The 70840-nt window shown below is 51.0% G+C and overlaps 2 protein-coding genes across 5 annotated transcripts; both read left to right on the top strand.

Moving 5' to 3' along the window:
• Positions 1-39981: 39981 nt before the first annotated feature.
• LOC135886350 (basement membrane proteoglycan-like) lies at positions 39982-52114 on the top strand. The gene is made up of 7 exons (XM_065414144.1): positions 39982-40117; positions 40502-40831; positions 41571-41891; positions 43130-43450; positions 45053-45373; positions 46226-46330; positions 51682-52114. Exons 1-7 carry the CDS (start codon positions 39982-39984, stop codon positions 51777-51779), a joined length of 1632 nt encoding a protein of 543 aa, XP_065270216.1. The 3' UTR covers positions 51780-52114.
• A 3483-nt stretch (positions 52115-55597) lies between these two features.
• LOC135886994 (alpha-1B-glycoprotein-like) lies at positions 55598-66519 on the top strand. Of its 4 annotated transcripts, none has more exons than XM_065414774.1 (6): positions 55598-55699; positions 61908-61946; positions 62537-62836; positions 64502-64600; positions 65015-65116; positions 65999-66519. In XM_065414774.1, exons 1-6 carry the CDS (start codon positions 55621-55623, stop codon positions 66169-66171), a joined length of 792 nt encoding a protein of 263 aa, XP_065270846.1. In that variant the 5' UTR covers positions 55598-55620; the 3' UTR covers positions 66172-66519. The 4 variants fall into 4 exon arrangements, with proteins under 4 accessions (XP_065270846.1, XP_065270843.1, XP_065270844.1 ...); XM_065414771.1 differs by having other exon boundaries at positions 64502-64822; XM_065414772.1 differs by lacking the exon at positions 61908-61946 and having other exon boundaries at positions 64502-64822.
• Positions 66520-70840: the final 4321 nt, after the last annotated feature.

The following is a 70840-nucleotide window of genomic DNA, read 5'->3' as shown; positions in this document are numbered from 1 at the left end:
CACTGCTGATGGTGGGTGGGGCCCCAGGCCATTTTAAATTCCCCGGGGGACACGCGGGGGGGGGAGCACCTGGGGGCGGCAGGAGGGGCCAAGGAAGAGACTTGGCCCCAAAATTGCTGGAGCCCCGCGGGCCACATTGGGGAGGTTCTCAGGCCGCAGATGGCCCGTGGGCTGGGACTTTGAGACCCCGATCTACAGTAACTCCTCACTGACTGTCCCTGGTTAACGTTGTTACATCACTGACCTATTAGAGAACATGCTCACTGAAAGTTGCACAATGCTCCCTTATAACGTTGTTTGGCAACCGCCTGCTTTGCTTGCAGGAAGAGCAACTGTTGGAGCTGGTGGGGGATTGGAACCAGGGTGGACCAGCAATCCCCTTATCAGCTCCCCTAAGTTCTCTGTGGGGCAGCCCCCAGCAGGCTATCAATTACCGGGCAGTTCAGGTGTCCCTCCCCCCGCTGCCGTGAGTTGCTCCTGCCCTCTGCCTTGGCGCTGCTCCCGGGAGCCTCCTGCTTGCTGTGCAGGGAGTGCGGGGAGAGGGGTGCTGATGTCAGGGTGTCCCCCTTCCCCCGCTCCTGTACCCCATCTCCACAGAGGAGGGGGAGACACGACAGGGCTCAGGACAGAGGGAGCTTGCTGGCAGTGGTTGCTGTCTCAACTTGCTGATCTACTTAAAAAGGCAATGTACTTAGAGTAGGGTCTGCTTACTTAAAGGGGCAATGCACATCTCTCTCTCTCACACACACATACAAACACGGTCTCTCTCTCTCTCTCTCTCTCACACACACACACACACACACGCATGCACACACACACACCCCAGCACTTTGGAAAGTGGAGGGAGTGGTGCGCTCCAGTAGGATAGCCTGGGTTCATCATCACATTCAGTTTCCGCAGGGAATGTTTGCAGCCACTGCCATGCGTCTATTGCAGGGGTAGGCAGCCTAAAGTAAAACCTTATTTACTTTACATACAACAATAGTTTAGTTATATATTATAGACTTATAGAAAGAGACCTTCTAAAAACGTTAACATGTATTACTGGCACGCAAAACCTTAAATTAGAGTGAATAAATGAAGACTCGGCACACCACTTCCAAAAGGTTGCCGACTCCTGGTCTATTGTGTCTCCTCCCTCCGTCTCTGCTGCCTTGTAGAGGGTGAGGCTACATTAACAACAATGTGTTAACCCTTGAGGGCTCAGCCGAGTGCTAGTTCATCATTTAGCAGCAAGGCATTCCCTGGGAAATATCCCACCCTCTGACTCCACCACCTCAACCAAGCTTCACAATCAGCACTGCTGTGTACAGTATTCAATTGTTTGTTTAACACTTATACTGTGTGTGTGTGTGTGTGTGTGTATATATGTATGTATAATGTCTTGTGTCTGGCGAAAAAAATTTCCCTGGAACCAAACCCCCCTTATTTACATTAATTCTTATGGGGAAATTGGATTCGCTTAACATCTTTTCACTTAAAGAAGCACTTTTCAGTTACATAACTACAACGTTAAGCGAAGAGTTTCTGTATCTATCTATTTATCTATCCATCCCCATACTCTCTCTCTGTCTCTCTCTCCTTCTCTCCATACCCTCCCCCCCCCCTCTATCTATCTCTGTACACCACAATGTAGCTATTTAAATATCAAGAGACCTCCTTCTCCATTAGGGGCTCCCAGCACTCCAACTGTTGTTGTGAATGCTTTTATACATTCAACACACACACTTATCTTTTGAAGGTCAATGACTGTCAAAGTCATGCCGTTATGGAGGAGGGTCTGTCTGCTCCATTGTCTGTCAGGAGCAGGTAATCTATGCCATGGTTTAGCTGCCATGGGTTATTTCCCAGCCCTTCACTCCCAAATCATGGCCACCCAACATGGCTGTATGACTGGCAACAGTATGGCTGCCCACTAGCAGGCAAACATGCCCATCCTCACACTCAGCAAAATGGCCAGTAAATACGGCCAGTCAACTGGCAACAACTTTGCTGCCCAATATGGCAGCCCAAATACTAACATGCCCATCCAAAATGGCTGCTCACACTCGACAAAATAAACATGGCCGCCCAACTGGCAACAATATGGTCACCCAAGTTACCGCCAACTACTAAAATAGCCACCCGACATAGCTTTTCAACTGCCAACATGGCAATCCAACATTCCTACCCAACTGAAAAGAGCCTAATTGCCCAAACATAACTGCCAACATGGCCACCAGTATGGTTGTCCAATGAAAACCAAGACCCATAGGGTTCCAGGAGCATGGCTGCCCAAAACGGTAACCCAATGGCTAGCAACACCCCAGGGCAGCTTTTTGGGAAGGAATTCCCAATTCCAGCTCCAACAACTTGTCCAAAGTCCTGGAGGGAGGGAAGATGCATCCATTCCATTCTCTGAACCACATTTCCACTTTCCTCCATCTCCTGCCCTGGCTGACCCCCACCCTTTGCTGCCCCCTTCAGACCCCCCTCCAGAGCCAACGCTGAGTGTGGATCCCCCATCTGGAGTGGTGAGCGAAGGGCACCCCCTGATCATCACCTGCACGGCCCCCGGGAACGCCACACAGCTGAGGTTTCACTTCTACCAGGATGGAGCCAAGATCGTCCCTGGGGATGTTGGGTCTGAGATCAGCACCGTAGAGCCCAGGACCGGCTCAATGACAGTCTCTGAGCTCAGCATCCCACGGGTTGACACCAACAGCACCGGGGAATACACCTGCCAGTATGAGGAGAAAGAGAGTGGGAGATGGATCATGTCCACCAAGAGCCACGCTGTGACTGTTACCTTGAAAGGTGAGGTTGCCCTAGAGAATAAAATCCACCCCTACATACAATCACCACTTCCTACAGCATTGATACACACACACACACACACACACACAAAGAGAGCAACCAACAACTCAGTAAGGCACCAAAGCATTCAGTTTGTTGAGGGTCTGAGGGTCTGAGGGTCTCAAACACTACCACCCAGCATGGCCACCCCTTCCCCAACCCTCGCCCTCTACTGCCCCCAGTGCCCATTGTACAGTACAGCCGCCCCTTCCCCACCCCGACCCTCTGCTGCCCCTAGTGCCCATTATACAGTACAGCCGCCCCTTCCCCACTCCCACCCTCTGCTGCCCCCTAGTGCCCATTATACAGTATAACCGCTCCTTCCCCATCCCCACCCTCTGCTGCCCCCAAGTGCCCATTATACAGTATAACCGCTCCTTCCCCAACCCCACCCTCTGCTGCCCCCTAGTGCCCATTATACAGTACAGCCGCCCCTTCCCCAACCCCACCCTCTGCTGCCCCCTAGTGCCCATTATACAGTATAACCACTCCTTCCCCAACCCCACCCTCTGCTGTCCCCTAGTGCCCATTATACAGTATAACCGCTCCTTCCCCAACCCCACCCTCTGCTGCCCCTACTACCCATATGCAGTAGAGCCTTCCCTCCCCGCCTCCACCCTCTGCTGCCTCCTAGTGCCCATTATACAGTATAGCCACCCCTTCCCTACCCCACCCTCTGCTGCCCCTAGTGCCCATTATACAGTATAGCCGCCCCTTCCCCCCCACCCAATGCTGCCCCAGTGCCCATTATACAGTATAGCCACTGCTTTCCCACACTCAGCACTGTGGTTCCCCTGCTAACCTCTCCTTCTTGCTGCTCCCCTCAGATCCCCCTCCACGGCCGGTGCTGAGCATGGATCCCCCATCAGGAGTGGTGAACGAAGGGCTCCCCCTGCTCATCACCTGCACAGCCCCCGGGGATGCCAGCGAATGGAGGTTTCACTTCTACAAAGACGGAGCAAAGATTGTCCCCGGGGATGCGGGGTCTGAGATCAGCATCAAGGAGTCTAGCACCAGCTCTAGGAATGTCTCTGTGCTCAGCATCCCACGGGCTGGTCCCAACAGCGCCGCGGAATTCACCTGCGGGTACGAGGAGAACGTGAATGGGAAGTGGGTCCCATCCCCCAGGAGCTGGCCTGTGAACGTCACCGTGAAGGGTGAGGATACCCTAGAGGCTCACATTCAATTCAAGAGATATTCAGTACTTCCTGATAGATGGAGCAAAGAGACACACATGGGCACCTGTGCACATACTCAGCTGCCTTTTGAAGGAGAAGGCCCCCCAATTCAAGTACCATTCCTTATGCTGTCTCGTAGTGGCTTTTATAAAGTAGAGCCGCACCTTCCCTTCCCACACCCCTAGTGCCCATTATACCGAATAACCACCCTTTCCCCACCCCCACCCTCTGATCCCCCTAGTGTCCATTATACAGTATAGCCACCCCTTCCCCGCCCCCACCCTCTGCTGCCCTTAGTGCCCATTATACAGTATAGCCACCCCTTCCCCACCCCCACCCTCTGCTGCCCCTAGTGCCCATTATACAGTATAGCCGCCCCTTCCCCACCCCCACCCTCTGCTGCCCCCTAGTGTCCATTACACAGTATAGCCGCCTCTTTCCCACCCCTCACGCCCTGCTGCCCTAGTGCCCATTATACAGTATAGCCACCCCTTCCCCACCCCCACCCTCTGCTGCCCCTAGTGCCCATTATACAGTATAGCCGCCCCTTCCCCACTCCCACCCTCTGCTGCCCCCACTGCCCATTATACAGTATAGCCGCCCCTTCCCCACTCCCACCCTCTGCTGCCCCCACTGCCCATTATACAGTATAGCCACCCCTCCCCAAGCCCCACCCTCTGCTGCCCCTAGTGCCCATTACACAGTATAGCCGCCCCTTCCCCACCCTCACCCGCTGCTGCCCCTACTGCCCATTACACAGTGTAGCCGCCACTCCCCCACCCCCACCCTCTGCTGCCCCTAGTGCCCATTATACAGTATAGCCGCCCCTTCCCCAACCCCACCCTCTGCTGCCGCTAGTGCCCATTATACAGTATAGCCGCCCCTCCCCCACCCCCACCCTCTGCTGCCCCTAGTGCCCATTATACAGTATAGCCGCCCCTTCCCCGCCCCCACCCTCTGCTGCCCCCTAGTGCCCATTATACAGTATAGCCGCCCCTTCCCCACCCCCACCCTCTGCTGCCCCCACTGCCCATTATACAGTATAGCCACCCCTTCCCCACCCCACCCTCTGCTGCCCCTAGTGCCCATTATACAGTACAGCCGCCCCTTCCCCACCCTCACTCTCTGCTGCCCCTAGTGCCCATTACACAGTACAGCCGCCCCTTCCCCACCCTCACCCGCTGCTGCCCCTAGTGCCCATTACACAGTGTAGCCGCCCCTCCCCCACCCCCACTCTCTGCTGCCCCTAGTGCCCATTATACAGTATAGCCGCCCCTTCCCCACCCCCACTCTCTGCTGCCCCTAGTGCCCATTATACAGTATAGCCGCCCCTTCCCCGCCCCCACCCTCTGCTGCCCCTAGTGCCCATTATACAGTATAGTGGACCTTTTACCAGTTTCCCCAATCTGGATCTCCTGCTGACCGATCCACTTTCTCCTCCCCTCAGATCCCCTGCCCTTGCCGGTGCTGAGCGTGGATCCCCCATCTGGGGTGGTTATCAAGGGGGTCCCATTAGTCATCACCTGCAAGGCCCCCGGAGATGCCAGCGAGTGGAGATTTCATTTCTACAAGGACGGAGCTGAGATTATCCCCGGGGACATGGGGTCTGAGATCAGCACAAGGGAGTCCAGCACTGACTCTATGATGCTCACTTTCCCACGGGCTGGTCCTGCGACCACAGGGGAATTCACTTGCGGCTATGAGGAGAACGTGAGCGGGTGGTGGATCCCGTCCCCCAGGAGTCAGGCTGTGAACGTCACCATGAAGGGTGAGGCTACCCCTAAACCAACAAATGCCATCAAAGATACACTCCGTAGTCCTGCAGTGGGGAGAACAGGGAAACACACACACACAGCTGTCTTTTGATGGACAACGATTGTTGACATTATGCAGCCGTGTAATGAATGGCTGCCTAACTCAACCTCCATTCCTCATGCTGCCCCCTGTGCCCAAAATACAGTACAGCCGCCACTTCCCCACCCCCACACTCTCCTGCCCCCAGTGCCCATTATACAGTATAGCTGCCCCTTCCCCACCCTCTGCTGCCCCAATGCCCATTATACAGTATATCCGCTCCTTCCCCGCCCCCACCCTCTGCTGCCCCCAGTGCCCATTATACAGTACAGCCGCCCCTTCCCCACCCTCTGCAGTCCCTAGTGCCCATTATACACTATAGGCGCCACTTCCCCACCCCTCACCCTCTGCTGCCCCTAGTTCCCATTGTTAGAGGGTTTTCCCTTCACCCTCCCACTTCCCTGGTTCTTGTCACGCACACAGCAAGCAGCAAAAGACCAGAAGTCCGAAGCGCAGACACTGCAATGTTTACTGGGGTTAGTTTCCAAAGAAGCATATTCTGAAGCCCTTCACACCAGTCGGGCTTATCTCTATACGCCAATAGAGTCTGTTCCCCAGTGTTCCCTTCCCAGCTCTGACACTGCCCGCAGAGCGTTTACTCCGCATCCCCCTTCCCGGCTCTGACACCCCCCACAGAGCATTGCCTGTGTCCCTGTTCCCGTTCCCTATTCCCTGTTCCCATTCTCCCCCCTTAGCCAACATGATTCCAATTTCCCTTCCCCCCAATTCCTGTTTGACCCCAGTGTATATAGTAATATTCTCAGCTATACCTTAACCAATTATTTTACTGAAATTTAACTAACCAATCCTAACATATTGTAACATAATTCTCTAACCAATTATATCCCACTTCCCTAATTAACTTACACCTAGCAAAATTAATTAGACAGCAGACAGAAACAATTACAGAACCAGACAGATTAAGAATAGAAAAGTGGGGGCCATAAAGATAAAACATACAGAAACAAGGGTTTCACAACCACAACCACTGATAAGTGATTTCTTGCCAGACCGGATGCTATCAAACTAAGTTTTCTTTAACCATCTTAAGATCTGTTTCTTTATCTGGTGGTGATGGGCACTATCAGGACAGGATCGTCTTCCTAACAGCCCAATAGCACCTTATTTCAGTGTGACTGGTTTGGGATGTGAGGATGTGACCGTTCGCTTCCTGGCTTATGGCTGCCCCTGCTGCTTAGCCAAAGGCCTTAGCCTAAGAACAAGGCCTCAGACTATCCTAGTGAGAGAAGACCCAGACACAGGTGGACTGTGATTTTGATTCTTTGTTTTATACCCTTGTAACTAGCTAAGTGATAAAAAATACACCTAAGTTCTTAAAGTATAAGCTTTACAGGCAGGCCTGCATATCTATATTCCAACACCCATTATACAGTATAGCCGCCCCTTCCCCACCCCCACCCTCTGCTGCTCCCCTCAGACCGCCCCCCACAGGTGCTGAGCGTGGTTGCCCTGTCCAGAGTGGTGAGTGAAGGGATCCCCCTGCTCATTACCTGCACAGCCCCTGAGGACACCGGTGATCAGAGGTTTCACTTCTACAAGGACAGAGCCAAGCTCGTCCCTAGGAATGCACAGTCTGAGATCAACACCATGGAGCCCAGCATCATCAGCTCTATGAATGTCTCTCTGCTCAGTATCCCATGGGCCGGTCCCAGCAACACTGGGGAATTCACCTGCAGGTAAGAGGAGAACATGGGTGGGAGGTGGATCCCATCCCCCAGGGCTGGGAATGTCACTGGGGATGTCACAGGTAATACCATATCGTTGTAGCCATGTTGGTCCCTGGATATTAGAGAGACAAGGCGGTTGAGGTGATATCATATAGTGGACCCATGTCTGATGGTGGAGGTTCAAATTTTCATGATTACGCTGAGCTCTTCTTCAAGGCCAAGAAAGGGGCTGAGCATGTCACAGCTAAATACAAGGTTGACCAACTCATTTAGCAGCTTAAGTAGTTAGCTCATATCGTAAGGGACTATCACGGTGAAGTGCTACCACCAACACAACAGGTGAGGTCCCCCAAGAATTGTAGGGTGCAATTTTCAGAGCCAGCCACAAAATCTGCCCCATCCCCCCAATTCCTGGTGATATGTCCAGACATTGGGCATCAAAATCCAATAGGGGTTTGGGGAAACCCATCTTTAAAATCCCCCCAAATTCTCCCTTTCCCCTGTGCTCGGCTACAAAAGAGAAGCAGTGATACACAGACGCTGAGTAGGGCTCGTTCCCTCCAGCAGGGGGCAGCAGGGACACTCACGCACATACAGAGCCAGTCTCATTCCCCAGCTAATTCATTACTGTTAAATTAGAAGAAAGGAAGAAAAGGAATAAAGAAGGAAAGGAGGAGAGATGAAAAAAGGAAGGAAGGAAAAAGGAGAGGAAAGAGGAAGAAAGAAGGAAAAAGAGGAAGAAAAGGAAAGGGGAAAACATGGGAAGAAAGTAAAGGAGAAGAATGGTTGATGAGAGAGGGGGAAGGAAAGAAGAAATGGAGAGGAAGAAGAAAAGAACGAAAGGGGGAAAGAAGAGAGAAAGGAAGAACAGAAGAGGGGGAGGGAAAGAAAGAAAAGTGTCCATCTTGGTTCCTCAGCTCTGATGCAATACAGTCCCGGACAGCTGGGTATATGTGATTTTTGTATTTATTTGTATTATTGTAGTGCCTAGGAACTGTGGTCCTGAACCGGCCTCCCGGTGTGCCAGGTGCTGTACGAACAGAACCAATTCCCTCTGTTCACACTAGCAATTAAATCCCGCCCCCACTCCTTTGCCTCAGTCTCCTTTTCTGAGCAGTTTTCCTTTGGCCCTTGGGTGCCTAAACCCCTTCAGCTGCTTTACAAGGCCACGGATGGAAGTCTGAACCCAACACCCACCCCAAGGGATTCCAACCCACATCCCTAGCTCCTGCTGGAGTGCCCTAGGTGCTCCTTCATCCCCCCTTCTCTTGATTCATCTTCAGCTGTGAGTGGTGTCCCAAAATCCCCCCCCCCTCCACTCCCATTCCCACCCCCAGTGCTTCTCTTCTCCAGCTTCTGCCCCAGGTTAGCGGGCCTCACCTGCACAGCCAGTGGACTCACGCCGGCTGGTTTCTTCCATGACTCAGACAGGTGTTGGTGTCTGGTTTGACAACAAACCACAAGGGATGGTGGGTTGAGTGGGAAACCGCAGGGAGCCAACCACAGATGTTAGATTTCAGTTCCTCTACACATTAGGTGTCTCTAGGCTGGGAGACTCACGGTGATGCCCCTAGAGTTTGTCCCAGTGTCTAAATAACATGCCCTGCGTTTGTCTAGTAGGTGGCAGCAAACATGAAAGCACACAGCAGGGCTCAGCCCCTCCAGCAGGGGGCAACAGAGGGCATCAGGGACACACTCACACACACACACACACACAGAGCAGGGCTCATCTCCTCCAGCAGGGGGAAGCAGGGACACACACACACACACACACACACACACACACACACACACACACACAGAAGGAGCAGGATCCATCCCCTCCACCAGGGGGCAGCAGGGAGGAACACACACACACACACACACACTCACAGAGTGGGTCCCAGCCCCTCCAGCAGCTGCACAATAATTTTGCTGATTTTCCTCAACTTCGTGACAGGCCCAACACCAGAGCCAGTTCCGTTGAACAAAGCCAACCCTACTCTCATCCCTGGCCGCTTGCGCGGCAGCTGGTTCCCTGTTCCTGGTCTCAGCACAATCTGGGGCACTTCTCTTTTCTGGGGGGGACTTCTCTTTTCTGGTTCCGTTTGTTTTTCTTTAGAAAAAGAAACTCCCAGGCAACGCAACCCCCTTGGTCATCAACTGCCAGAAAATGAAATAAAATAACCCCATCCCCCACCCCCGTGTGATCACAGGGGTGAGGACTGGACCGTCAGGAAGCAGGGGCATGGAGACTGAAAACCTCCTGTTTGCAGGCATCGTCCTTGTTCCAGTGGCGCCGGTGTGCCCCAGATCAGAGCAGGGCCTCGCTGTGCTAGCGCCATCTATTCACCTCCAGAGGGACAGCCCTTGCCCCAAAGCCCTGGCAGTTTAAAGACACAACAGAGGTGATGGCTGGGAGGGAAAACTGAGGCATGGGGAGGGTTATGTGCAGAAGGTTCCCCGGCAGAGCCGAGGATATAATCTGTGAGTTGCTTACTGTGCATGCGCTGGTCAGGGTTTGTTCCCTCCAGCAGGGGGCGGCAGGGATGGGGACACACACATACACACACACACATACACAGAGAACAGGGCTCATCCCCTCCAGCAGGGGTCAGCAATCGCACAGACCTTTTCAGGATAGTTTTTCCCCTTTGCCTGACTTCTCAATTACAGCAACCAGGTGAGTGCTGTAATAGCTTACATTGGACCAACCCTTGTTAGTAATAAAAGCGATCACCACCCCGCACCATGTATCTCGAATATCCTGGGCCCAACATAAGAACATAAGAATGGCCAGACTGGGTGAGATCAAAGGTCCATCTAGCCCAGTATTCTGTCTTCAGACAGTGGCCAAAGCCAGGTGCCCCAGTGGGAACGAACAGAACAGGGAATCATCAAGTGATCCATCCCCTGTCGCCCATTCCCAGCTGCTAGCTAACAGAGGCTAGGGACACTATCCCTGCCCATCCTGGCTAATAGCCATTGATGGACCTATCCTCCATGAACACATCTAGCTACAGCAACACTTCTTAATTACATGCTTTCCCTGCGTCTTCCGCGTCCCCTGCCTCTGGTGCAAATAATAAACTGGACTGCAACTTTCAGCAATCCCCCCATCTCGTTTTTGCATTTAAAATTTGTTTTGAAGGAAATTCCAAACTGATTTTTTATTCTCCCCAAATTCTCAGTTTGTCAAAAAACTTCATTATTTGGCTCAAGTGAAAATGAATCTCCCCCTTCCCTGATTTTGTCAGAGCTGCCGCCAAATGGAAAAATCCATCTTTTACCCAGCTCTGCTCCGGACTCCCTCTCTGAGATTGTGGCTAGGTGCTCTCTCTCTCTCTCTCTCTCATGGGTGATGCTCCATGGTGACGAGCGTCATATGTAAGGCAAGAGGTAATAATCATGTTTGACAATCCCAGAGGGTTCTGGAATGATAGAGTCTATAAAATCATGACTGGTGTGGAGAAAGTAAATAAGGAAGTGTTATATACTCCTTCTCATAACGCAAGAACTAGGGGTCACCACATGAAATTAATAGGCAGCAGGTTTCAAACAAACAAAAGGAAGTATCTCTTCACACAATGCACAGTCAGTGGAATTCTTTGCCCAGAGGATGTTATGAAAGCCAAGACTATAACAGAGTTAAAAAAGGAACTAGTTAAGTTCCTGGAGGATAGGTCCATCAATGGCTATTAGCGAGCATGAACCGGGATGGTGTCCCTAACCTCTATTTGTCAGAAGCTGGGAATGGGAGACAGGGGTTGGATCACTTGATGATTGTCTGTTCTGTTCATTCCCTCTGGGGCACCTGACATTGGCCACTGTAGGACGACAGGATGCTGGACTAGATGGACCTTTGGTCTGACCCAGTATGGCCATTCTTATGTTCTTATGTCGGCAACCCTACGTGATAACAGTCTTCAAATGTGTTATAAAGAGGTGTTAGTACCTGTTAGTAAATAGTTATACTTTTAGTTCTTTCTGTATATTTATATATATTAACTATTCATTAGAATCTTTATCTTCAAAAAAGAGTATGTCTAAATTCTAATGCCCAGAACGTTGGTCCTTGACTGATAAGTAACCCTAGTCAGGAATTTATTCAATATGTTGTATTTAATAACTCTGGGGTGCCTTCATTTCTATACAACTCCAGATATTCTTGGAAACCAGCTCCTTAAAATATATATAAAATGCTGACATAAGCATATGAATACTTGGGAATCTAAGGCCTGGTCTACACTAGGAGCTTATATCGAATTTAGCGCCGTTACATCGAATTAACCCTGCACCCGTCCACACCACGAAGCTATTTAGTTCGACATAGAGCTCTTTTAAATTCGACTTCTGTACTCCTCAAAAACGAGAGGAGTAGCGCTAAATTCGAAATGGCCATATCGAATTAGGCTAGGTGTGGATGGAAATCGATGGTAATAGCTCCGGACAGCACTTCGAGCTCGGATGCTCTGACCAGCCACACAGGAAAAGCCCCGGGAAAATTTGAATTCCTTTTCCTGTCTGGGCAGTTTGAATCTCATTTTCTGTTTGGACAGCGTGGAGAGCTCAGCAGCACTGGCAACGATGCAGAGCTCTCCAGCAGAGATGGCCGTGCAATCTAATAGAAAGAGGGCCCCAGCATGGACTGATCGGGAAGTCTTGGATCTCATCGCTGTGTGGGGCGATGAGTCCGTGCTTTCCGAGCTGCGCTCCAAAAGACGGAACGCAAAGATCTACGAGAAGATCTCTAAAGCCATGGCAGAGAGAGGATACAGCCGGGATGCAACGCAGTGCCGCGTGAAAATCAAGGAGCTGAGACAAGGCTACCAAAAAACCAAAGAGGCAAACCGACGCTCCGGATTGCAGCCCCACACATCACGTTTCTACGAGGCACTGCATTCCATCCTAGGTGCGGCCGCCACCACTACCCCACCACTGACCGTGGACTCCGAGGATGGGATATTGTCCACGGCCGGTTCCTCGTCGGAAATGTTAGGTGACGGGGAAGATGAGGAAGGAGATGAGGAGGACGAGGCAGTCGACAGCGCTTGCACCGCTGATTTCCCCGACAGCCAGGATCTCTTCATCACCCTTACCGAGATCCCCTACCAACCGTCCACAGCCCTTACCCCGGACACCGAATCAGGGGAAGGATCAAGCAGTGAGTGCTTTAAACATCTAAACATTTCATTTTAACATAACTGGAATATTTATATTGTTAAGAATGGGCTTTTCATTCACTCATTTAAACATAGAAACTTTTATTTATAACAAAACAGTAATATTAACGATATTAGCAATTTGGTGTTCATGATTTATTTGGCTTAGTCAACTATTTAGTCCTAACTATGTATAAAAAATCAAATAATGTCCGGATATTCACGATTAGTCCACCACAGGACGCTCCACTCTGTAGTCCCTTATGCTGCACTTAAAGGAAAAGCCGGTCAATGTGCCCGGGAATGGACAGAGAGTCCTCCTGGGATAGCTCGGCATAGCTCTCCTGGAGGTACCGCTCAAGCATGCGCATCAGGTTCCGCGGCAGGGCGATCTTGTTCGGTCCACCATGGTAACACACGTTCCCACGCCATGAGTCCATCAGGTAGTCCGGGATCATGGCACGGCACAGCATGGCGGCATACGGCCCTGGCCTCTGCATGGTCTCCCGAAGCATCCTTCCCCTCTCGGTCTCCGAGATCCTCATGAGAGTAATATCACACATGACGCCCTGCTTTAAATTAGGGAGGGGAATGTTAGTATTGGGACTGCTTTGCAGCCACGCGGTGGAGGCGGCAGAGGGGCAGCATACAGGGAGCTTTCCCGGGGACAGCCGCGAGGTGGTGGGACAGGGGCAGAGCTCATGCTTCCCTGATTGCTGCCAGCAGAGAGTGGCCTTGCATTCAGTGCGAAAGGAGCCCAGTGCTACTATTACATTTTTAAGCTGCCACAAGTCTACGGCTTACCATGCTTTCCTGCAACAGAAGTAGAGGTGTCCTGCAACGCTTCTCTGATCGCAACTGCAGGACCCCAGGCACTGAAGGCGAGGGCCGAAAATTCGACCTTGTCCTGAGTGCGCATGTGAAAGGTCCAGTGCATGGTGTTGTTCACAGAGAAAGACTATGTTCTTTGTTAGCAACTTCATTTATCTGTCTCAGGAATTTACTCCCTTTTTCCCATTCCCACAGACACATCTGCGACTGTCTCCCAACCCAGCCTGGCATCACACTCCCAGAGGCTAGCGCAGATTAGGAGAAGGAAGAGAAAGACGCGTGAAGACATGTTTTATGAACTTATGGAGTGCTCATGAGAGCAGGCAGCCCAGACGACACAGTGGAGGGAGAACTTGTCACAAATGCACAGAGCAGTCATGGAACGGGAGGAGAGGTGGCGCCAGGAGGACCAGCAGGCTACTCAAACCCTGCTTGGACTAATGAGGGAGCAAACGGAGATGCTCCGGCGCCTAGTGGATGTTCTGCAAGACCGGAGGCAGGAGGACAGAGCCCTGCTGCTGTCTATCTCTAACCGCCCTCCCCCGCCACCAAGTCCCACACCCCCCTCACCAAAAGTCCAAAGAAGGAGGGGCGGCAAGGGCCGTTAAAACTTTCAGTCGGCCCCTGCACACTGCTGCAGCAATGGAAGGCTCTCGTTCCAAAGTTTGAAAAGTCCTTTCCTACCCATCTCACAATAGCCCACGTCCAAGTTTCCTCCCCCCCCTTTTCATGTGCGGTTCATAATAAAACATCTGTTTCTGTTAAGTACTGTTTCCGAGAGTGTCTTTTAGAGGGGATTCTGTCTGAAGGTGGGGAAGGGGTTTGTTACTTGGACAGGACAGTCACCTGTAGCAGGCTACAGAGGCGGGGGCAGGTCCAGCATCAGGACACATACACAGTACAGTCACCAGTTACCCTGGTCAGTCTGGGAGGCGGTTTTCATGTTCTGGGGTGCAAGGGGGTTGATCTGTGACTTTGTGGCGGGGGAGGGCAGTTAGAGATCTTATGCCGCGGTCCTTATCCTGGATCACAGAGCCACGCAGCAGGGGATCTGTTACCCTCCGCCCCCTACCAGAAAGTCACTTGGCCGACACATACATGCAGTCCCGCCCAGGACTGCTGGCAGGCTGCGTTGAAACAACCAATCCAGCACTGCGGAGCCTGTCATTCCCGGAGTTTAGAAGCATCATTTTCATCAAAACACTAAACCCGCCCCCCGCCACAGTCTGCGTCCCTGGTTTAAAACATTCCCGCGAAAACAGTAAGAAAGAGAACCTTGTTCATTAACAAAATGGAACAGATTTTATTTGTTGGGAAGGTGGGGAAGGGGGTATGTAACTTGGAAGGATAGTCAACAGTAACTGGGTAAAGAAACGGGGGCAGGTTCAGCATCTGTGTCCACAAAGTAAACAGTCACTGGAGACCCTGCTCAGTCAGGAACCTGGCTTTCAAAGCCTCCCTGATGCACAGCGCGTCCCGCTGGGATCTTCTAATCGCCCGGCTGTCTGGCTGGACGTAATCAGAAGCCAGGCTATTTGCCTCAACCTCCCACCCCGACATAAAGGTCTCCCCCTTGCTCTCACACAAATTGTGGAGCACACAGCAAGCAGCTATCACAATGGGGATATTGGTCTCGCTGAGATCACAGCGAGTGAGTAGGCTTCTCCATCTCCCCTTGAGACGGCCAAAAGCACACTCCACCACCATTCTGCACTTGCTGAGCCGGTAGTTGAATAGTTCTTTCCCTGAGTCCAGTGCGCCAGTGTAGTGCTTCATGAGCCAGGGCATTAGCGGGTATGCAGGGTCCCCGAGGATGACTGTAGGCATCTCCACATCCCCAACAGTTACTTTGTGGTCCGGGAAGTAAAGACCTTCCTGCAGCCGTCTAAACAGACCAGAGTTCCTGAACACCCTAGCGTCATGAACCTTGCCAGGCCATCCAACGTAGATATTGGTAAAACGTCCCCGATGGTCCACCAGTGCTTGCAGCACCATGGAAAAGTAGCCCTTTCGGTTGATGTACTGGCTGGCCTGGTGGTCCGGTCCCAGGATAGGGATGTGAGTCCCATCTATAGCCCCACCGCAGTTTGGGAATCCCATCTCGGCAAAGCCATCTCTGATGAGCTCCACGTTTCCCAGGGTCACTACCTTAGATAGCAGTAGCTTGACGATTGCCCTGGCTACTTGCATAACAGCAACCCCCACGGTAGACTTGCCCACACCAAAGTGGTTAGCGACGGACCGGTAGCTGTCTGGCGTTGCGAGCTTCCAGAGGGCTATGGCCACTCACTTCTGGACAGTCAGGGCTGCCCGCATCCGGGTGTCCTTTCGCTTCAGGGCAGGGGACAGCAACTCACACAGTTCGAGGAAAGTCCCCTTCCGCATGCGAAAGTTGCGCAGCCACTGGGATTCATCCCAGACCTGCAGCACTATGCGGTCCCACCAGTCCATGCTTGTTTCACGGGCCCAGAATCGCCGTTCAACAGTATCAACAAGACCCAGTGACAGCAAGATGTCCTGGGCGCTGGGTCTCATGTTCTCAGAGAGGTCAGAGCTAGTGTCCGACTTCATGCCGTCACGGTAGTGCCGTAGCCTCCTCTCATGATTGATCTGCAGCTGCCTCTGGTACAGGTGGAGGAGAAGCTGCAAGGCGTTGAGTACTGCCACAACTGCAGCGATGGTCGCAGCGGGATCCATGCTCGCACTGCTGTGGCGTCCGCGCTGTCAGTAATCAGAAAAGCGCGCGAACTGATTTCCCGCCGGCGCTTTCAGGGAGGGAGGGGGGGGGGCAGGAGTGACGGATGGATGACGACAGGCGCCCAAAAGCACCCTCGACACATTTTTTTACCCAGAAGGCATTTGGGGCTCGACCCAGAATTCCAATGGGCAGCGGGGACTGCGGGAACTGTGGGATAGCTGCCCACAGTGCACCGCTTCCAATGTCGACGCTTGCCCCGTTAGTGTGGACTCACAAAGTCTCACAAAGTCGAATTACTGTCCTTAGTGTGGACACACACGTTCGACTTAGTAATATCGATTCCACATAGTCGAATTAACTAAAATCGAAGTACTCTCGTAGTGTAGACATACCCTAATAAGCAATGTTTGTTATAGCAGATATTTTCTGTTGGGGAAATCAACACTGAAGAGTGATTGTGGGGTAAGAAAGACCCCCTGAGAGATATTGACTTGAAGAATTGTTAGTCCTCCCAGCTGGCAGTCCTTCACACATGAGTCAGGTAAACTGAGAACGTATAGAATGTATATGTTCTCTGTGTCCATTCAAGGCAGGATGAGAAGTAATGGGCTTAATCTGCAGCAAGGGAGATTGAGGTTAGACATTAGGAAGAACTTTCTAACTTGAAGGGGAGTGGATCTCCCGAATTGGCTTCCAAGGAGATTGTGGAAGACCCATCATTGGGTGCATGCTTGGCCTGCTAGCCCACTCTGAAGCCTGACTGTGCTGTCTTCACTTCTGTTGTTACTCAAGCTAGCTGGATTCAAATTAGCTTGGAGAGACTAGCCAATGCACAGCTTTTGCTGTGTAGACATATCTTTAAACCTGACGATGACAGAGGCTGGTAGCACCTTGTCTGCATCAGGACTCCCAGCTACAATGGTGGTAGCTCTGGTGGGGAACTTCTTATACAGTTCCTTACTATGGACATAGCCATTTTAGCCCTGGGTGAATTTCCTAGTGCCAGTAATGTCAGACTTAATATCTGGGCATCAGTTTCTTCTTCTGGAAAGAGGGAAAGTATTGCCTAAATCAAGTGTCACCTCAACCCATCCACAGTTACATTTGCCATATAGAGTCCCTTTTAATCCAGGCCATGGGGTTCTCGGTGAGTTCTGACGAGGACCTCAGGAAGGACACGGGTGGGCCGCAGACTGGGGAGGGGTCCCCCACAGCCTAAAGGGACTGGGTTGGGATTGAAGATGCTGGTCCTGTGTTCATTAGGATGGATAGGTGCCAATGAAAATTGTTGTTTCCCAGATGCCCATGCAGCCCCATCCCTCTCCTTGAATCCCCAGCACTGGGTGTACCATACTGGTTGTCATTAGCATGAGAGGTGAGCCCTGCCTGTCTGTAATACCCCTGAGGAGAGAGTGTAGTACTTCTGCACCTTTTATCCAGCACACCAATTTTGTCAGGTTTCCATGTCCCCTTTTTGCTTTTTGTTCCACCTTCCAGTCTCATTTACGGACGTGTGCACTTTTGCCATGTTGGGCATTTAGGAGAAAAGATTCATGTTTTAATTTTTCTTTCTGTTGGGAATTAGGAAGTGTGTGTGTTTTCACGTGTTCAGGTTAGAAATTTTTTGAACAAAACCAGGTGTTTACACATTTTAAATAACAGCGAGTAAAGGGAGGTTGAGCCCCTTTTAAATCATTTACAAAAGAAAGCGGATTCTCACCTAGTGATCAAGAAAGGAAAAAGGTCAGAGAGAAAGTCTGAAAACTGCAGGAAAGGAAAATGTCAGGGAAAGAGTTTTAAAACTGCAAAAGAGGGAAAGGACAGAAAATGTTAAACCTGCAGGAAAGGAAAAAAAGGAAGAGAGTGAGTTTTAAATCAACCAGAAAGGAAAAGTTTTAGAACATGAGGAAAGCCCTCCGGCCTGTCACAGAAAGAGAGAAAATCAAGTGAGAGAAAACATTTAGAGCAGCAAGAAAGCTTCCCCCCCCCCAAGCCTGTTACAGGGTAAATAAATGGCAGAGAGAAAAAAGCACCGCACCCCAAGGGCGGTCCCTATCCCCACACAAATGCCAGCAATTCGAGGAGCTGGCAGTCTCGGGGATCCACCGCCGCATGGCTGAGCCCAGCAGAATAGGTTTTCTAAAGCTGTTGCTGGTTATGCCCGGACGCCAGATCACTTAGGGATGCTAAGCCGCTGGGAGCTCGGCAATTCTCAGCAAGCATTGCGCCCTCCCGCCCTGTCCCCTGCGTTCAGAGCCGACGAGAGGGGGGGGAAGCCGGTACAAATTACCGGGGCCCGGCGGTCCGGAAGGTGGCCCAGGGCCCAGCGGTCCGGAAGGTGGCCCAGGGTCCGGCTTCCCCACCTTCTCGTCCGCCCTGTTTAGCTGGTCTGCCCTTGCTGGGAGGCCCGAAAAAAAATTTCACCGGGGCCTGAACCCGCTCGCGACGGCCCTGCCTGCATTTGAACCAAAACATCAAACCTCGGGAATATTTTCTTCAAAATAAAAACCGCAAGGGCTATTTGGTAGAAACAGTGCTCTTGAATCACTCACTGATTGCCTGTTCTGCTCATTCCCTCTGAAGCAGGGCCGGCTCCAGGCACTAGCTTAACAAGCAGGTGCTTGGGGCGGCCAAGGGAGAGGGGCGGCACCTGCGGCAATTCGGGGGCGGCAGGTCCCTCACTCCCTCTAGGAGCGAAGGACCTGCCGCCGAACTGCCGCCATCGATCGCGGCTTTTTTTTTTTTTTGCTTGGGGAGGCAGAAATGCTGGAGCCGGCCCTGCTCTGGGGCACCTGGCATTGGCCACTGTCAGAAGACAGGATACTGGGCTAGATGGACCATTGCTCTGACCCAGTAGGGCCGTTCTTATGAAAGTTTTGCCCAGGATGCAAAAGCAACCCAAACTGCTCGAAAGACTAAAAGAGCTGATCGCCCTTTGTACCAGAGAGAAGAGCCTGACTTACTTTTCGAAAGCTGTTAAACCAAGGAAAGTTTCCACAGACGTTTAAAACAAAGCCTGTTTGTAGCCGTCACCCACGTTTTCGAAGGGGGAAAATAACCAAAATCCGTGTTCTAGGGCAGCGGTTTTCAACCTGGGGTCCACGGACCCCTGGGGGTCTGCAGACTATGTCTAAAATGTCCAAAGTTTACCATGTAATACAGGGCCTGGGGATAAACATGCTGTCTCGGCTTGTAGGGGAATATCGATCCTTTTTTTTTTTTTTTTTTTAGTGAAACCATTTTGTAGGTGGCCATTCTTTTAGTTGTCCCACAGGTGCTGACTTTTGTTTTTTTCTGGTGGGAGCTCTTCTCCGCCCCCTCCCCCCATGTGAGTGGCAGGTGGGCCATGGAGGGAAGAGGCAGAGTGGGGGCGGGGCCTTGGGGCAGAGTGGGGGCGGGGCCTTAGGGCAGAGCAGGGGCGAGACCTCAAGGGGAAGAGGCTAAGTGGGGGTGGGGTGTCAGTAGGAAGAGGGAAGAGGCCGAGTAGGGACAGGGCTTCAGGGCAGAGCAGGGAGCGGGCCACGGTCCAGATGCTGGGCCCACCAAAGATTAATCTAGCCCCGTGGGTGCTGAGCACCCCCTATTTTTTTGGTGGGTGCTTGAGCCCCGGAGCACCCACAGAGTTGGCGCCTATGAGTTGTTTAGCTTTCTCAGGGGAAACGTTTGTTATGCACAAACACAAGTTGTGCGGCATTATTTTCCCCACAGTCAGTGGACTACTAAATAAATAAGACCAACAGAAACATTGGGGAATAACGGAGATCTTTTGTACCCGTACCTGCAAAGCAACAGTTAAATTTTGAGGTTGTTGTTGTTTTTCATTTGTTTATTATTACAATCAAGTGACCCCAAAGAATTATTATATTGTTTTGTTTCATACGTTGGATCTTCATTTTCTGTCTTTCCCAGCAGCTGCCAGAACATATGATCCCCAGCCCTCACACACACAGACACACACAAAGAGCAGGGCTCACCCCCTGCAGCAGGGGGCGGCAGGGACACACATACACACACACACACACACACACACACTGAGCAGTGCATTGCCCCTCCGTCACCATCACGTTTCCTCTCCACAGCCCACGCAGGCAACTGGTCCCGGGAGTTGGCCGTGGGGGGCTCATTCTTCACCCTCAACAGCCTCATCTTCCTCGTCACCTACTTCCTGATGAAGCGCGAAGGTAACTGGCTTCTTCCGGGGCAGGCAGCTCTCATTGGCAGGGTCCTGGGGACTTGTCCCTGAACTCAAAACGACCCACCAAGGCTGAAATTTCTCCCCTTTTCTTTCTCAGCCTACACAAGGTTAGTTGCAGAGGGATGGTTGCACCTACCAGTACCGCAGTTGGCTCGGTATCGTGTATGTCAGAGGCTCTGTTCCCATGGGCAGCTCTTCAGACATCGGCTGACATGCAGCCACCTCTGGGGCGGGGTGTGTTGGGGGCATGACAGCTGCCCAATCATTTTGGATGGGGAGCAAAGGAGGCTCCTGAACTGCACTGAAATGGCTGGGGTGGGAAGGGGGTAGGCAGAGCGGAATCAGCTGTGTTGGGATTGATCGCTGGGGGTCACACTGCAGCAGTCGGTCGTGGGGCTCCCGGCAGCACAGTGCCCCCTAGAGCCTCCCTGTGATATCGAAGTCAATCCCTGACTGCCAGGGGAGAGCACCAGCTACTGAGTCCCCGCCCCGCCCCGTGCCCTGCACCGCAGGGCCCCGTATTGCAGCTCTGGGGAAGTGGGGTCACCCCTGACTCCAAGGGGGAGAGCACCCCCTAGTGACCTGCTCACCCTGCTATCTGTAGCACAGGGCCCCTAGCCCCATGGAGAGCATCGGTGAGTCAGCCACTGGTTGTTCCCCCTGCAGTTTCATCCCTCCTTCCTCAGAACTTGTCCTCCCCCACCCTTAGCTAGAGATCTAAATAACAGGTGGGACTGAAGCATGGTATAGACTCCAGTGTTGTCACTTTTTGTTTGCAGGTTCCTAGGAGAATCACAGGATGGAGATCCAAGCCCGAAGAAGAACCTCCAAAGGTCTTTAGCATGAATCTTTCCAATTTGTTTGTGATGCCGAGGCCCAATCAATCATCCCTGTCCCCTGCCTCAGTTTCCTTACCTGACAAATGGTGTTCATGATCTTCATCTTCCATGCGGGGTGCTGTGACGCTTAACATATTTGCTTTGAATATTCTGCAGGTCTCTTCCCTGGTCATGTGCAGCACCAGGAATGCAACACAAAATATATTTTAGCCTGCTGCTGTAATCTTCCATGTCACATCATTGCCGTTGGTTCCACTGCTGATGTGGGAGCCTCTTCTAAACAGAAAGAACGAAAGAACGAAGGAACGAAAGAAAGAAAGAAAGAAAGAAAGAAAGAAAGAAAGAAAGAAAGAAAGAAAGAAAGAAAGAAAGCTTTCTTCTCCTTTTCCAGATCCAATCTGCCGCTTGTTTCCAAGCTGTATGAATTCCTGTAAACTCCCCTCCCTTCCTCCTTCATAATTAAATTTTACTCCAACCCACTTCAGTCTCTGTCTCATCGATGGACCTGGTATTTGTGTGCTCTCTCACATGGTTTGTGTCATATCCTCCGCATTGCCAGCAGATGGGGTGATTCTCCCCCCACTTTGACCAGCAAATTCTTTCCCACATAGATTCATAGAGTCCAAGGCCAGAAGGAACCATTGTGGTCATCTAGTCTCACCTCCTGGATAACACAGGCCATAGGGCGTTCTGAAAATAATTCCTAGGGCTTGGCTACACCCATGGCAGTGCTGTGAAGAGCAAGTGTAGTCGCGCCACCAGTGCTGCGAGAGAGCTCTCGCAGCGCTGTATGTACTCCACCTCTCTGAGGGGAGTAGCTTGCAGCGCTGCGAGCGAGCGTGCAGCGCTGCAGGCACTGATTACACTGGCGCTTTACAGCGCTGCACTCGCTGCGCTCGGGGGGGTGTTTTTTCACACCCCTGAGCGCAGCAAGTTGCAGCGCTGTACAGCACCAATGTAGCCAAAGCCTAAGAGTGGATCTTTTAGAAAAGTATCCAGTCAGTCAAGTCCAGCGAGCCCCTCAGTCATCTGTTTTAAAACTCTTGGCTGCAAGTTATCTGGACTTGCTGATTTAAAAATACCTAACTTTACTAGCTTCTGTTTAGCACCCTCCAGAGATACTAGTGGAAAGGAAAGAGTGTTATCATCATCATATGAGGAGACTACATCATCTGTATATATACAGAACAGAAATATTTATTGAACACTTCAGACTTTTCTGCATTATTATTGATAATTCTACCCTTTCAATCTAGTAATGGCCCAATAACATTGTCAGGATTCTTTTTGTTCCTAATATAGTTAAAAACCTCCTTCTTATTGTCCTTAACGCTGCTGGCCATAGATTTCTCCTTGTGTTCCTTTTGCTTCTCTTATCAATTTTCTATAATTTTCTCCTCTGGATTCTTTTTTTCACTTTCCCTCTAAACCAGTTCAGGTTTTTAACCAATATGGCCTTCTTGTAGATTGGCTGGGCATCTGATCCATTAACTTCAGTGCAGCTAGTGTCAATCAGTCATAGCGACATTGGAGTTCATTGGCCAGATCCCCAGCTGGTGCCAATGAGCTATTTCTCAGACATTGACTGTGTTTGTTGACTGTCGGAAATTCTCTGTTGCAATCTGTGCGCATTGGCTAGAGGTACTAGTCCAGCGATCACAGAAGGAGTATTGGGAGCCAGGACTCCTGGGTTCTATCCTAGCTCGGGAAGGGAAGTGGGATCCGGTGGGTTACAGCAAGTGGCTAGGATCCAGGATTCCTGGATTTTATCCTGGCTCTGGGAGGCAGGGCCAGCTCCAGGCACCAGCCCTCCAAGCATGTGCTTGGGGCAGCACCTGGAGGGGGGCGGCGCTCACCCGGGGAGAGCGGGGCCGCGGCCGGGCTCTCCGCCCTCCTCCTGGCGCTCCGGCCGGTCGGGGAGAGCGGGGCCCCGGCCGGGCTCGCCGCCCTCCCCCCGGCACTCCGGCCGCCGGGGAGAGTGGAGCCGCGGCGCGCTCGCCGCCCTCTCCCGGTGCTCCAGCCGGCCGGGGAGACCGGGGCCGCGTCTGGGCTCTCCGCCCTCCTCCCGGCGCTCCGGCTGGGTCGGGGAGAGCGGGGCCACGGCCGGGCTCGGCGCCCTCCCCTGCCGCGCTCCCCGCCGGGCGGCAAAAAAGCCAGAGCCGGCCCTGCTGGGAGGGGAAGGTGTATGATATAATACACCCCTGTATTCACGCCCTACACATTATTGTAATAATCTTCGTACAAAGCATAGTCCAGGTGGACTTCAACAATTTCCACCCCACCATCAACCTCAGCCTGGACCAGTCCACACAAAAGATCCACTTCCTGGACACTACAGTGCAAATAAGTGATAGCCACATAAACACCACCCTATACCGGAAACCTACTGACCGCTATACGTACCTACATGCCTCCAGCTTCCATCCAAGACACATCACACGATCCATTGTCTACAGCCAAGCCCTAAGATACAACCGAATTTGCTCCAACCCCTCAGACAGAGACAAACACCTACAAGATCTTTATCAAGCATTCGTAAAACTACAATGCCCACCTGGGGAAGTGAGGAAACAGATTGACAGAGCGAGATGGGTACCCAGAAATCACCTACTACAAGACAGGCCCAACAAGGACAATAACAGAACACCACTGGCCATCACATACAGCCCCCAGCTAAAACCTCTCCAGCGCATTATCCATGATCTACAACCTATCCTGGAAAATGATCCCTCACTCTCACAGACCTTGGGAGGCAAGCCAGTCCTCGCTTACAGACAACCCCCCAACCTGAAGAAAATACTCACCAGCAACTACACACCACACCACAGAAACACCAGCCCAGGAACCAATCCCTGTAGCAAACCTCGTTGCCTACTCTGTCCCCATATCTACTCTGGCGACACCATCAGAGGACCCAACCACATCAGCCACACCATCAAGGGCTCACTCACCTGCACATCCACTAATGTTATATATGCCATCATGTGCCAGCAATGCCCCTCTGCCATGTACATTGGCCAAACCGGACAGTCCCTCCGCAAAAGAATAAATGGACACAAATCGGACATCAGGAATGGTAACATACATAAGCCAGTAAGTGAACACTTCAATCTCCCTGGTCATTCTATTACAGATTTAAAAGTCACTATCATTGAACAAAAAAACTTCAGAAACAGACTTCAAAGAGAAACAGCAGAACTAAAATTCATTTGCAAATTTAACACCATTAATCTGGGCTTGAATAGGGACTGGGAGTGGCTGGCTCATTACAGAAGCAGCTTTGCCTCTCCTGGAATTGACACCTCCTCATCTATTATTGGGAGTGGACTACATCCACCCTGATTGAATTGGCGCTGTCAGCACTGGTTCTCCACTTGCGAAGTAATTCCCTGCTCTCCATGTGTCAGTATATAATGCCTGCATCTGTAACTTTCACTCTATGCATCCGAAGAAGTGAGGTTTTTACCCACGAAAGCTTATGCCCAAATAAATCTGTTAGTCTTTAAGGTGCCACCAGACTCCTTGTTGTTTTCATACTTTTCTGGCCATTATTGTCCTGGTAAACTATGTGTGGCACTGCTGTATATGACATTACAAGATTAACACACGCTCCAAACCCCAGCCCTGCCCAGGTAGGTCTGTCCCAACCAAAGGAAGGAAGGCGTGCTTGCCTTAATTTGCATTTAAGCAGTAAACAGAATCATCAAGCAGGGAGGTGTCATAAACATACAGCTAAGGGTAGCATAAAATCCCTCTTTACCCTGTAAAGGGTTAATTCCTCTTTTACCTGTAAGGGGTTAAGAAGCTCAGATAACCTGGTTGGCACCTGACCAAAAGGACCAGTAAGGGGAGAAAATACTTTCAAATCTGTGGGGGAAGGTTTTTGTTTGTGTCTTTGTGTTGTTCTCTTCGAGTCAGCAAGGAACCAGGGCTGGAAAAATACATCTCCTTAAGCATATCTGGACTAAGCATCTAGTATTGCAGAAATAGTAAATAATAGCCAAGAAATGTGTTAGAGTATCTTTTGTTTTAGCTTGTGAATTTTCCCTGTGGTAAGAGGGAGGTTTATCTCTGTTTTTGTAACTATGGGCTGGTCTACACTGGGGTGGGGGATCGATCTAAGATACGCAACTTCAGCTACGCTATTCGCATAGCTGAAGTCGAAGTATCTTAGTTCGACTTACCTTGCCGTCCTCATGGCGGCAAGTCGACTGCCGCAGCTCCCCCGTCGACTTCGCTTACTCCTCCTGCCGAGGTGGAGTACAGGCGTCGATTTGGGGATCGATTTATCACGTCTAGACGAGACACAATAAATCGATCCCTGATAGATCGATTATTACCCGCCGATTCGGCGGGTAGTGTAGACGTGGCCTTTAAAGTTTTGCCTAGAGGGGAAATCCTCTGTCTTTTGAATCTTTTTGTTACCCTGTAAAGCTATCTTCCATCCTGATTTTACAGAAGTGTTTAGTGAAAAACCCAGCAGGGAAAATCCTTTCACAGAGACTCTTTGGCTCCTGGGTCTCAGCTAGAAACATTGTTCAAGAGAGGGACTGAAACTATCAAAAGGAAGGACAAACACCCCAGGACACTTCTCTCTCTCTCTCCCTGTCCACCTCATTGTCTGGATCTGAGAAGACAAAGGAAACAGCTGTTGGACTCTGGGGGAGGAGTCCTGATGTGATCTGCTGGAGTACAGGGTGAGAAAGTTTGTTTTGCAACTCCAGTAGTTTCTTAAGCAGATACTAGGAAGCATTTTATCTTCATTTTTCTTGGAACAATTTCTGACTTTGATGCTTCATTGTTCATAGTCTCTTGAAATTTGTCTCATTGTAGTTAATAATCATGTTTTACTGTTTTATCCAATCCTGGGCAGGACAAGACATACATTTCTGGGGGAAGATCTGGGACTGGGGATGTGCTGGGGTCACCCTGCCAGTATAACCCAGGCTAATGAGACAGAGTGTGGTTTGCATGCTGGAAGGCGGTTTGTGAGCGAGCCTGGTGGGAGTACTTCAGCAAGGCATTGTATGGCACCTGATGTTGCAAGGCAGGGGACACTCAACCCCCCAGTGGTCTGGATGTAACAATGGGGTCTAGTGGGTTAAAGCAGGGGGTCTAGGAGCCAGGACTCCTGGGTTCTAATCCTGGCTGTGGGTGGAGAGTGGGTTCTAGTGGGTTAGAGCAGAGGGGCTGGGTGTGAGGACTCTTGGCTTCTATAGACAACTCTGGGAAGGGAGTGAGGTCTGGTGGTTAGAGCAGGGGATTCAATCTCTTTATCTTATCAATAAGAGAGAAAGGTGATGGATAGGGATGCATGAGGACATTCACTGGGAGAAAATACTGGCTACTAAAGGGCTTTTTAATCTACAGGGGAAAGAAACAACAGCTGGAATCATAGAATCATAGACTATCAGGGTTGGAAGGGACCTCAGGAGGTCATCTAGTCCAACCCCCAGCTCAAAGCAGGACCAATCCCCAACTAAATCATCCCAGCCAGGGCTTTGTCAAGCCAGGCCTTAAAAACCTCTAAGGAAGGAGATTCCACCACCTCCCTAGGTAACCCATTCCAGTGGTTCACCACCATCCTAGTGAAATGTTTTTTTCCTAATATCCAACCTAAACCTCCCACACTGCAACCTGAGACCATTACTCCTTGTTCTGTCATCTGCTACCGCTGAGAACAGTCTAGATCCATCCCCTTTGGAACCCCCTTTCAGGTAGTTGAAACCAGCTATCAAATCCCCCCTCATTCCTCTCTTCTGCAGACTAAACAATCCCAGTTCCCTCAGCCTCTCCTCATAAGTCATGTACTCCAGTCCCCTAATCATTTTTGTTGCCCTCTGCTGTACTCTTTCCAATTTTTCCACATCCTTCTTGTAGTGTGGGGCCCAAAACTAGCCAGTACTCCAGATGAGGCCTCACCAATGCCGAATAGAGGGGAATGATCATGTCCCTCAATCTGCTGGCAATGCCCCTACTTATACAGCCCAAAATGCAGTTAACCTTCTTTTCAACAAGGACACACTGTTGACTCATATCCAGCTTCTCATCCACTGTAACCCTAGGTCCTTTTCTGCATAACTGCTGCCTAGCCACTCGGTCCCTAGTCTGTAGCAGTGCATGGGATTCTTCCGTCCTAAGTGCAGGACTCTGCACTTGTCCTTGTTGAACCTTATCAGATTTCTTTTGGCCCAAGCCTCTAATTTGTCTAGGTCCCTCTGTATCCTATCCCTACCCTCCAGCGTATCTACCACTCCTCCCAGTTTAGTGTCATCTGCAAACTTGCTGAGAGTGCAGTCCATGCCATCCGCCAGATCATTAATGAAGATATTGAACAAAACCGGCCCCAGGACCGACCCTTGGGGCACTCCGCTTGAAACCGGCTGCCAACTAGACATGGAGCCATTGATCACTACCAGTTGAGCCCGATGATTTGGCCAGCTTTCTATCCATCTTATAGTCCATTCATCCAGCCCATACTTCTGTAACTTGCTGGCAAGAATACTGTGGGAGACAGTATCAAAAGCTTTGCTAAAGTCAAGGAATAACATGTCCACTGCTTTCCCCTCATCCACAGACCCAGTTATCTCATCATAGAAGGCAATTAAGTTAGGCTGATCACTTTCCTCTCCTCTAAGTGCTTCAGAATTGATTCCTTGAGGACCTGCTCCATGATTTTTCCAGGGACTGTGGTGAGGCTGACTGGCCTGTAGTTCCCCTGAACCTCCTTCTTCCCTTTTTTAAAGATGGTGTCAAGGCTGTATCCCTACTTTGAACTTTAGGGTACAAATGTAGGGGCCTGCATGAAAACTTCTAAGCTTATCTACCAGCTTAGCTCTGGTCCGCTGCCACCATCTTAAGAATTCCCTCCCTGGGAAGCCTTGAGAAACCTTTCACCAATTCCCTGGTGAATACAGATCCAAACTCCTTGGATTTTAAACAAGGAGAAATCAATCAGGTTTTTAAAAAGAAGGCTTTTAATTAAAGCAAAAGGTAAAAATCATCTCTGCAAAATCAGTATGGAAAATAACTTTACAGGGTAATCAAACTTAAAGAGCTCAGAGGAATCCCCTCTGTCTTAGGTTCAAAGTATAGCAAACAAGATAAGCACTTTAGTAAAAGGTACATTTACAAGTTGAGAAAACAAAGTAAATCTAAGACGCCTTGCCTGGCTTTTACTTACAATTTTGAAATAAGAGAGACTTGTTTAGAAAGATGGGGAGAACCTGGATTGATGTCTGGTCCCTCTCAGTCCCAAGAGCGAACCACCCCTTAAAACAAAGAGCACACACAAAAGCCTTTCCCCCCCCCAAGATTTGAAAGTATCTTGTCCCCTTATTGGTCCTCTGGGTCAGGTGTCAGCCAGGTTACCCGAGCTTCTTAACCCTTTACAGGTAAAAGGATTTTGGAGTCTCTGACCAGGAGGGATTTTAGTACTGTACACAGGAGAGCTGTTACCCTTTCCTTTATAGTTATGACACGCCCCCCAAATCACAGATAGTGTTGGACGCTCGGTTCCACACTGGCTGTGATTTCTTCCTGGAGTTCTAGGAGAAAACAGAGTTAACAAGACACATGTACCTTTAGACATACTACTGATTATATAAAAACTAACAATATGTTTCATTACAAGAACAATTGTTAACCAGTTAACTCTGGGAAACTTTCCCGGGAGAGTGCATCAGCCACTTTGTTAGAAGCCCCCGAAATGTGTTGTATTTCAAAATCAAAATCTTGGAGAGCTAAACTCCACCGAAGAAGTTTTTTGTTATTTCCCTTGGCGGTATGAAGCCACTGTAGCGCAGCATGGTCTGTTTGTAGTTGGAAACGCCGTCCCCAAACATATGGGCGTAACTTTTCCAGCGCGTACACAATGGCGTAGCATTCCTTTTCGCTGATTGACCAGTGGCTTTCCCTCTCAGACAGTTTCTTGCTGAGAAACACGACAGGATGGAATTCTTGATCCGGTCCCTCCTGCATTAAAACTGCTCCCACGCCTCGCTCGGAAGCATCTGTGGTTACTAGGAACGGTTTGTCAAAGTCTGGGGCCCTTAGCACAGGGTCAGACATGAGTGTTGCCTTAAGCTGGTTAAAGGCCTTTTGACACTTATCAGTCCACTGAACTGCATTTGGCTGTTTCTTTCTGGTTAGGTCTGTCAGCGGGGCGGCGATTTGGCTGTAGTGTGGTACAAATCGCCTATAATATCCGGCCAAGCCTAAGAAGGATTGGACCTGTTTCTTTGACTTTGGAACCGGCCACTTTTGGATAGCATCCACTTTGGCCTGTAGGGGATTTATAGTTCCTTGACCCACCTGGTGCCCCAGGTATGTCACTCTGTTTTGGCCTATTTGACACTTTTTAGCCTTAACAGTTAGTCCTGCCTGCCGGATGCGCTCAAAGACTTTTTTCAGGTGCTCCAGGTGTTCTGTCCATGAATCAGAAAAAATGGCCACATCATCGAGATAGGCAACTGCAGATTCTCCCAATCCCGCCAAGAGACCATCTACAAGTCTTTGGAAGGTGGCGGGTGCATTTCGCAACCCGAAAGGGAGTACATTGAATTCATACACCCCTGCCTGGGTGACGAAGGCGGACCTTTCCTTAGCGGGTTCATCTAGTGGTACTTGCCAGTACCCCTTGGTTAAGTCTAAAGTAGAGATGAATTGGGCATGTCCCAATTTCTCCAATAGCTCATCTGTGCGTGGCATTGGATAGTTGTCAGGACGAGTTACAGCATTTAGCTTACGGTAGTCCACGCAAAAGCGTATTTCCCCATCTGGTTTGGGAACTAGAACCACTGGAGATGCCCATGCACTGGTAGAGGGGCGGATTATACCCATCTGTAGCATGTCCTGGATCTCCCTTTGTATAGCAGCTTGGGCATGAGGTGACTCCCGGTAGGGTGGGGTTCTAATTGGGTGAGCATTACCTGTGTCAATGGAGTGGTATGCCCGTTCGGTCCGTCCTGGAGTGGCTGAGAAAATTGGTGCAAAGCTTGTGCACAGCTCCTTGATCTGCTGTCGCTGCAGACGTCCCAGGGTCGTGGAGAGGTTCACCTCTTCCACGCCACCATTCCTTTCTCCTTCATAGTAGACACCTGCAGGCCACTCCGCGTCATCAGTTTCCTGGGCTGTAAACTGGCAAACGTTTAATTCTCTAGAATAAAAGGGCTTAAGAGAATTAACATGGTATACCTTAGGCTTTATGTTGGAGGTGGGGGAGGCTATGAGATAGTTAACAGCTCCTAGGCGCTCCTGGATCGTGAATGGTCCTTCCCACGACGCTTCCATTTTATGGGCCTGGAGCGCCTTTAAGACCATGACTTGGTCTCCTACTGTGAAGGACCGTTCTCTGGAATGTTTATCATACCAGGCCTTTTGCTCTTCCTGAGCATCCTTTAGGTTTTCTTTAGCAAGGGCTAAAGAGTGTCGGAGGGTGTTTTGTAGGTTGCTTACAAAGTCTAGAATGTTAGTTCCTGGAGAAGGCGTAAACCCCTCCCATTGCTGCTTCACCAACTGTAATGGCCCCTTAACCTCGCGGCCATACACAAGTTCAAATGGTGAAAACCCTAAACTGGGATGTGGTACAGCCCTGTAGGCAAAAAGCAACTGCTGCAACACTAGGTCCCAATCATTGGAGTGTTCATTTACGAATTTACGTATCATGGCCCCCAAAGTTCCATTAAACCTCTCCACCAGACCATTGGTTTGATGGTGATGAGGGGTGGCAACCAAGTGATTCACCCCATGAGCTTCCCACAGGTTTTTCATGTTCCCTGCCAGGAAATTAGTTCCCGAATCTGTAAGGATGTCGGAGGGCCAACCTACCCTGGCAAAAATGTCTGCTAATGCCTGGCACACACTTTTAGCCTTGGTGTTGCTTAAGGGAACAGCTTCCGGCCATCGGGTAGCAAAATCCATGAAAGTCAGTACGTACTGCTTTCCTCTGGGTGTCTTCTTTGGGAAAGGACCCAGAATATCCACAGCTACTCGCTGAAATGGGACCTCAATTATGGGTAGTGGCTGGAGAGGGGCTTTAACCTGGTCTTGGGGCTTTCCCACTCGTTGGCACACCTCACAAGACCGGACATAATTAGCAACGTCCTTGCCCATTCCCTCCCAGTGGAAGGACTTCCCCAACCGGTCTTTGGTTCTGTTCACCCCAGAATGGCCACTGGGATGATCATGGGCTAAGCTCAAGAGCTTTACCCGATACTTAGTGGGAACTACCAGCTGTCTTTGAGGATGCCAGTCTTCCTGGTGCCCACCAGAAAGAGTCTCCTTGTATAAAAGTCCTTGTTCTACAACAAACCGGGATCGGTTAGAAGAGCTGAGAGGCTCTGCCTTCAGGCAAGGAGAGATAAGATATGCATCTACCTTCAGCTCTGCTTTCCAAGCAGCTAGAAGGAAATAAAAATCTTACTGGCTTTTGGGTTTAAAACGATCCCACCGCTGCGCCACCATGTCAAGGCTGTATCCCTACTTTGAACTTTAGGGTACAAATGTAGGGGCCTGCATGAAAACTTCTAAGCTTATCTACCAGCTTAGCTCTGGTCCGCTGCCACCATCTTAAGAATTCCCTCCCTGGGAAGCCTTGAGAAACCTTTCACCAATTCCCTGGTGAATACAGATCCAAACTCCTTGGATTTTAAACAAGGAGAAATCAATCAGGTTTTTAAAAAGAAGGCTTTTAATTAAAGCAAAAGGTAAAAATCATCTCTGCAAAATCAGTATGGAAAATAACTTTACAGGGTAATCAAACTTAAAGAGCTCAGAGGAATCCCCTCTGTCTTAGGTTCAAAGTATAGCAAACAAGATAAGCACTTTAGTAAAAGGTACATTTACAAGTTGAGAAAACAAAGTAAATCTAAGACGCCTTGCCTGGCTTTTACTTACAATTTTGAAATAAGAGAGACTTGTTTAGAAAGATGGGGAGAACCTGGATTGATGTCTGGTCCCTCTCAGTCCCAAGAGCGAACCACCCCTTAAAACAAAGAGCACACACAAAAGCCTTTCCCCCCCCCAAGATTTGAAAGTATCTTGTCCCCTTATTGGTCCTCTGGGTCAGGTGTCAGCCAGGTTACCCGAGCTTCTTAACCCTTTACAGGTAAAAGGATTTTGGAGTCTCTGCCCAGGAGGGATTGTATAGTACTGTACACAGGAGAGCTGTTACCCTTCCCTTTATAGTTATGACAGATGGGCACTACATTAGCCTTTTTCCAGTCATCTGGGACCTCCCCCGATCGCCATGAGTTTTCAAAGATAATGGCCCACGGCTCTGCAATCACATCCGCCAACTGCTTTAGCATCCGGCCCCATGGACTTGTGCTTGTCCAGCTTTTCTAAATAGCTGAAACCAGATAAATACAAATTGGAAATAAGGCACCGCTTAGGGAGATCAGCCATTAGAACACACTCCTAAAGGAAGAGGTCAATTCTCCATGTGGAAACAGGGTTAAAGGGTTTAAATATAGGCCTCTCAGGCTACGTCCTCACTACGGGGAGGGGGGGGGTTCGATTTAAGATATGCAAATTCAGCTACGCGAATAGCATAGCTGAATTCGACGTATCGGAGCCGACTTACCCCGCTGTGAGGACGGCGGCAAATCGACCTCCGCGGCTCCCCCGTCGACGGCGCTTACTCCTCCCTCCGCTGGTGGAGTACAAGCATCGATTCGGGGATCGATTGTCGCGTCCCGACGAGACGCAATAATTCGATCCCCGAGAGAACGATTTCCTGAATCGGCGGGTAGTGTAGACGTAGCCTCAGTTGTAAGAAACAGAGCAACTGGCATGCTAAGTCTTAGCTTAATATCGCGGAACCTGTAGAAGCAGGGCTCACGTTAGAAGCGGGTGGGAAGATAGCAGAGTAGAGTCAGCGTGACTCAGCCTTGAGATAGCGATGTTTTGAGAACAGACGTGAGAAAATACAGGAATGGGCAGGACATAACATAAACAAACTGCAGATGTTTTTAACATGCATGCCACTAAAATGTATAAATGCTTGTGTGATATTGCTTGTACTTTGAAGAAACTGAGGCAGAGATGCTCTCTGTCAGCTGTGTTCTTCCCTTGCAATTGCATGTCCTGATTAAAGCTGTCTCTGATTTTGTTGCTTCCAACCTGAGAGTGAGGATTTCATTTTCTTCCACATCCGTCTCCTGATGTCTTCTGATCTGGGCCGGATCATTACTGGTAAGGGGCCTGGGCGCTGCGGAGATGGAAATGGGACATTTTCCTGCTCTATCTCTGGGAGCTATCACTGTGGGTAGTCCCATGGTGGGAGGGGTAACCACAGCTCGCCCAGGAACTAAGAACAGGTTGTAACAACTCCAGAGACATTAACACCCCCCGCCCAGGAGATGCTCCCAAATATTGGTTCAAACTGGATTCTCCCAAGATGAGCCTACAAAGAAAGGACAGTGGATAAATAGCCTGGTTTTCAACAGGCTCGGGGCTTAGTTGGTTCTGCCCCAGCTAACGGAGAGGAGCTCCAGTCCATGGAGGGCCCCAATCCAGGTCCCAGCAGAGAGGCCAGGCCAAGGATCTGAGGGCTGGAAAGACTGACACTGGCCAGAGCCAGGGTGGGGGTGGGTGGGTTGGTCTCCAGTGAGCCTATTAGCATGTGTGGAGGTTCTTTTCTTTCTTTGATATGTTTCCCCCGTAGTGCTTCCCCCTCAGGACTCAGTGGGCTTGGTTAGAAAGTGTGTGGTCACTGGAAACCACAAGCAATTGTGTTGTTTATAGACTCTGAGGGGATGGCAAAGCAAACCGGTATAGACGGAGGGACTCGCCGGAGAAGTCCCAGTGAAGGCAGGATGCTTTGCAGCCTGGAAAATCCCCACACAGGAGGGTGAGAGATGTGCGTCTCCACCCAAGAGAGGTGACGGCTGAGGAGCTGGGAGCCTAGTGCAGGGACCCTTGCTGTATCACAGGGCGGGAAATAGAAGCACAGGAGCGCCGAACTCAGAGGGGGCAGCAGGAAAAGGTGTGTGGATGGTCCACAGAACAAGGGCCAGTGGCATTTGTGGCCATGGAGGCGAATAGTTGGGCTGTGGAGGGGAAGAGCCCGAGACTGTGGTCGCTCCAGGATTTCCTGTGGTGGGTGGGAGCCCATGACTTCTCAGAGATCATGGGAGGGAGGGAGGGAGGGCCGAGGGATGAGCAACGCATCCTGTCATGGGATTGTCCATCTCGTGGGACGGACAAAGCAGAAGGGTCAGTCACCCTTCTGGAGGGAGACCCGGCTGGTGGCTGAGCTCAGAACCCAGCTCCCAGCCCCAGAGGGACCAGTTCAGCATGGTGCTAACTCTCCTTCTGCTCGTGCTGGGTGAGTGATGTCCCTTTCTGTCTGCCTGTCTGTCTGTCTTCTCCTGTTACCCACCTCCCCCATTCTCCCCAGCATCCCATCTCGTGTGTACTTGGAGGTCTCATCAACTCTTTTCTCTCTTTCAGCCTCCCTCCTTCCCCGGCCGGTGTTCCCTGCAGGTAATGCTGATGCCTGTCCTCGCTGAGATGCCACTGCTGGGGGTGGGATTGTCTTGGGAGCCGGGGTGGGGTATTTCCCCCCATTGAAGCTGTGGGATGTGGAAGTGCAGGTGGGGGGTATCTGAGTTCGGAGGTCTCCAACTCCCTCTTTGCTCCTTATGCCTGGTCAGCCCCAGTTCATTCTGACCTAACACCGTTCCCATCCCAGAGCGGGTGAGATGAGTTGGGTGGGTCTCAGGTCCCAGCAGAGAAGCTACGGAAGACAAGTGCCCCTCTTCCCTCTGCAGAGGAGGGAGCCATACATTGGCAGGGGGAGGGTTGTGTGTACGTGGGTGGAGAGGAACTCAGGGCTAATGATGATAAGCTCAGTTTTGGGAACAGCTGAGCCAGCACTTTTCCCTGGTGGATGAAACTGCACATTGTGAACGCTTCCGCTCAGAGAGGAAATGGCCTGACCCCACATCTCCCTGGAGTTCCCAACTCCTCTTTCTCTTGTACCCCTTCACGTCATGGGGCAACCCTGAGGGAAGCTGATGCAGGGATGGCCCCCCTCCAATCTCCCAAGGGGGAGAGATTGTGCAGTGTTCACCTCAGCCTTGTCACATGCAGGGCAGCTGCCCCGTCTCACAGCGAGGGGCTCAGGCTCTGGGCAGACTCAGGAAGGTCACACTCAAGTCACCACCTTGAGATTTCCTCCTTCACCACAACTGCTGGAAGCTGACTGTTTATAACCAACGCTGAGATTCTGCTTGAATCCCATGACTCCAGAAGCCAAAGCCCTAAGAGAAGGGCTGTGATACCACAGCCTCCAGCTGATCCTTCCCATGTTGGAGGGGTGGGTGCAGGACAAATGTGAGGGTTTCTATTTGTGGCCGGGTCTGTGTGGTTATGAGTTGGTGCTAATGGAACCTTGGTTCCCCAGCTAAACACCCAGCCCCAGCCTTCTCCGTGCATCCCCAGAAGGTTGAATACCTGCTTGGAGACACCGTGGGCCTCACATGCTCTGCTCCCCCTGCGAGGGATCGGGTGTCGGTATTCCAATACTACAGCAATAGGGGATGGGCTGTTTCAGCCAGGGTGTCCTCCGGGTGGAAACACACCTACAACCTCAACATCACGGAGCCGCGGAATGCGGGTTTGTACAGCTGTAACTATTACACGGGCAACACTGGTTTCATCCAGTCCTATGAGAGCAACCATATCAGCATCAGAGTCAAAGGTGAGGTCTGTCTGTCTGTCTATCTATCCCTATCTATCTATCTAGCTATCTAACAATCTATTGTGGCAAGGCACCCCTTTTGCCTTGCCAGACTTAGTGCTCCCTCCTCTGGCAGGGACAGGGCCTAGCATAAATCAGCCCCACTCTGGGGCGCGTCTGTCTTCCCTCTTCAGGGTTTGTTTCTCAGAGCCTTCCCGGTAGGCCTCGGGGCCGGCCTGAGGAGTGCTCCTCTGCCAGACAAAGGGAAACAAGTCTCTAATGCATGGAAGCAAAAGGGGAAATACCTTTCCCTGGCCCCCTCGCTGTGGTAGGTGTTGTCCTGTCCCTGGCCCCAGGGTGTCAGTCCTTCCCCTAAACAGGCACTGGGTTTGGGTGTCTCCCCTATGGGGTGGGGCGCAGTCTCTCACACTGGAGAAGCCGATCTCCCTGCCGCCACCAGCCTTGCAGCAGTTTGTCTTCTCCCCCTCCCCGGAGAGAGGTTTTAACAGGTTTCAGACAGCCCTTATTTGGACTCGGGTGTCCCTAATTGACCTGAAGCATCCCCTTTCCAGCTTGTAGGAAGAAGGGCCTTTAGCATTCTAGGGCTAACATACCTGTTTTCCCAGCCCCTCCTGCAGCCGTCCGGCCTGACTTTGTCACCTATCTACAGCAGGGGTCTCAAACTCCATTTACCTTAGGGCCAGTGCCTGTCCTCAAATCCTCCCAGCGGGCCAATAATGTCACTCATGCCGCCCAAAACTCCGCCCCCCACCTGCCTAAGGCTCTGGGAGGGAGTTTGGGTGTAGAAGGGGTGAGAGTTTGGGCTCTGGGACGGAGTTTGGGTAGAGGCTCTGGGATGGGGCAGGGGATTGGGGTGCAGGAGGGGTGCAGGGTGCAGGCTCTGGGAGGGAGTTTGGGTGCAGAAGGGGTGAGAGGTTGGGCTCTGGGAGGGAGTTAGGGTAGGGGAGGGGATCTGGGGTGCAGGCTCTGGGATGGACATTGGGTGCTGGGTGCAGGCTCAGGGCTGGGGCAGGGGATGGGGGTGCAGGAGGAGGCGGAGGGGTGCAGGCTCTGGGAGGGGGTCAGGGGGTGCGGCGCTTACCTGGGGCTCCAAGGCGGGGTTGGCCTGGGGATCTCTGCGTGCTGCTGCCCCCAGGCACCTCCCCCGCAGCTTCCCATTGGCCCCAGGGCCATAGGGAGGGTCCGGCAGACATGTGGAGTGAGTGCGCAAGAAACCGCTCAGCTCTGCCACACTGCTGATGGTGGGTGGGGCCCCAGGCCATTTTAAATTCCCCGGGGGACACGCGGGGGGGGAGCACCTGGGGTCGGCAGGAGGGGCCAAGGGAGCGACTCGGCCCCAAAATTGCTGGAGCCCCGCGGGCCACATTGGGGAGGTTCTCAGGCCGCAGATGGCCCGTGGGCTGGGACTTTGAGACCCCGATCTACAGTAACTCCTCACTGACTGTCCCTGGTTAACGTTGTTACATCGCTGACCTATTAGAGAACATGCTCACTGAAAGTTGCACAATGCTCCCTTATAACGTTGTTTGGCAACCGCCTGCTTTGCTTGCAGGAAGAGCAGCTGTTGGAGCTGGTGGGGGATTGGAACCAGGGTGGACCAGCAATCCCCTTATCAGCTCCCCTAAGTTCTCTGTGGGGCAGCCCCCAGCAGGCTATCAATTACCGGGCAGTTCAGGTGTCCCTCCCCCCGCTGCCGTGAGTTGCTCCTGCCCTCTGCCTTGGCGCTGCTCCCGGGAGCCTCCTGCTTGATGTGCAGGGAGTGCGGGGAGAGGGGTGCTGATGTCAGGGTGTCCCCCTTCCCCCGCTCCTGTACCCCATCTCCACAGAGGAGGGGGAGACACGACAGGGCTCAGGACAGAGGGAGCTTGCTGGCAGTGGTTGCTGTCTCAACTTGCTGATCTACTTAAAAAGGCAATGTACTTAGAGTGGGGTCTGCTTACTTAAAGGGGCAATGCACATCTCTCTCTCTCACACACACACACAAACACACACACACACACACACACAGTGTCTCTCTCTCTCTCACACACACACACACGCATGCACACACACACACCCCGGCACTTTGGAAAGTGGAAGGAGTGGTGCGCTCCAGTAGGATAGCCTGGGTTCATCATCACATTCAGTTTCCGCAGGGAATGTTTGCAGCCACTGCCATGCGTCTATTGCAGGGGTAGGCAGCCTATGGCACGAGTGCCAAAGGTGGAACGCGAGCTAATTTTCAGTGGCACTCGCACTGCCTGGGTCCTGGCCACTGGTCCGGGGGCTCTGCATTTTAATTGAATTGTAAATGAAGGTTCTTAAACATTTTTAAAACCTTATTTACTTTACATACAACAATAGTTTAGTTATATATTATAGACTTATAGAAAGAGACCTTTTAAAAACATTAACATGTATTACTGGCACGCAAAACCTTAAATTAGAGTGAATAAATGAAGACTCGGCACAGCACTTCTGAAAGGTTGCCGACTCCTGGTCTATTGTGTCTCCTCTCTCCGTCTCTGCTGCCTTGTAGAGGGTGAGGCTACATTAACAACAATGTGTTAACCCTTGAGGGCTCAGCCGAGTGCTAGTTCATCATTTAGCAGCAAGGCATTCCCTGGGAAATATCCCACCCTCTGACTCCACCACCTCAACCAAGCTTCACAATCAGCACTGCTGTGTACAGTATTCAATTGTTTGTTTAACACTTATACTGTGTGTGTATATATATATATATATATATATATATAGTCTTTTGTCTGGCAAAATAAATTTCCCTGGAACCTAACCCCCCTTATTTACATTAATTCTTATGGGGAAATTGGATTCGCTTAACATCTTTTCACTTAAAGAAGCACTTTTCAGTTACATAACTACAACGTTAAGCGAAGAGTTTCTGTATCTATCTATTTATCTATCCATCCCCATACTCTCTCTCTGTCTCTCTCTCCTTCTCTCCATACCCTCCCCCCCCCCTCTATCTATCTCTGTACACCACAATGTAGCTATTTAAATATCAAGAGACCTCCTTCTCCATTAGGGGCTCCCAGCACTCCAACTGTTGTTGTGAATGCTTTTATACATTCAACACACACACTTATCTTTTGAAGGTCAATGACTGTCAAAGTCATGCCGTTATGGAGGAGGGTCTGTCTGCTCCATTGTCTTTCAGGAGCAGGTAATCTATGCCATGGTTTAGCTGCCATGGGTTATTTCCCAGCCCTTCACTCCCAAATCATGGCCACCCAACATGGCTGTATGACTGGCAACAGTATGGCTGCCCACTAGCAGGCAAACATGCCCATCCTCACACTCAGCAAAATGGCCAGTAAATACGGCCAGTCAACTGGCAACAACTTTGCTGCCCAATATGGCAGCCCAAATACTAACATGCCCATCCAAAATGGCTGCTCACACTCGACAAAATAAACATGGCCGCCCAACTGGCAACAATATGGTCACCCAAGTTACCGCCCAACTACTAAAATAGCCACCCAACATAGCTTTTCAACTGCCAACATGGCAATCCAACATTCCTACCCAACTGAAAAGAGCCTAATTGCCCAAACATAACTGCCAACATGGCCACCAGTATGGTTGTCCAATGAAAACCAAGACCCATAGGGTTCCAGGAGCATGGCTGCCCAAAACGGTAACCCAATGGCTAGCAACACCCCAGGGCAGCTTTTTGGGAAGGAATTCCCAATTCCAGCTCCAACAACTTGTCCAAAGTCCTGGAGGGAGGGAAGATGCATCCATTCCATTCTCTGAACCACATTTCCACTTTCCTCCATCTCCTGCCCTGGCTGACCCCCACCCTTTGCTGCCCCCTTCAGACCCCCCTCCCGAGCCAACGCTGAGTGTGGATCCCCCATCTGGAGTGGTGAGCGAAGGGCACCCCCTGCTCATCACCTGCACGGCCCCCGGGAACGCCACACAGCTGAGGTTTCACTTCTACCAGGATGGAGCCAAGATCGTCCCTGGGGATGTTGGGTCTGAGATCAGCACCGTGGAGCCCAGGACCGGCTCAATGACAGTCTCTGAGCTCAGCATCCCACGGGTTGACACGAACAGCACCGGGGAATACACCTGCCGGTATGAGGAGAAAGAAAGTGGGAGATGGATCATGTCCACCAAGAGCCACGCTGTGACTGTTACCTTGAAAGGTGAGGTTGCCCTAGAGAATAAAATCCACCCCTACATACAATCACCACTTCCTACAGCATGGATACACACACACACACACACAAAGAGAGCAACCAACAACTCAGTAAGGCAACAAAGCATTCAGCTCTCAAACACTACCACCCAGCATGGCCACCCCTTCCCCAACCCTCGCCCTCTGCTGCCCCTAGTGCCCATTATACAGTACAGCCGCCCCTTCCCCACTGCCACCCTCTGCTGCCCCCTAGTGCCCATTATACAGTATAACCGCTCCTTCCCCCCCACCCAATGCTGCCCCAGTGCCCATTATACAGTATAGCCACTGCTTTCCCACACTCAGCACTGGGGTTCCCCTGCTAACCTCTCCTTGTTGCTGCTTCCCTCAGATCCCCCTCCACGGCCGGTGCTGAGCATGGATCCCCCATCAGGAGTGGTGAACGAAGGGCTCCCCCTGCTCATCACCTGCACAGCCCCCGGGGATGCCAGCGAATGGAGGTTTCACTTCTACAAAGACGGAGCAAAGATTGTCCCCGGGGATGCGGGGTCTGAGATCAGCATCAAGGAGTCTAGCACCAGCTCTAGGAATGTCTCTGTGCTCAGCATCCCACGGGCTGGTCCCAACAGCGCCGGGGAATTCACCTGCGGGTACGAGGAGAACGTGAATGAGAAGTGGGTCCCATCTCCCAGGAGCTGGCCTGTGAACGTCACCGTGAAGGGTGAGGATACCCTAGAGGCTCAAATTCAATTCAAGAGATATTCAGTACTTCCTGATAGATGGAGCAAAGAGACACACATGGGCACCTGTGCACATACTCAGCTGCCTTTTGAAGGAGAAGGCCCCGCAATTCAAGTACCATTCCTTATGCTGTCTCGTAGTGGCTTTTATAAAGTAGAGCTGCACCTTCCCTTCCCACACCCCTAGTGCCCATTATACCGAATAACCACCCTTTCCCCGCCCCCACCCTCTGCTCCCCCTAGTGTCCATTATACAGTATAGCCGCCATTTTCCCACCCCTCACCCCCTGCTGCCCTAGTGCCCATTATACAGTATAGCCGCCCCTTCCCCACCCCCACCCTCTGCTGCCCCTAGTGCCCATTATACAGTATAGCCGCCCCTTCCCCACTCCCACCCTCTGCTGCCCCCACTGCCCATTATACAGTATAGCCACCCCTCCCCAAGCCCCACCCTCTGCTGCCCCTAGTGCCCATTACACAGTATAGCCGCCCCTTCCCCACCCTCACCCGCTGCTGCCCCTAGTGCCCATTACACAGTGTAGCCGCCACTCCCCCACCCCCACCCTCTGCTGCCCCTAGTGCCCATTATACAGTATAGCTGCCCCTTCCCCACCCCCACTCTCTGCTGCCCCTAGTGCCCATTATACAGTATAGTGGACCTTTTACCAGTTTCCCCAATCTGGATCTCCTGCTGACCCATCCACTTTCTCCTCCCCTCAGATCCCCTGCCCTTGCCGGTGCTGAGCGTGGATCCCCCATCTGGGGTGGTTATCAAGGGGGTCCCATTAGTCATCACCTGCAAGGCCCCCGGAGATGCCAGCGAGTGGAGATTTCATTTCTACAAGGACAGAGCCGAGATTATCCCCGGGGACATGGGGTCTGAGATCAGCACAAGGGAGTCCAGCACTGACTCTATGATGCTCACTTTCCCACGGGCTGGTCCTGCGACCACAGGGGAATTCACTTGCGGCTATGAGGAGAACGTGAGCGGGTGGTGGATCCCGTCCCCCAGGAGTCAGGCTGTGAACGTCACCATGAAGGGTGAGGCTACCCCTAAACCAACAAATGCCATCAAAGATACACTCCGTAGTCCTGCAGTGAGGAGAACAGGGAAACACACACACACAGCTGTCTTTTGATGGACAACGATTGTTGACATGATGCAGCCGTGTAATGAATGGCTGCCTAACTCAACCTCCATTCCTCATGCTGCCCCCTGTGCCCAAAATACAGTATAGCTGCCCCTTACCCACCCCCACACTCTCCTGCCCCCAGTGCCCATTATACAGTATAGCCGCCCCTTCCCCACCGTCTTCTGCTTCTAGTGCCCATTATACAATATAGCCGCCCCTTCCTCACCCTCTGCTGCCCCAATGCCCATTATACAGTACAGCCGCCCCTTCCCTGCTCCCACCCTCTGCTGCTCCCTAGTGCCCATTATACAGTATAGCCGCCCCTTACCCACCCCCACCCTCTGCTGCCCCCTAGTGCCCATTATACAGTACAGCCGCCACTTCCCCACCCCCACCCTCTGCTGCCCTTAGTGCCCATTATACAGTATAGCTGCTCCTTCCCCACCCCCACACTCTCCTGCCCCCAGTGCCCATTATACAGTATAGCCGCCCCTTCCCCACCGTCTTCTGCTTCTAGTGCCCATTATACAATATAGCCGCCCCTTCCCCACCCTCTGCTGCCCCAAAGCCCTATACAGTATAGCCGCCCCTTCCCCGCCCCCACCCTCTGCTGCCCCCTAGTCCCCATTATACAGTATAGCTGCCCCTTCCCCACCCTCTGCTGCCCCAATGCCCATTATACAGTATAGCCGCCCTTCCCTGCTCCCACCCTCTGCTGCCCCCTAGTGCCCATTATACAGAATAGCCACCCCTTCCCCGCCTCCACGCTCTGCTGCCCCTAGTGGCCATTATAGAGTATAGCCACCCCTCCCCGCCCCCCACCCTCTGCTGCCCCTAGTGCACATTATACAGTATAACCGCCCCTTCCCTGCCCCCACCCTCTGCTGCCCCTAGTGTCCATTATACAGTATAGCAGTCCCTTCCCTGCCCCCATCCCCTGCTGCCCTAGTGCCCATTATACAGCATAGCCTCCCCTTCCCCACCCCCACCCTCTGCTGCCCCTAATGCCCATTATACAGTATAGCTGCCCCTTCCCCACCCCCACCCTCTGCTGCCCCTAGTGCCCATTATACAGTATAGTGGACCTTTTACCAGTTTCCCCAATCTGGATCTCCTGCTGACCCATCCACTTTCTCCTCCCTTCAGATCCCCTGCCCTTGCCGGTGCTGAGCATGGATCCCCCATCTGGGGTGGTTATCAAGGGGGTCCCATTAGTCATCACCTGCAAGGCCCCTGGAGATGCCAGCGAGTGGAGATTTCATTTCTACAAGGACGGAGCCGAGATTATCCCCGGGGACACGTGGTCTGAGATCAGCACAAGGGAGTCCAGCACCGACTCTATGTTGCTCACTTTCCCACGGGCTGGTCCTGCAACCACAGGGGAATTCACTTGCGGCTATGAGGAGAACGTGAGCGGGTGGTGGATCCCGTCCCCCAGGAGTCAGGCTGTGAACGTCACCATGAACGGTGAGGCTGCCCCTAAACCTCCAAATGCCATCAAAGATACACTCCGTAGTCCTGCAGTGGGGAGAACAGGGAAACACACACACACAGCTGTCTTTTGATGGACAACGATTGTTGACATTATGCAGCCGTGTAATGAATGGCTGCCTAACTCAACCTCCATTCCTCATGCTGCCCCCTGTGCCCAAAATACAGTATAGCTGCCCCTTACCCACCCCCACCCTCTGCTGCCCTTAGTGCCCATTATACAGTACAGCCGCCACTTCCCCACCCCACCCTCTGCTGCCCCAATGCCCATTATACAGTATAACCGCCCCTTCCCCAACCCACCCTCTGCTGCCCCCTAGTGCCCATTATACAGTACAGCCGCCACTTCCCCACCCCCACACTCTGCTGCCCTTAGTGCCCATGGGAGAGGGGTTGTTGGGATGGCCTGTTGTATCCGGCTTAGCCTTTGCTACTTCCAGTTCATGCTTCCTTTCTTTTTCTCTGTCCTCCATCTCTATTTCTTTCAGCTCCATCTCTTTTTTTTTCAGCTCCATCTCTTTTTCTTTCAGCTCCATCTCTCTCTTGTGGGCCTCCTCTTTGGCTTTCTCTTCTCTGTCTCTCAGCTCTATCTCTCTCTTGTGGGCCCCCTCTTTGGCTTTCTCTTCTCTGTCTCTCAGCTCTATCTCTTTTTCTTTCAGCTCCATAGCTCTTTTGTGGGCCTCCTCTTTAGCTTTTTCTTCTTTGGTAGTCATTTTCCTGTTTTCTTGTGCTGGGTCACACCCCTCTGCAGTTGACTGAAACTGGGATGTACTCAGCTCTGGCAGCTGCTGAGTTAACAGAGACGTTCTAACTAGAATTTTGAAATAAGAGAGACTTGTTTAGAAAGATGGGGAGAACCTGGATTGATGTCTGGTCCCTCTCAGTCCCAAGAGCGAACAACCCCTTAAAACAAAGAGCACACACAAAAGCCTTTCCCCCCCCCCCCAAGATTTGAAAGCATCTTGTCCACTTATTGGTCCTTTGGGTCAGGTGTCAGCCAGGTTACCCGAGCTTCTTAACCCTTTACAGGTAAAAGGATTTTGGAGTCTCTGGCCAGGAGGGATTTTAGTACTGTACACAGGAGAGCTGTTACCCTTCCCTTTATAGTTATGACAGCCCATTATACAGTATAGCCGCTCCTTCCCCACCCCCACCCTCTGCTGCCCCTACTACCCATATGCAGTAGAGCCTTCCCTCCCCATCCCCACCCTCTCCTGCCCCCAGTGCCCATTATACAATATAGCCGCCCCTTCCCCACCCTCTCCTGCCCCCAATGCCCATTATACAGTATAGCCGCCCCTTCCCCGCCCCCACCCTCTGCTGCCCCCTAATCCCCATTATAGAGTATAGCTGCCCCTTCCCCACCCTCTGCTGCCCCAATGCCCATTATACAGAATAGCCACCCCTTCCCCGCCCCCATGCTCTACTGCTCCCTAGTGGCCATTATACAGTATAGCAGTCCCTTCCCCGCCCCCACTCTCTGCTGCCCCTAGTGCCCATTATATAGTATAGTGGACCTTTTACCAGTTTCCCCAATCTGGATCTCCTGCTGACCCATCCACTTTCTCCTCCCTTCAGATCCCCTGCCCTTGCCTTTGATGAGCGTGGATCCCCCATCTGGGGTGGTTAGCAAGGGGGTCCCATTAGTCATCACCTGCAAGGCCCCCAGAGATGCCAGCGAGTGGAGATTTCATTTCTACAAGGACGGAGCCGAGATTATCCCCAGGGACATGGGGTCTGAGATCAGCACAAGGGAGTCCAGCACCGACTCTATGATGCTCACTTTCCCACGGGCTGGTCCTGTGACCACAGGGGAATTCACTTGCGGCTATGAGGAGAACGTGAGCGGGTGGTGGATCCCGTCCCCCAGGAGTCAGGCTGTGAACGTCACCATGAACGGTGAGGCTGCCCCTAAACCTCCAAATGCCATCAAAGATACACTCCGTAGTCCTGCAGTGGGGAGAACAGGGAAACACACACACACAGCTGTCTTTTGATGGACAACGATTGTTGACATGATGCAGCCGTGTAATGAATGGCTGCCTAACTCAACCTCCATTCCTCATGCTGTCCCTAGTGCCCATTATACAGTATAGCCGCCCCTTCCCCATCCCCACCCTCTGCTGCCCCCTAGTGCCCATTATACAGTATAGCCGCCCCTTCCCCACCCCCACCCTCTGCTGCCCCCTAGTGCCCATTATACAGTATAGCCGCCCCTTCCCCCCCACCCAATGCTGCCCCAGTGCCCATTATACAGTATAGCTGCCCCTTCCTCTCCCATTCCCTCACCCTCTGCAGCCCCTAGTGCCCATCATACAGTATAGATACGAGGAGAACGTGAATGGGAGGTGGGTCCCATCCTCCAGGAGCTGGCCTGTGAACATCACCATGAAGGGTGAGGCCCCCAAATGCCCCTTACATCCCCCCAAAATAAAGCCACCGCAGGGTCATACCAGCAGCCCCCTGATACCTTCAAAGAGAGACCTTGGCTACAAACTTTAAAGGGGACAATAAGAAGACCCATGCCCCCCCCCCCATTGCAGTATCCCTGATTAACCCACAGGTGGCAGCATTTCACCATGGCTGATACTGAAAGCATCTGGCAGGCAGAAAATCTTCCCTTAATGGGGAGGGCACCCATAGTTCCCTGCCCTGGCTGGGGTATAGTGGAGGTAGCAGATCCCTATTCACTGTTCTCCTGTCCCTATGATTCCTGGTTATTAACAGCTCCCCTTTTTCTCCATCTCTTAGCTATCTCGTCTCTGCCCATTCCCCTGGTGGCTGGGTGCGCTGGTGCTGCCGTGGGTCTGGTTCTGCTGCTGCTTCTCATCTGTCTCTACAAGAGGAAGAAGAAAGGTGGGTGGGGAGGTAGTGAGGCGGATGGGGAATGGGACCCAGGTATCTGTGTAGGCAGCACAGGGCGCTCACCCCTTTGTGGTGCTGCAGCTCTCAGTCCCTGTCAGGGAGAGACTGAGATGGGGAATGAGACCCAGGCATCCAGGATGACCATTCAAGTTTCCAAATCCTAGGGGATTCTGGAGCACTCGCCCCCTCCCACCTCCAAGATTAATTTAGGATCGCAAGACCTTATTGCAAAGGACTGTGGGTAATTCTCTAGAGCAGGACTGCCTTGCACGGGATCATGGGTGATTTAGTAATACAGGACTTCAGTGCAAAGGACGGTGGGTAATTTGAAGTAAAGGACTTTGGGGAGTTTACAGGAGGGAGACTCTGCTGCAATGGATCATGGGTAATTGTGTAGTTACAAGGTGCAAAGAATTGTGGTTTCAGGGGTGAGATGCCAAGATGGGGATGGGACCCAGGCATCCAGGATGACCTTGCACACAGCTCACCCATATGAGGCCCTGCAGCTCCCAGCCCCCAGGTTGCGGGGAGAGCTCAGGGTGGGGAATGGTGGGCATTCAAGCAATACTGCCAGGAGATCACATGACTGGTGCTGAAATGCAGCCAACTCTGGGGTCGGGTAGCTGGGCCGACAGGTGCACTGAGATGTCACCCGCTAATCGCTTGCTCGAGGCTGAGATGCAGCCACCTCTAGGGTGGAACACAGCAGCTTGCAATCAGTTGCACAGATGAATGGAAAGGCAAAAGCAGATGCTAGATCTCATGGAAGCAGCCGGGGTGGAGGAATTTAGGACAACAGAATCAGGTCAGCAGGTCTGGGGATATACCTGAGTTTATGGCCAGCATCCTGGGCAAACTACATAGAGTGGGGGGCGGGAGGAAGGAGGGAGTGTTATTGGGAACCGTCTTGTTCAGTGTTTGTGCAGCGCCTAGCACATTGGGGTTCTTCACCATGAGGGGTTTCTCCTGGGTGCTACAACAGTAATAATGAAGAGGGGATGGGACTTATCCATAGACAGCAGCTGTGGCACCTCCATCTCCTTCCCGCTCTGTAGTGCCATGCTGGGGCATAAGGACAGGGAGTGACTGCAAGGGAAGAGCGCCCGGAGATGGGGTCCCCTGCGACTGCTGAGCCCTCTGTCCCACCAACCTGGGGTATCTCTCTGTGACGTCCCCCTCTGGTGTTATCTGTCCCACCAACCTGGGGTATCTCTCTGTGACGTCCCCCTCTGGTGTTATCTGTCCCACCAACCTGGGGTATCTCTCTGTGATGTTCCCCTCTGGTGTTATCTGTCCCACCAACCTGGGGTATCTCTCTGTGACGTCCCCCTCTGGTGTTATCTGTCCCACCAACCTGGGGTATCTCTCTGTGATGTTCCCCTCTGGTGTTATCTGTCCCACCAACCTGGGGTATCTCTCTGTGATGTTCCCCTCTGGTGTTATCTGTCCCACCAACCTGGGGTATCTCTCTGTGATGTTCCCCTCTGGTGTTATCTGTCCCACCAACCTGGGGTATCTCTCTGTGACGTCCCCCTCTGGTGTTATCTGGACCGGTGATCGGCTAGGCCTCTCCAGTCCTTGACTCTGGGAGCCAGCCTTACCCTGCACTGCTGTGAGAACCCCCACTCCTGGGCTGTTCACGCACAGCCTCTGGCATGTAAGCTGCTCCTTGGATTGCGCAACCGAAAGACACTAGCCAATATCTCCGGTCCCGGACACAACCCTAGGAAGCTCCATCTTGCAGTGTCTAGTTATGCCCACTGGATGCTGCAAGGTTATATGAGTTCACAAATTTAACAAATAAATTGATATGTACCAGGCTTGTTATCCCAAGGGGAATCTCTGATATGGTTCAAACCAAACGCACTGCTTCAGGTAGAATAAACAAACAGATTTATTAACTATAAAAGATAGATTTTAAGTAATTATAAGTCAAAGCATAACAAGTCAGATTTGGTCAAATGAAATAAAAGCAAAACACATTCTAAATTGATCTTAACACTTTCAATGTCCTTACAAACTTAGTGCTTCTCACCACAGGCTGGCTGCTTGCCCTTCAATCAGGCTCTCCCCTTTGTTCAGTGCTTCAGTCGCTTGGTGGTCGTGTCTGTAGATGTAGGTGGAAGAGAGAGGAAGAGCATGGCAAATGTCTCTCCCTTTTATCATGTTCTTTCTTCCCTCTTTGCTCTGCCTCCCCCCTTCAGAGTCAGGTGAGCATTACCTCATCGCAGTCCCAAACTGCCCAAAGGAAGGGGGAGAGTCACTCGAGAGGCCAACAGATCCTTTTGTTACTAGGCCAGCGTCCTTTGTTCCTGTGAGGCTGGGCTGGTTTGTCCCATACATGCCTTGATGAGGTGTGAACTGCCCCTCTGCCCTTAGAGAGTTTTTGCCTTGGCTTTCTTTAAGCCATGAGGATACATTTTCAGCCTCATAACTATAGACATGAAATTATAACCTGTAACATTACTATAACATTACTGTAACAATTACTATAACATCACTATAACAACAATGCTCAGTGCGTCATGAGCCTTCCGAAGACACCCAACATGACAAACTTTGCATTGGATACCACACAATCATTTTACAAAGATGAACATTGGGGTGTAGGGTGTTCCCATGAGGTACTGAACATCACACTCTCTCACACTGTGATGCTGTTGTCAAACCACAAACCTCTGATAGGCACTGCACTTACACAGCCATCCACAGGCAGGGACATGCCCAGCTGAGGTACATGAATGATCTCCCAGGCACTCACGAAACATCAAAAGGGAGGCTCCAGCCAATTCCCCCAGCTCCCCCACCCCAGAGATGTGCCATCTTTCACTGGGCAGAAGCCTGGCCAGGGTAAGCTCATTACCTAGTCCACCACTTCATCAACAGAAGTGGACATGCACCAGCCTTTGTAACCTGAGCTGAGATTCCCCTAACACTTCAACCAAAACACACTGTTTTAGATAAAATAAAGAACAGATGATTAATGACAGAAAGACAGATTCAAAGTGATTATAAGGAGCAGGCGCAGAGATCAAAGTTGGTTCCTTAAGAAAAAATAAATAAATTCACAGTCTAAGTTCTACAAACTAAACAGGATTTGAATCAAGCAGTGTCTCACCTAGACAAACGGTACAAGCAGTTTACAGGTCCTCAATACACAGGCTAGGACTCTTCTCCAGCCTGGGACCTGCCTCCCCCAGTTGAAAGTCTTTGTCCTCCAAATGTGTTTCCAGGTGTTGAGTTGTGGGGGGAGTGAGGCCAAGTGATGATGTCACTTCCCCTTTTTTATACTTTCTTGCTAAGATCTTTGCTGTGCAGTGGGGATCAGGTGGTCCCCATTGCTCAAGCAGTCTCCATTGTATACAGTCTATGGATAGTGGATTCTTTCCTTGATGAGCCATTAATGCGGCCTGGCTAACTCCACTGTTGTACCTGAAAGGCTGGTTGTGGGTGTTCCCAACCTCACAACATATTTCAGTAACATATACAGCAGGGATCTGCAACCTTTGGCACGCGGCTCGCCAGGGTAAGCACCCTGGCGGGCCGGGCCAGTTTGTTTACCTGCCGCATCTGCAGGTTTGGCCGATCGTGTCTCCCATTGGCCTCGGTTCATAGAATCATAGAATATCAGGGGTGGAGAGGATCTCAGGAGGCATCTAGTCCAACCCCCTGCTCAAAGCAGGATCAATCCCCAGACAGATTTTTACCCCAGTTCCCTAAATGGCCCCCTCAAGGATTGAACTCACAACCCTGGGTTTAGCAGGCCAATGCTCAAACCACTGAGCTATCCCTCCCCCCTCAAACTGGCCGTGGTTCGCCGATCCAGGCCAATGGGAGCTGCGGGAAGCGGTGCAGGATGAGGGATGTGCTGGCCGCTGCTTCCCGCTGCCCCCATTGGCCTGGAGCGGTGAACCACGGCCAGTGGGAGCTGCAATCGGCCGAACCTGCAGACGTGGCAGGTAAACAAACCAGCCCAGCCCACCAGGGTACTTACTTACCCTGGCGAGCCGCATACCAAAGGTTGACGATCCCTGATATACAGCAATACTTCATAACTTCCCATACAATGACAGCACATGCAATCCAACAGGACATCAATGTTCAACGGATGAAGACTTTAAAAATGATACCTCACAAGGCACACGTTGTACCAAACATATCCTAACTGTATGAGAGTGGTGAATATGGGGGTTCCACGGTGCTACTCTGAGGTACAGAGCATCATCCCGTCCCTCTCAGTTCACTGCAGGAGTTTTAGTCACTGACCAATGCGGAGGCAGTGGGCCCAAGATCCTCTTTAGGTTTTGACCATACAGCTCCCAAGTGTTGCTAAACATTGTCGTGTTCCCCCCAGGAGCTCTTGTAAAGTTCTGTGTAGCTTTTAACCCTTTGTGGATCGGTCTGGTCATTTCAGAAGTGAGCCAGTGTGCCTCCTCTGGGATGCTAGAAAGCATCTCTTTGTATCTGGTCAGTATTGTTAACCCTTCTGCTTTTCCATCTGGTGTTAACTCAATGCAGATATTAATGTTTTCTAGTGTGTAGGTAACTTGGCATTTAGCCAGCAATGCCCTGAGGTGGTGTGCCTCAATTTCCCCTTCCATGCAGCAGACCAGGTTTATTATGGTTTCTCTGCTGTGACACACCCCCTACTGAGCCCCCGCCCTGCTCCCTGCAGCACAATGCCACCTTGGGGCATTGGGCTCAGCACTGACTGGCAGGAGAGAGCCCCCCCTACTGAGCCCTGCCTCGCTCCCTGCATCACAGCGCCCCCTAGCATCACATTGGGGCACTGGGCTCAGCACTAACTGTCAGGGCAGAGCCCCCTGTGCCCCACTCCCTGCATCACAGCGCCCCCTAGCACCGCACTGTGCCACTGTGGTCAGCACTGACTATCGGGGGAGAGCCCCCTCACCCCACTTCCTGCAGCACAGCTCCCCCTAGCACCACACTGTGGTACTGTGGTCAGCACTGACTATCGGGAGAGAGCCCCCCGCTCCCTGCATCACAGCACCCCCTAGTGTTATGCTGGTGCATTGGAGTCAGTGCTGATTAAGATGCAAGAACGGCCCCTACTGAGCCGCCGCTCCCTGCAGCATAGCACCCCCTCGTGATGCATGGGGGTATTGAAGACAGCACTCTTTCCCAGGGGAGTGTGCCCCCTATTGAGATATCCACAATGCCCCTTCCTGGATTCCTTGCTTTGCTATCCCTTGTTGGTCTCCCATCTAAGTGCACCCCACCCTTTCCCCTTCTGAGCCAGAGCCCTAACGTGGAATAGAAACACACTATGAAATGCCCCAGGTACGTTAGTGATGTGACTGATTTGCTTTTATCATTGGTAGGTTCCAAGTGGGAGCGGAGGAGGAGAGCCCAGAACGATGGTTTTATCAGCAGTTACTCACCTATGCCTCTAGCAATGATCAACCCAGACACTCTTTAACAGCCCCCTCAGCTCCTTGCCTCCATGTCCCCTGCAACATCATAGGACCAATGAAGATCTGTGAAGCTTACCACACTCACCGTGCATATCCTCCCAAGGTCTCCTTCACGCTGGCGGGCACACACCAGGCCTCCAGCTGAAAACATCCCCGGCAAAACGGAGATGTGATTGTGTCTCTTTGCCTGCTGCAGAGATACTGGGACTGTTTGAAAGGAAGGAAGAAGTTTCTATTCTCCTAACTTCTCAGCAAATCTCCCCTTTACCAGGAACATTCAAGCTGATGTAAATCTCTGTAAATTTCCTGTCTCCTGTTTGTCATTAAACCCCCCTTTAACTTCCTATAGTCTTTCTGCCCCTCCATCCCCCCCCCCCCCCCCATGATTCTATAAAATGAGATATGTCAGGCTGGAAGGGACCTGGAGAGGTCATGAAGTCCAGCCCTGTGCACTGAGGTAGGACCATGTAGACCATCTCCAACAGGTGTTTGTCCCATCTGGTCTCCAAAACCTCCAGTGATGGGGCTTCCACAACCTCCCTTGGAAGCCGATTACAGAGCTTAACTACCCTTACAGTTAGAAACGTTTTCCTAATATCTAACCTCAATCTCCCTTGCTGCAGATGCTTGTCTAACTTCAGTGGATATGAGGAACAATTGATCCCCGCCCTCTTTGTAACAGCCCTTCACATATTGGAAGACTGTTATCAGGTCTTCTTTTCTCAAGACTAAAAAAGCCCGTTTTTTTAAAAAACCTTTCCTCATAGGTCAGGTTTTCAAAACCTTTGTTCATTTTTGTTGCTCTCCTTTGGACTCTCTTGAATTTGTCCACATCTTTCCTAAAATCCCAGAATTAGACACAGTTCTCCAGCTGACGTCTCACCAATGCCGAGTTGAGTAGGAGAATGACCTTCCGTGTGTTACATACAAGACTCCTGTTAATACACCCCAGAATGATATTAGCCTTTCTCACAGCTGCATCGCATTGGGGACTCATCTGCAATTTGTGATCCACCCTAACCCCGGATCCTTGTCAGCAGTACGACACTCCTAGCCAGTTAGTCCCCAGTTTGCAGCTGTGCCTTTGATTTTCCCTTCCTACGTGAAATTATTTGCACTTCAAGTATCAGGGGGTAGCCGTGTTAGTCTGTATCCACAAAAACAATGAGCAGTCCGGTGGCACCTTAAGGTGCCACCAGATTCCTCATTGCATTTGCACTTGTCTCTATTTAATTTCATCCTGTTGATTTCAGGCCAATTCCCCCAACTTGTCAAGGTCGTTTTGAATTCTAATCCTGCCCTCCAAAGTGCTTGCAACCCCTCCAATCTTGGTGTCCTCTGCAAAGTTTATAACCCTATTCTCCACTCTCCATTCTCCAAGTCATTCATGAAAATATTGACTAGTACCAGACCACGACTGAGCCCTGTGGGACACCATTAAGTACGCCCTCTCACTTTAATGGCAAACCATTGCTAACTACTTTTTGAGGATGGTCTTTCAACCAGTTGTGCACCCAGCTTATAATAATTTCACCTAGACCACATTTCCCTAGTTTGCTTATGAGAATGTCGTGTGGGACTGTCAAACACCTGACTAAAATCAAGCTACATCACGTCTACTGCTTCCCCCCATCCACGAAGCCAGTAACCCTGCCAAAGAAGTAAATGAGGTTGCTTTGGCATGATTCGTTCTTTACAAATCCATGCTGGCTCTTTCTTATAATCTTCTTATCCTCTAGGTGCTCACAGATTGATTGTTTATTAACTTGTTCCAGTATCTTTCCAGGTATCAAAGTTAGACTGACTGGTTTATAATAACGAAGGTCTTCCTTCTTCCCCTTTTTAAAGATAGCTACAATGTTTGCCCTTCCCTAGCTCTCTGGAATATCACCCTTGCTCCATGGCTTCTCTAAGATAATTGCTGATGATTCTAGGTTGTTTCAGCTTATTCCTTAAGTACCCTAGGATGATTTCATCAGGCACTGCCAACTTGGATACATCTAATGTCTCTAAATATTCTTTAACCTGTTCTTTCTCTATTTCCTTTGCTGTGGTTATTTCCTCCCCGCTGTGGTGTGTGTCATTGGCCCTGTACTGCTGACCCAGAAGGGAGATTCTCCTTAGAACTCCTGTCCCTGCTGATCTGGGCTGTGGCTGGCTGTGTGCACCCACCATTAGCCCCACTATCACGGAGAAGCCACCTTGCCCTGAATCCATGAGGCTGCGGGCTCAGAGAGCGGCAGCCCACAGTGAGCTGAATTCAGTTCCTTCAGCTCCAGTCCCTGTCATCTCATTAGCTCAGTGATACTCAGGGCCCAATCCTGGCCCCTGACCCTCCCTGTAGACATGGCCCAGCCACCCCTTCTTCAACCTCCTCGTCCATAAGTCATCATTCACTCTAATCCCCTGTTCCATGCAGAGCAGGGACATATTGATCTTTCTGGGGAGACTGTCCTGCCGCAGCCCATCTTCTCCATTCCCAGCTCTTGGAGGGGAGTGGGATCTAGTGGCTAGAGCAGGAGGGGCTGGGTGCCAGGACTCCTAGATTCTACCCTCAGCTCTGAGCAGGCAGTGGGGTCTAGTGGTTGGAGGGGGGGCAGGAGCTGGGTATCAGGACTCCTGGGTTCTCTATACAACTCTGATAGGGCAGTGGGATCTAGTAATTTGAGCGGATGGGGGGTGGCTGGCTAGGAGCCATGACTCCTACGTTCTCACCCCAGCTCTGAGCAGGGAGTGAGATCTAGTATTTGGAGCACAGGGGAGTTGGGATCCAGGACTCCTGTGTTTTCTCCCCAGCTCTGGGCAGGGCATGGTGTCTAGTGGTTGGAGCAGGGAGGCTGGGAGACAGGATTCCTAGATTCTCACTCCAGCTCTGAGCAGGGAGTGTGATCTAGTGGTTGCAGCAGGGGGGGCTGGGAGCCAGGACTCGTAGGGTCTCACCTCAGCTCTGGGAGAGCAGTGGGGTACAGTGTTTGGAGTGGGAGGGGCTGGGTATCAGGACTCCTGGGTTCTCGCCCCAGCTCTGGGCATGGCATGGGGGGACTCCTGGGTTCCCCTCTCAGTTCCAAGAAGGGGCATGATTCCTATCAGTTGGGAAGACATGCAACCAACATTTTCAAAGGTGACTAGGGATTGTGGGTCCTTGGGATCTGGAAAGGCCCTGATCCTCTGAGGGCAGCTTCCCGGCAAGCCAGATAGAATCTCTAGGCACCCCTGAAATTCCTGGCCTCTGGTCTTTATCATGAGATTACTAGCATCAACCACCCCAGAGCCCAGAGCCAGTTGCTGCCCATAAGAGCCTCAATCCAAAACTGAGATGGCCAAAGGGATTCAGACACCCAATTCCCATCCTCATTTATGGGCATTCAACCCCCTTAGGCCTCAGCATAAACAGGCAAGTTTGAGCTGCTTAGAAAATCAGGGTGAAAAATGTCAATGCAAACGGGAGGAAATAATTATTTTCTTATGCGTTGGCCACTGCAAATATCTGACTCTCAGTAGAGACTGTATGAAGGCTGGTGCATCACCCACCTTGCCTGCGCCGTGCCTCAGTTTCCCCAAACCGCTGGAAAAGGCCCTTTGGGTGGGTAACACCGCGTTGAGCTGAGCTGGCCCAGGGCCGTGTTGCTTTTGCAAAATGCTGAAGGGGGGAAATGCAGGGAGGAGGGCCTCAGTTTGTGGTCAGCAACTGTTGTCACATTGCCCAAGAGTCCAGCATGTGACCTCCACTGGGATGCCAGGATATCTCCCACATCACAGAGGAAGTGGAGGCTGGGTGTCACGTCCACACCGGGGTTCAGCTGACAGGAAGGGAGCCAGCCTACTCCCTGGGCAGAGACAGTGCTGATGGCTCAGAACCCAGCTCTCAGCCCCAGACGGATCAGCTCACTCAGCATGGAGCTAACTCTCCTTCTGCCACTGCTGAGTAAGTAGCCTCCCTGGGCCTGCTTCCTCTCTTGGGCTATCTCCTGCCTTGCTTGCTTTCCTGCTTCTCTTTCCTTGCTTGCTTGCTCACCATCCTTCTTTCCGTCTTTTACTTTCGTCTTTCTTGCTTGCTTTTCTCTTTCTATGGCTTTTCTCTGTTTCTTGCCTTTTCTTTCTATCTCTTTAATTTCTTTCTCTTGCTAGGGCTTTTCTTTCTAGCTTGCTTTTCTGATTCCTCTTTTCTAGATTGCTTGCTTGCTTTCCTGTTTTGTCTTTCTATCTCGTTTAGTCTCTTCTACTGCTTTTCTTTCTTGCTTGCTTTCTCTCTTTTCTTGCTTGCTTTCCTGCTTTTTCTTTCAACCTCTTATTTTTTTCTGTCTATCTCTTTTGTTTCTTGATTGCTGTCTTGCTTTCTCGTTCTTTTCTTGCATGTTTGTTTTCTTGCATTCTCTTTCTGTCTCTTTTCTGTCTTGCTTGCATTCCATCCTCCTCTCTCTCTCTTGCTTTTCTTTCTTTCTTGCTTGTTTTTCTGCTTTCTCGTTCTGTCTCTTGTCTATATTTCTTTCTTGCTTGCCTGTTTGCTTTCTTTCTCTTTCTGTCTCTTTTCTTGCTTGCTTGCTTTTTCTTGCTTTCCTTCTCATCTGAGCTGTACTGTCCTGTGACACTACGACCCCATATTCTTCATAGAGATATTGTTATGATATGATTATGGCATAACTATGATGTATTTTATACAAGAGAGGTCATGTGAGGTATTATTGAAAAGGTTATGGTTTACTGAATATGATTATCCTATTTGTATGCATGTATCATTTTTATACCTGAAGTTATTAATATTGTCTATGCACCTATTACAAATGTCCTTACACCTGGGGAACGCCCACTAGGCAGAATGCAATCAGTCTAGATGTCTCACTGGGAAGGGCTGTTAGAGAAAACAATAGATCTTAGAGAATGCTTCCCACCCACTGAGAAGCTTTCCTGGGAACTCTGCAAACAGCCTCTGAGGCCTTGGCTACACTTGCGAGTTACAGCGCAATAAAGCTGCCCACAGCGCAGTACCTCACTCCCCGTCCACACTGGCAAGGCACATACAGCGCTGTATCTCCACGGCTACAGCGCTGCTTGTACTCCACCTCCCCGAGAGGAATAAAGAGTATTGCGCTGCCGATGCTGCAGTGCCAGTGTGGCCCCCCAATGCGCTCTGATTGGCCTCCAGAAGTATTCGGCAGTATCCCACAATGCCTGTTCTAGCCACTCTGGTCATCAGTTTGAACTCTACTGCCCTGGCCTCAGGTGACCAACCGTCAGACCCACCCTTTATATTCCCCGGGAATTTTAAAAATCCCCTTCCTGTTTGCTCAGCCAGGCGTGGAGTGCTCTCAGCGAATCTTTCCAGGTGACCATGCCTCCACGCGCCAAGCGAGCCCCAGTTTGGAGCAATGGCGAGTTGCTGGACCTCATCAGTGTTTGGGGGGAGGAAGCTGTCCAGTCCCAGCTGCACTCCAGCCGTAGGAATTATGATACCTTCAGGCAGATATCAAGGGCCATGATGGAAAGGGGCCATGACCAGGATGTGGTGCAGTGCAGGATTAAAGTGAAGGAGCTGCGGAGTGCCTATTGCAAAGCCCGCGAGGCAAACGGCCGCTCGGGTGCTCCCCCCGCGACCTGCCGATTCTACAAAGAGCTGGATGCGACACTTGGGGTTAACCCCACCTCCACTCCGAGCACCACCATGGACACTTCAGAGCGGGGGGAGGAGGAAGAGGAAAGCTGGAGTGAGGGTGCTGGGGCAGGGGGAGACACCCCGGAATCCCTGGAGGCATGCAGTCAGGAGCTCTTCTCGAGCCAGGAGGAAGGTAGCCAGTCGCAGCGGCCGGTACTTGGTGGAGGACAAACAGAAGAGCAGGTTCCCGGTAAGCGGCTTTTTTTTCGGGAAGTTGTTTTTCAGGAAGGAATTTTTTCGGTGCGGGCTCTTTGGGAGAGGAGGGTTAGGGCTGCATGCATGCCTAGATGTGGAATAGCGCATTGATGTGGTCTATCACATCGCGGTAATCGGCCTTGGTAATCTCTTCGAAAGTCTCATCCAGAACGTGTGCAATGCGCTTGCGCAGGTTTATCGGGAGAGCCACCATGATCCTTGTCCCAGTCAGATTAACGTGTCTGCGCCACTGTGCCGTGAGGGGTGGGGGGACCATTGCTGCACACAGGCAAGCTGCATATGGGCCAGGACAGAAGCTGCATTGCAGTAGAAGACCCTCCCTTGCTTCCCAGGTCACCCTCAGCAGCGAGATATCTTCCAGGATGAACTCCTGTGGAAAATGTTGGGACAGTGTTCAGTGTAGGTGCCCCCTGCAGCTGTTGGCTCTCCCCAAGGCACAGAAACTCAGAGGACAGTACAGCCCTGAAACAATCAGTCCCCCTTACTCACCATTTTGGGGCTCCCGTGGGTTCTGTGCGCTCTCTTTGGGATGGGAAAATTATGCTATTGTGTAGACTGTGTGTGCCCTCCTTAAGTGCGGGGGAATCATTACTCTGTCTGGTATAAACAATGCTGCCTCTGTTAAGTGTTGTATTTTGCCATTACAGATGCAACCTTGAGATCTCAGCCGTCCGTGTTATCACCGACTGAGAGACTGCAAAAACTCCGGAAGAGACTGCGAAAAAGCAAAGAAGACATGCTGCAGGAAGTGATGCATCAATCTCTTACAGAGAATCAAAAAGCGCAGGAGTGGAGGGAGAGCAAAAGCAGGATCCGCCAGGAAAATGCAGCACACCGGCGGCGAAGCACGGAGCACCGGCAGCAAAGCACGGATCAGCTGATAAGCATCATGGAGCGCCAAGCGGACTCTATCCAGGCGCTCGTAGCCATGCAGGCAGAGCACTACCGCGCTCGCCCCCCCTGCAGCCCTTGTCCCAAAACTCTTTCCCTTGTGCCCCCATGTCACCTCCAACCCACTTTCCCCAACATCCGGGTTCTTACCGCCACCAGCTGCCTCCAACACCTGTATCTTCACCAAGCAGCGCTGAGAACTACGACCCTTACCCACTGCACTCAACCCCCATCACCATGCAGTACAGCCATCCTGAAGTGCAGCACTCATCGCACAGCACTCCAGACAGGACATACGCAAATCTGTGATTGTACCGTTCCCCACCCCACCCCCTTGCCCTTTCTGTTTCCCAAGCAGTTGTGTTTCTTTTCAATAAATGGATTTTTTGGCTTTGAAAACATTCTTTATTATTGCATAAAGTAAAAGATACCGTAGCCCAGGAAAGAAACAGGCCCTGCAAGTCAGCTTAGCAAATGCAGATTCCTACTAACATTGGAACCACTGCACTTCTGTCCCATGCAGGGCACCAGACATCACTGCTGGTTTTCAGCCTCAAATTGCTCCCTCAAGGCATGAATTGAATTATGAATGAATGGAGATATCCTATCTCCTAGAACTGGAAGGGATCTTGAAAGGTCATTGAGTCCAGCGCCCTGCCTTCACTAGCAGGACCAAGTACTGATTTTGCCCCAAATCCCTAAGTGGCAAGGATTGAACTCACAACCCTGGGTTTAGCAAGCCAATGCTCAAACCACTTAGCTAATCCTTGAAGCCCCATGCTGGCCCCCTCTACGAGCCCTGCTCTCTGGCTGTGCAAATTCAGCCTCCGGGTGTTGAACATCGACAGTCCATGCCTGACTGAATCTTTCACCCTTCCCTTCACAAATATTATGGAGGGTACAGCACGTGGATATAACCGCGGGGATGCTGTTTTCGGCCAAGTCCAGTTTCCCATACAGAGATCGCCAGCGGCCCTTTAAACGGCTAAAAGCACACTCCACAGTCATTCGGCACTGGGCTCAGCCTATAGTTGAACCGTTCCTTGCTGCTGTCAAGGCTCCCTGTGTAGGGTTTCATGAGCCACGGCATTAACGGGTAAGTGGGGTCTCCAAGGATCACAATGGGCATTTCGACTTCCCCTACTGTGATCTTCCGCTCTGGGAAAAAAGTCCCAGCCTGCAGCTTCCTGAACAGGCCGGTGTTCCGAAAGCTGCGTGCATCATGCACCTTTCCGGGCCAGCCTGCATTAATGTCAATGAAACGCCCACGGTGATCCACAAGCGCCTGGAGAACCATAGAGAAATATCCCTTCCGATTAATGTACTCGGAGGCTAGGTGGAGTGGTGCCAGAATAGGAATATGCATCCCATCTATCGCCCCTCCACAGTTAGGGAACCCCATTTGTGCAAAGCCATCCACTATTTCCTGCACGTTACCCAGAGTCACGGTTCTTCTGAGCAGGATGCGATTAATGGCCTTGCAAACTTGCATCAACACGATTCCAACGGTCGACTTTCCCACTCCAATCTGGTTCGCGACCAATCGGTAGCTGTCTGGAGTTGCCAGCTTCCAGATTGCAATAGCCACCCCCTTCTCCACTGGCAGGGCAGCTCTCAATCTCGTGTCCTTGCACCGCAGGGTGGGGGCGAGGTCCTCACACAGTCCCATGAAAGTAGCTTTTCTCATCCGAAAGTTCTGCAGCCACTGCTCGTCATCCCAGACTTGCATGACGATGTGATCCCACCACTCAGTGCTTGTTTCCCGAGCCCAAAAGTAGTGATCCATGGTGCTGAGCATGTCCGTGAATGCCACAAGCAATCTTATGTCGTACGCGTTACATGACTCGATATCATCGTCGGACTCCTCACTCTCACTTTGGATCTTAAGGAATAGCTCGACTGCCAAACGTGACATGCTGGTGAGACTCGTCAGCATACTCCTCAGCAGTTCGGGCTCCATTTCCCTCAGACCAAAATGGAACACAGACCGCGCTGCACAGAAACCGTTGAAAGATGGCTTTGAAAGATGGCGCCAAATGGTGCCAAATGTGGATGGAAACACAGGGATTTCTGGGATGCGATGTGATGCATCACGGGGCGTTGGGACAGGACCCAGAATGCCCCGCACCCATGCCCCCTTCCCACAACCCACGGCGCCAGAATGGGAAGAGGTGTTCTGTGGGACGGCCGTGGGATAGCTGCCCATAATGCACCGCTCCCAATGCCACGGCAAGTGCCGCAAATGTGGCCACGCCACTGCGCTGGCAGCTGTCAGTGTGGACAGACTGCAGCGCTTTCCCTACTCAGCTGTACGAAGGCAGGTTTAACTCACAGCGCTGTACAGCTGCAAGTGTAGCCATACCCTGAGTTATGGCTGCAGGGTCATGTAACCAAGTCACCTGGTACTGGACTCCATGATAATACTAGTGTTTTTCCACTCACTGGGGGGGGGGGGACAAAGGATTCCCGCCATATGCAAAAACTATTTAAGGCAGGGGAGTGACATCATCGTGGCTCATTCTTCACTGCCTCCCCGCCCAAGAAAGAAGAAAACACCTGAGAAACAAAAAGACTGAACTAGGGGAGAAGGGCTGATGACCCCAGGCTAGAGGGTTGTCTAGCCTGTGAAAGGAATAACTGGAGTTTAAAGCTGAAAGCAAGTGCAGCTTGGCTTCAAGAATCTCTTCTGCCTAAAACAACATTTAGGGTGAAAATTTGCTGCTCATATCGAATTTTGTTAGTATATGAAGCTTACATTGCGTTTTTTATTTGCTAGGTAATCTACTTTGATCTATTTGCTATCCCTTATAATCACTTCAAATCTCTCTCTTGTAGTTAATAAACTTGTTTGTTTTGTCTAAAACAGTGTGTGTGGAAATTATAACTTGGGGCAGAAAGCTGTGCATGTCCCTCTCCACATTGAGGGAGGGGACAAATTTCATGAACTTACGCTGTAGAGTTCTCTGGGCAGCGCAAGACGGTACAATGTTGGGCTTAGCCTCTAGATGGGGGTGGGCACTTGAGTACTGGGCAATTCCTTGGCTGAGCCTTCTCATGCAGGGCTGATCTCAGCATCTGTGTGTAGCTGTAGCTGGGTGTGTCCCTACCTGTATGTGTGCTGGTAAAGTGCAGTCTGAAGCCTGAGGGAGGGCTTAGCTGGCTTGCCTCAGCATTACAGTGTAAAGGGAGCCCAGGCTGGTGGGTCAGGTGGGCTCAGTGGTACCCAAGTTCCAAGTGGCCCCCCGGGGGGCGGAGTCCAACACACATCCCACTCCCCATTCTCCCTCTACCCCCCTGCCTTTCTCCTAGCATTCCTGACTCCCATCACACTCCTCCCTCCCCAGATCTCTGACTCATCCTCGCTTCTATCTTTCAGTCGCTCTCCAGATTCTCCCCAGGCCAGTGCTCCCTGCAGGTAATGCCGACTCTTGTGCTCACTGAGATGACTCATTTTGGGGTGGGGTTGTCTCTAGAGGAGAATTCGCCTGTGCTGGGGTTTGGAATCCCATGGGGTTGGGTCTGTGGGGATCTCCTGTTAGCCCCCCCTTGGACACACCAAGCTCCCACTTTGTCCAGCCCAGCACCAATGCCAGCCCCACCCCAGAGCGGCCCATAGGTGAGACAAGTTGGTGGGGTCTCAGCCCAGGGAATCCAGAGGCTGGATGGGTACCCTGCTGCCCCCTGGTGTGGAGGGGAGGGTACATCAGCAGGTGATGGTGTGCTTTTTTGGGGGTATCATCCCCTGAAGTCTTGAAAGGCCAGTTTAGGAACACGCCTCATCATTGCAGAACATTCTCCTCCTGTCCCACCCCCATCCACCTCTTCTCCTGCCCCCGCCCCCCCAGTTCTGTGCCTGTATGCTCCAGGGGGGCGGGTCCTAATTCTTTGGCCTGGTCTGGTGGTAGCCCGTGTCTGAGGGTTGGATGTGGGGCATCTGTGGGCTTCTCTCTTGGCTGCTGCTTCTGTCTTCCTTCCCAATGCCAATGGGAAGCTTTTCTTTCCCAGGTGCTCCTGCGGCCCCATCCCTGTCCCTGAACCCCCAGAAGCAGGAGTACTTCCCCGGAGACACTGTTGAAATCAAGTGCTCTGCTCCTCCTTCGGTGGATAGAGTTGAAGGATTCCAGTACTACAGCGATATCGGAAAGGCCATCTCAGTCCCAGCTTCATCCAGGAGAAGCCATACTTACAACATAAACCTCACAGGGCCTAAGGATGGGGGGTCGTACCAGTGCGACTACTGGATAGGCCAAGCCGGTTCTTGGAACAGGTCCAGCAGGAGTGACGCTGTCCTCATCAGAGTAAAAGGTGAGCTCTGCACAATCTCTACCATTCCTTAGGGTCAGAGGTGAACACTTCCAAGATGCATAAAGGCATAAGTGGACAAAAGTATGGCAAGGAACCAACCAACAACACAGTCCCCCAACATGCCATTCAGTTCCCAACTACGGCTGCCCAACATGGCTAATCCCTCAGTGAATACAGCCACACAGTATGGCTGACCAACTGCCAACAACATGGCCACCCAACATGGCTGCCCAGCTACCAACAACATGGCTACCCCATTACAAACAACATGGCCACCCATCATGGCTGACCAGCTGCCAACTATATGGCCCTCCAATATGGTTTCCCCACTACTGACAACATGGCCATCCAATATTGGTTGCCTACCACACTAGAATTCTGGGTCTGGACAAGAGCTCCTAGGCACTATGATAATACAAATAAATAATAATTGCTACCCAATTGCTGACAACAACCTACTGCCACTAACATGGGCAGCCAACACAGCTGCAAAACTGATATCAAACATCTCAGCTTTCAGAAATATGGCTTCCGAACTACTGACTAAACCCCACCCCCAGCCATGACTGCCAACATATAATCTACCAACATGTCTGACCAATTGACAACACAATCTCCAGGCTTCCAGAAACGTGACTCATTAACATGCTTATCCAAAAGCTGGGAACACCCTCAGCCATTGTATAAATACTATACCAAATTATGGAAATCAGGCTGCCAACAATAGTCACCAAACATGCCCTTCACTTCCCACATAAGGGAAACCAAAATGGCTGCCAAACTATCAACAAAATGGCAACCCAGTATGGCTATCCAACTACAAACAACATGGCCAAACACTATGGCAATGCAACAGACACAGTCAACAACATGACATCCGAAATGCCTTCCCAACTAACAACAGGGTCACTGAACATGGCTGACAAAAAGCTGACAGTATGGCCGCCTCACATGGCTGCTCAACATGGCTGCCCAATGGCCAGCAACATGAGACTCATCATGCCTACCCAACAGCCAATAACATGGCACCCAACATAACTACTTGACTGTCAATAGCATGGAGATCCAGCATATGCCCCACACTCAGCACAACCTGATACATAAAGAACATAAAAGGTTGTTACAAGGAGGAGGGAGAAGAATTGTTCTTCTTAACCTCTGAGGATAGGACAAGAAGCAATAGGGCTTAAATCACAGCAAGGGTGATTTAGGTTGGACATTGGGAAAAAAACTTCCTAACTGTCAGGTTAAGCACTGGAATGAATTGCCTAGGGAGGTTGTGAAATCTCTGTCATTGGAGATTTTTAAGAGCAGGTTAGACAAACATCTGTCAGGGATGGTCTAAATAATACTTCGTCCTGCCATGAGTGCAGGGGACTGGACAAGATGACCTCTCGAGGTCCCTTCCAGTCCTATGAGTCTATGATATCTAAGTTCCCAGAACCTGTTCCCCAACATGACAAACTAATGGCTAACAACACTCACCTTATAGAACCTGGAGGAAGGAATAAACCCTGGGCTCTCACTCGCAGTTACGCAAAGGTCCTCATGAGGTATCAGTTTGAATCTTACCAGTGTTAAGTTTGGGGCAACATCTCTGCTTTACCCCCATGTCAACCCCCCACCCCACCCCCGATTCATTCTTGTTGCCTCTCCTACCTTCAGACTTCCCTCCCTGGCCGGCGCTGAGTGTGGATCCTCCGTCCGGAGTGGTGAGCGAAGGGCTCCCCCTGCTCATCACCTGCACGGCCCCCAGCAATGCTGGTGAGCGAAGGTTTCACTTTTACAAGGAAGGAGCTGAACTCATCCCCGGGGACGTGGGGTCTGAGGTCAGCACCACAGAGACCAGGACCGGATCTATGATGCTCAACATCCCGCGAGCTGGTCCCAACAGCGCTGGGGAATTCACCTGTGCGTACGAGCAGAACATGAGCGGGAGGTGGATTCTGTCCCTAAGGAGCTTGGCTGTGAATGTTACCATGACAGGTGAAGTTGCCCCAGAGTCAGCAGTCTAAGATATACTTAATGCTTCCTGAAGGGGGCAGAAGTCATGAACAGACACACACACACACACACACACGTGCACACACAGCAGCTCTCATTCCCTCCAGCAGGGGGCAGCAGGGACACACACTCCTGCCAGTGTAATATTTCTTAGCAATTTCCTCCTTTTCGCAGCACACAGCCATTCCTGGGTCCGGGAGCTCGCTGTGGGTGGGTCCTTCTTCATCATTAATGGCCTCATCTTCCTCATCTCCCACCTCTGCCTGAAGGGCAAAGGTAATTGCACATTTCCCTCCCCTCTCCCTGCTTTCGCAGGACCTTGGAGTAGCTTAAACAGATGTACCCTGAAATTTCTCCTCCTGAGTCTCACCTGGCCAAGAGGCTGCTGCTGTAGACAACACTGCGAAGATATCTGCCACCAGCTACACCATTATATCTCCTCTTCTGACCCCTCGGCTCCACCTGCTGAAATGCAGCCGCCTCTGGGGAGGGGCACCTGGGTAACCGCCACCCAGTAACACTGCCTAGGAATCCCCAAGGCTGAAAGGCAGCTGCTTCTCGGGTGGGGCGTGGCAGCTGGTGGGCAGCTGCAGTGTAATGCCACAGAGGGATCGCTCCTCCAGATGCAGCCATCTCTGGAGCGGCCTGCGGCAGCTGTTTAGCAACTGGACGCAGATGGTAGAGCACTGCAGGCTAGAAAGAAATGTGAATACAGATTCCCAGGGAAGCTGCAGCAGCTCCTCATCTCAGCCACAGCTCCAGCATGATCACTGAGGGGACAGCACCCCCTGAAGGGTCAGGCATCCCTCTAGCTGCAGCACCGCGCCCCTAGTGCTATACAGGGGCATTGGGGTCAGCACTAATTGTGAGGGCAGAGAGCCCCACACTGAGCTCCTTTCCTGCTCCCTGCAACACAGCGCCCCTAGTGCTATACAGGGGCATTGGGGTCAGCACTAATTGTGAGGGCAGAGCGCCCCCTACTGAGCTCCCTTCCCTGTGCCCTGCAGAACAGCGCCCACTACTGAGACCCCACAGTCACCCCCTACTGGCTTCATCACTTTGCTTGCTCCAAAAAGATACCCCCTCAAAACGTGCCCCAAGCCTCTTTCTTTATTTCTTTGTGATCTGAGCATTGCCATGTGCTTTTCTCATTCTCAGGTTCCAAGGAGGAGCACACAAGCGGCTCAGACCCATTTCAATCAGATTATTACTCAGTCCCGGTTCAGTTGGTCACTGGTCAGTCTGGTCATTCTGCGACCGCCAAGGCAAACCACGTCTCCAGCCCCATGCCCCAGTCCCGTGGGAATAACGAGTACCAGGAAGAGATGTGAAGGCTCAGATACTGACTGTGAATATTCCTCCCCTGCTCACAGATGGCTGGCCAGTTCCGCAGCTCAATTGGGTTTAAGGAAGAATGTTCTGCTCCTGAAATATTACAGACAAACCAAGATGTTACTGTGTGTCGCTTTCTCTGCTACAAAGCTGGGAGAAGCCAGATGGGTGTGTTTTGAAGAAAGAAAGAAAGAAAGAAAGAAAGAAAGAAAGAAAGAAAGAGTGATTGAGAAGAAAGAAAGAAAGATTCTATTCTCATTTCTCCTCAGATCTTCCTACTCTATGTATATTCAATATTGTATGAATCCCTGTAAATTCGCCCATCTCCAGCTTTTAATTAAACCTTTTTTTAGACCCCTCTTGTCTCTGACTCTTGTTTCCTTCACTGTGGTTATTTTGTCCCCCACATGTTGTGTGTCATTGGCCCTACACTGCTGTCACAGAAGGGCGATTCTCCTTCAGACCACAGACTGCAACTCCTTCCCCTGTTGAGAGGGCCTGCGTCCAGCAGTTTCCACCAATTGCTGAGCCACCCAGTAGAGCAGAAAACAGCCACCAAGCCCTGAAGTTAGAGGGTGAGAGATGCAGCCTACGAGGGGTATGGACCGGTCATTGCAGCAGGCCTGCTACAGTTCCCGTCATCTCAGTAATACTCAGGGCCCCAATCCTGCCCCCAAACCTGACACTGAACTCCCTTTTGCCCCCCATCTCCTCATCCATGTCATTCATTCATTCACCCCCCTCTCCTCTGTCTCCCATATGTGCCGAGCTGGGACATACATGGGGAGCTGACACTCTCAGGGCCTGTCTGGTGCATCACTGTCTCGGGGAGGGGAGTCGGGTCTAGTGGTTAGGGGGGAGAAGCTGGGAGCCAGGATTCCTGGGTTCTATTTGATGTTCTCCTCTCTCTGGAGTTCTCCCATCTCTCGCTCTCTCTTTTTCCTTAAGCCGTCCCATCCTCCCTTCGTTCCCAGCCCCGGAATTCTCATCCCCTCCCTTCCCTTCTCTCTTACAGCTGCCCTGCAGAGTCCTCCTGGGCCGGTGTCCCCTGCACATAATGCCAACTTCTCGCCTTGCTGAGATGCCCCATTTGGGGTGAGGCTGGCTGTGGGCAGGGGACCCTCTGCTGCTCCCACAGTGGGGTTTGGAGGCCCAGCAATGGGGTGTCTGTTAGAGGGTTTTCCCTTCACCCTCCCACTTCCCTGGTTCTTGTCACGCAGACAGCAAGCAGCAAAAGACCAGAAGTCTGAAGCGCAGACACTGCAATGTTTATTGGGGTTAGTTTCCAAGCAAGCATATTCCGAAGCCCTTCCCACCAGTTGGGCTGCTGTGCCAGTAGCTCATTGATTTGCTGCTGCAATTTTACATTCTGGTTTATCAGTTACTTAGTTACCCAACGGTCCCCCAGATTTCATACATCCAACCCTGTGTTTCCTGCTACCCACAAATTCCTTTTCCAGTGACGATTCCATGTATGTCCCCTCACCCGCTGTCATAAACATACAGCTAAGGGTAGCATAAAATCCCTCTTTACCCTGTAAAGGGTTAATTCCTCTTTTACCTGTAAGGGGTTAAGAAGCTCAGATAACCTGGGTGGCACCTGACCAAAAGGACCAATAAGGGGAGAAGATACTTTCAAAACTGTGGGGGAAGGTTTTTTGTCTGTGTCTCCCGGAGTCAACAAGGAACCAGGGCAGGGAAAATACATCTCCCTAAGCCATATCTAAACTAAGCATCTAATATTGCAGAAATAGTAAGTAATAGCAAAGAAATGCATTAGGTTATCTTTTGTTATAGCTTGTGAATTTTCCCTGTGCTAAGAGGGAGGTTTATCCCTGTTTTTGTAACTTTAAAGTTTTGCCTAGAGGGGAAATCCTCTGTGTTTTTTAATCTTTTGTTATTCTGTAAAGTACTTACCATCCTGATTTTACAGAGGTGATTCTTTTACCATTTCTTTAATTAAAATTCTTCTTTTAAGAACCCGATTGATTTTTTTCATTGTTCTTAAGATCCAAGAGTTTGGGTCTGTGTTCACCTGCACCAATTGGTGAGGATATTATTCTCAAGCCTTCCCCAGGAAAGGGGGTGCAGGGCTTGGGGGAATAGGACTCCAAGTGGTCCTTTCCCTGATTCTTTGTCTAAATCACTTGGTGGTGGCAGCATAGTGTGGAATTTGTGCCTTGGGAAAGTTTTTAACCTAAACTGGTAAAAATAAGCTTAGAGGGTCTTTCATGCAGCTCCCCACATCTGTACCCCAGAGTTCAGAGTGGGGAAGGAACCTTGACACCCCCCAATTAAATTGTTGCTTGAACCCTTCTATGCATGAACTGCAGTTGGGGTGTACCCGGTCCACCCACCATTTTGGGGGGTGTACCACCCATGTTATGGACTGGAAAGACACATTGAAAAACGCTGGTTGCACCCGCTCCCACAGTGGCTCCCACACATTCGCCCTTCAGAAAGTTTTTCCGGCTCCAAGCTGCAGCCAGCTTAGATCAGGATTCTTCCAGCTTGGCATCCATATTACCTGTAGGGTTACATTCTGCAAAGCGTTAACTTGTCATACCCAGCGTCGCAGGGGAGACTGTGTATGTAACAACTTCACGTTCAGGGATCTTCCTCTGTGCAGGGACCATTATGAGTACACATCACACCCTAATTGTGGGATCCCATAACCCAAACACCCCCAGAGACTAGAGGATTATATGTTGGAGGGGCTTGGGGGACCCTCCATGACAAACCACATGGCCAGTGTTTCCCACTGTCATTGATCACGACATATCCTAAGGAATACCATGCATTATTTCCTGATAAATTTGATATTCTCCACCGGGTTAGGACCCCTCCCCTTCCAATCTGTACACCACATACCGACATTGCCAAATTCCCATGGGTGGGATCAGTGGTACAGTTTTCTATGAGTAGATCGTTAAGGTCCTTATCTGCCTTATTACCACAACTTGGGGTGTAGCAGTCCATGTGTTCCCTCCTTTCGCCACTTCACATCACAGGATCTGGGCAGGGTTTACAATAGTGACAATTGTGATTAGTAACAATGATTGTTCCATTCCAGGCCAGGGAATCCTTGGGTTCCCCTTTGTAGGTCCACCTGTAATATGCATGTAACAATTTATATGTCCTCTTTCTTAACCCCCATTTTGTGGCTTTTTATCTGCACTTGATTTCCCAGCTTGGGTAGACCGTGCTTCCCAGTCAGGTCATACCATGCGTTGACCTTTGCTTCTATATGTGTTAACCCTCCTTGTACAGTATACACCAAAATAACAATAACAACAAGAGAAACAACAGAAACACACAACACAATCTTCGTTGCAACTGTAGACCCCTTGTGCTCTGGGTTATTTTTCCTCTGGTGCCAGTTTGCTTGTAGAGTGTCTGAAAAAACAAAAGAAACATTTCCCAGCCCCCTAGTGGGGACAGATTATTGCCTTTTACAAATCTCCTTGCTAATTGCAGGAAAAACAGATGAATTACCTCCACACTGTCCTTATTTTGTTCAATAGGCAGGCCAGTGAATTATCCCACCGTTCATTTATGAAATTCATGAGGTGATGTACCTCAGTTTCCCCTCTTGTATAACAGACCACGTTTGTAATGGTTTCTCTGCTGTGCCTAGCTTTAAGTTTATTCACAGGTAATAGGTGAGAAGCATTATTTCCATATGAACTAACAATAATATTAGCATCAAATCTATTACCAGTGGGTGTTTATAATTATCTTGTTATACCAAGCCTTTTATTTAGACAATTTGTCTTTGAGGCCAGTGTGTTCATTACCCTTTTGAAATCTTTGCATAGGCTTTAATTTAATTATATCCATGGGGTTTTGGTGAATTACAAGGTAGGGGTGTTGTGCATGTAAGCAGACTCCTTTTGTATGTGTCTTCAGATTTTAGCCACACACACACACAAAAGGAATACTTAGGGTTAACCTGTTCCCTCTTATTTTCAGGCTTGACTTGTTTTCCCACCTCCCTTTCCTGGAGGGCCATAATCTGAGTTTTCTTGTTTACAGGTACACCTCTACCTCGATATAACGCTGTCCTCGGCAGCCAAAAAAATCTTACCACGTTATAGGTGAAACCGCGTTCTATCGAACTTGCTTTGATCCGCTGGAGTGCGCAGCCCCGCCCCCCTGGAGCACTGCTTTACCGCGTTATATCTGAATTCCTGTTATATCGGGTCGCGTTATATCGGGGTAGAGGGGTAGCTTGTTTGCTGACCAGGTGTATTTATTATTTGCAGCTCCTTTGTGCTGCCATTCATGGGCAGTTCTCTCCTTCCCCTATAAGCAAGGTAATTTGTATCCACACAGGCTTTCTGGCTTGCTTTTGGATCCAAAGCTATCAGCACCTCAGAGACTGTTTTAAAAGAGACACATTCCACTTCCACCAGAGTTCTGATTACTTTCCACTTTCATCTCCTGCTCTAAAACACACACAGATCTGAAAAAGAAAACACAACCTAATGTGGCTCCTTTTGGAGCCCTAATAGGATTTTAATTAAGTAGCATGTTTTGTTTGCATTTCTTTTACCCCTTCTGCAATATACACTGCACGTGTTCTGGGAAAATGCACACTCCCTCCACAGTACAACTCCACAACATTCTATTAGCCACATCAACTTCCACACAAGGTGTAACTGACTC

Source organism: Emys orbicularis, chromosome 12 (genome assembly GCF_028017835.1).
Source record: "Emys orbicularis isolate rEmyOrb1 chromosome 12, rEmyOrb1.hap1, whole genome shotgun sequence".
NCBI classification, from domain to species: domain Eukaryota; kingdom Metazoa; phylum Chordata; order Testudines; family Emydidae; genus Emys; species Emys orbicularis.
The sequence above is the reverse complement of the archived record's forward strand: the minus strand, read 5'-3'. Positions and strand labels throughout refer to the sequence as shown.

What these genes read in the sequence shown, in the direction of transcription:
- LOC135886350 (XM_065414144.1), top strand. Translation starts at nt 39,982, where the DNA reads ATGACAGTCTCTGAGCTCAGCATCCCACGGGTTGACACGAACAGCACC. An exon ending in TGTGACTGTTACCTTGAAAG is followed by an intron (nt 40,118 to 40,501) that starts GTGAGGTTGCCC and finishes TGCTTCCCTCAG; the next exon opens with ATCCCCCTCCACGGCCGGTG. An exon ending in CTACAAGAGGAAGAAGAAAG is followed by an intron (nt 46,331 to 51,681) that starts GTGGGTGGGGAG and finishes TATCATTGGTAG; the next exon opens with GTTCCAAGTGGGAGCGGAGG.
- LOC135886994 (XM_065414771.1), top strand. Translation starts at nt 55,621, where the DNA reads ATGGCTCAGAACCCAGCTCTCAGCCCCAGACGGATCAGCTCACTCAGC. An exon ending in TCTCCTTCTGCCACTGCTGA is followed by an intron (nt 55,700 to 61,907) that starts GTAAGTAGCCTC and finishes TCTATCTTTCAG; the next exon opens with TCGCTCTCCAGATTCTCCCC. An exon ending in TGTCCTCATCAGAGTAAAAG is followed by an intron (nt 62,837 to 64,501) that starts GTGAGCTCTGCA and finishes TCCTACCTTCAG; the next exon opens with ACTTCCCTCCCTGGCCGGCG.